Source organism: Coffea eugenioides, chromosome 8 (genome assembly GCF_003713205.1).
Source record: "Coffea eugenioides isolate CCC68of chromosome 8, Ceug_1.0, whole genome shotgun sequence".
Taxonomy (NCBI): Eukaryota; Viridiplantae; Streptophyta; class Magnoliopsida; order Gentianales; family Rubiaceae; genus Coffea; species Coffea eugenioides.
In genome coordinates, this window is record NC_040042.1 from 33,677,825 (window position 1) to 33,749,913 (window position 72,089).

General features: G+C 35.6%; 4 protein-coding genes and 2 non-coding genes across 6 annotated transcripts; 3 read left to right on the forward strand and 3 right to left on the reverse strand.

Moving 5' to 3' along the window:
• Positions 1–4,510: 4,510 nt before the first annotated feature.
• Positions 4,511–18,188, forward strand: LOC113780602. Its single transcript, XM_027326386.1, has 7 exons — positions 4,511–5,675; positions 5,771–6,156; positions 6,333–6,607; positions 6,750–7,016; positions 17,357–17,456; positions 17,555–17,562; positions 17,642–18,188. Exons 1-7 carry the CDS (start codon positions 4,511–4,513, stop codon positions 18,186–18,188), a joined length of 2,748 nt encoding a protein of 915 aa, XP_027182187.1.
• Positions 18,189–30,481: 12,293 nt separating this feature from the next.
• Positions 30,482–34,555, forward strand: LOC113780603 (viridiflorene synthase-like). Its single transcript, XM_027326387.1, has 7 exons — positions 30,482–30,601; positions 30,921–31,263; positions 31,403–31,775; positions 32,120–32,338; positions 33,142–33,337; positions 33,637–33,795; positions 34,265–34,555. Exons 1-7 carry the CDS (start codon positions 30,482–30,484, stop codon positions 34,553–34,555), a joined length of 1,701 nt encoding a protein of 566 aa, XP_027182188.1.
• A 2,437-nt stretch (positions 34,556–36,992) lies between these two features.
• On the reverse strand, positions 36,993–37,099 carry LOC113781866. The gene has a single exon (XR_003469765.1). It is a non-coding gene; the product is annotated as a small nucleolar RNA R71 (small nucleolar RNA).
• A 4,218-nt stretch (positions 37,100–41,317) lies between these two features.
• LOC113780605 (premnaspirodiene oxygenase-like) lies at positions 41,318–49,064 on the reverse strand. Its single transcript, XM_027326389.1, has 3 exons — positions 48,065–49,064; positions 47,864–47,953; positions 41,318–41,377 (listed from the first exon to the last, which is right to left on the reverse strand). Exons 1-3 carry the CDS (start codon positions 48,977–48,979, stop codon positions 41,318–41,320), a joined length of 1,065 nt encoding a protein of 354 aa, XP_027182190.1. The 5' UTR covers positions 48,980–49,064.
• A 7,993-nt stretch (positions 49,065–57,057) lies between these two features.
• Positions 57,058–63,227, reverse strand: LOC113780606. Its single transcript, XM_027326390.1, has 7 exons — positions 63,052–63,227; positions 62,818–62,945; positions 62,621–62,703; positions 61,576–62,356; positions 60,531–61,074; positions 59,431–59,903; positions 57,058–57,161 (listed from the first exon to the last, which is right to left on the reverse strand). Exons 1-7 carry the CDS (start codon positions 63,225–63,227, stop codon positions 57,058–57,060), a joined length of 2,289 nt encoding a protein of 762 aa, XP_027182191.1.
• A 754-nt stretch (positions 63,228–63,981) lies between these two features.
• On the forward strand, positions 63,982–64,088 carry LOC113781778. The gene has a single exon (XR_003469683.1). It is a non-coding gene; the product is annotated as a small nucleolar RNA R71 (small nucleolar RNA).
• Positions 64,089–72,089: the final 8,001 nt, after the last annotated feature.

The window sequence follows — 72,089 nt, forward strand, 5'->3', positions numbered from 1 at the left end:
TAAAAAATTAATTGAAAAATATCATAAGAAATATTCACGTGAAAATTCAAAAAAAAATTCCACAGAATGCAATCCAAACAAGGCCAAAGAAGTTTTGTTATTTTGAAAATTTTAGCTTTATGACATGAATGATTTTCTTCTTTGGAATTTTATTTCTATCAATAGGGGAGAAGCCTGCACAATGTGCAAGAATGAGTACTTGTGTTAGAATTTGTTAAGCATCATAAGATTAAAAAAGTAAAAAATACAATCAATATCGATACGATAAGAAAATGAGGAAGTACAGTGATTTTTGAATGTACAAATAGAATCAAATACATTAATTTGTTTAAGTGGAGAAATGTAAAAGTAACCAAATGGTCACTTAATCACATAATCTTAAGTTAGTAGGAATTTTCACAAAATTTAACAAGCAAACGTTGACAAAAAAATTGAATCGGTTTCGTCATTGCAATTGTAATGACTAGAAAGAAAATAAAACCAAATTTTGCAGTATTTTCCTTTGTTACTAAAGGATTTGAAATTTCAGTACAATAATAAATTCAGCATTCTACAAAGAGATTGATCCTCCACAAACAATTCGAGACAACTTCCATTTGCTATCATGAAATTCCAATCGAATATGAGGCAAATTGATCTTGTAAATAATATTCTTTTGTAGTAATTTCTCCCAACCCTATCAATAAAAGCGGAAAGACATAATCAATCCACTTATATTAAAATAATAGAAATTAAAGCAATATAAGATCTTAACGAAGGAACTAAAGATGTAAAAGTATGATCTATCAAATAAAAAGCTACTAATACATGCGGGTCCAGTAAATAAGGTAATGTGTTGGATAAGACTGAAGTCTAAAAACCAAAATCTAAAATTTAAAATTTGAATCCATTAAATTATTGAATTGTTAAGTATTAATCAAATATATTTGAGAGTATATCCACTACAACAAAAATGACCTTTCCTGACATGCCTATAAGGACACTTGCTGGTTTGTGTCATTATAGTGAACATATCATGACACTTATTAATAAACTCAATAATATGTAGGGGTGGGCACGGGTCGGGTACCCGCTCCTAATACGTTTTGGTTGACCCGACCCTAAAATATCGGATCAGCCATTTTGCGACCCTAACCCGCTCCTAATATTTTCGGGTACCCGCTATTCAGGTACCCGAAAAAAAGGTGCGGGTCATAGGGTACCCGCCCCTAAAAAAAAATTCCAATAAAAAATATTTTTCATTTAATATCAACATATTTTTCAATAAAAAAATGTTTTCTAATTAACATTGGTAGAGATATTATAATCAAAATCCATACGTCATCATTCTCACACATTTCATCCAATAATCAAACCGATCTCATAAATTTAGTACATATTAGAATTATAATATCTAATAGACAAAATGAAATTTCATGATAATTTTGAGTACATCACCATTCTCACGCATTTCATCCTTTTATAACATAACAAACACAAGGATAATAAGTATTTGGCAAATTTTTCAACTTCCTTAAGGATGTTATGGTACAAGACTGCATCCAAAATGAGTCGATTGTGGAATCAAGTCCGGAAAAGAATTGAACAGAGCTAATAATTTTTGAAGTATAATCAAAATAATCTTGAAAAATTTTCACCAACTTTCTTACATCTTTGGAATAGACCTTATTGCATTAAAGGTGATGAAAAAGAAAAATAAATTTCTTGCACTAAAATAAAGGAGACAAAGTTAAGAGACACAATTGCAATAAAACAAATAAATAAATGAAAGACACAAATGTTTTAATTATCTAGCTAATAGAAAATTGGAGCTCCAAACACAAATTTTTGATTGAATTGATGAAAAATTTGCAAGAAAGATCGATGGAAGTAGAATAAAAATGAAAAAGGATGAAAAGGATGAACAATTTTTATGATAGAGTTTTACTAATTTTTCTTTGTTTTGTTCATTTTAGTTCAGGTTTCACCAAGAATATTCGTTTTTTTAAGACAAGATGAGGAGAGGCGGATCATATGAGATTAATTAGAATATGAAGTTGTGAACCACTTTACTTACACTTAGGATTAAAAATTATAAAAATATGATGAACCCTTATTTTTTTAATATTTATATAATATACCCTGCGGGTCGGGTACCCGCGGGTTTTTATTTTATTGATCCGTATCCGTATCCGTTTTTACGGGTACCCGATCCGCATCTGCCCCGTTAAGAAAAATCGGATCGGATATCCTATTTTTCGGATCGGATCGGATCGGGTTCATCGGGTTTTGGATCGGATCGGATTTTTTGCCCACCCCTAATAATATGTACTATAATTTTTTTATTTTATCATGATATACAAATAATAATGTGCCTTTACGCTACCTATCATGACACTCGGGAAAATGTGAGATGAACCAAAAAAAAAAATCGAAAAAACACAGAAAACGACATCGTTTTATTTTGGCTCCAAAACACTTGGTGAAGTACTCTGAAGTTTCATTTTGCCGGCAAAAGGACTTGGTGAAAATTTTCTTCCTCTCATCTCTCTCACCTCTCCGCATACAGTCTATCTCGGCCAATCCAAAATGCTGGTAGGAATCCAAGCTATCTCCGCAAATAACCATCTTCATCTTTACGGGCCTCAACTTTAAATCCCTCGGCTAAGACATCTGGAAGGGCAGGCAGGGAGTAAAATTAGAAGATCGGAGCTGTACATTGGGAAAGCTGGAAAATACCTCAGGCGCGCATATGTTGTTCCAAAATCGAAGTGGTAAACACATTGAAGCTCTGTTGCCCAAATCCTGTTCGATGAAATGTCAATTCCCCCCTGTTTTTTTTTTTCTGTGAATCTCCTTTAATGTTAGCTAAGAATGTTGCAGAATCCATCAGTTGAATGAAATCAGATTTATACTACATTGCAACTGTAACAAACTATTAGTGGAAGCTACCTTTTTTCAAGGTCGGTATATGCAGCTATGCACCTCTCATTTTTTTAATCTTAGCAAAACCGACCAATTCCATTTAGAGAATGGTATTTCCGGTGAGGATGTGTGGAGAGTGCATTGGTGGATTCTAAAGAAGAAAAAAAGGGTGTGCGCTGCATTTGTTGGTTTATCAGAAAGTAATCATTGTCGTATAAAATCTATTAACATATCCTCATCAACTGCTGAATGCATGCCCTCCCATTGCTTCCACTTGCCCTGGTCCCCGAAGTTTTCATCTTTTTAAGGGTGGCCTGGCATTCTATTAAAAAATGATGGTACCTCTATGACTGCACTGCACTTTCATTTCAGAAGATTGCTGGCTTAGGTTTTTGGTTAGATGATTAGATAACTTGGCATTTCCTCATGCGAAGAGTAATTTCAGAGCAAAATCTGACTCGTGCCTTTAGCATTTTAAGAAGTTTAACAGAAAACTATGAACTAATCTGGAATTATTAGCACAATGAATCCAAGGTAGGTTAATAACATGTACAAAATCTTGATCATTATACATTTGCTAATTTGCCAGTAATGATCAGTCAATAGATACAGAAGTGACAAAAAAGATATTAGTGTTATAGAGGTGACCTTTGCTGCCTTTTGGCTTTTGCCACAAAGGTGGTCCTCCGGCTAAGTGCATATTTCACCCAATGGTATCACTTATATCACTATTGCTTTTTTCTATGTTAAATTCTATGTAGTACTTGCATCTTTACAGCTTTTTTCTGTTTTAAATTGTATGTCTAATCAGTACGTGAGTTGCTTGAAATATATAGTATAACGCTTGTACTAAGTGTCTTCTGCACTTGATCAGTCTATTATAGTGCAAATTTTGAGCCCAAAAAAGGGACTTTTAGATTAATAAGACAGAGACATTCATGCAGTTGGGTCAAAGTTTTTTGACATGTTCATAAGGATCTTCATAGGCATGATTAGAAGCTAGGGGACTTTTCTGTCATTCTTTTTTCCAATTACCTATGCCGTCAATTGCATGCCTTTCTAAGAGATGACTTATAAAATTAATCACTACACACCAAAGATGTATGTATACTTTGATGGAAATTTAGTAAAATTCTTGAATTTCATCTTTAGTTTTCATGCTCATGTTTTTGTTTAACCATTGACATTTCAGATTGAACTTAGGAATTTTGCGAAGACGTGAGCGCAGGAGTTGGTACGAAGGGTTTTTTTTCTGTTATTAGGTAAATAAAATTTCTATCCGCTTACTTGCAAATTCTGTTTCTATAGATTGTTGAGAAATTTTGCATTTTGTTGATTTCCTTTATTTGCTGGCTGCTTGATTTAGTAGACTGTAAATTCTTGAACTTGAAATTAGGGACTTGTAAGCCACGACTTGAGTTTAAAAAGTAGGCTATTGGAAGCTCGTTGGAGGACATTTATTTATATTAAAAGTATGGATAAAAGATGGATGGATTTTCCAAGAACAAGTGAAAAGTACGAGACAGGACTTCAAATGTTTCTAAACTTTGCATTTTCTAGATCAAGTTGTGACGGAAAGATTTTGTGTCCTTGCAAAGATTGCGACATGGGTGTTTGTGTGACAAAAATGGAAGCATATGATCATTTGAAAGTGGTAGGATTTATCAAGGGTTATAATAATTGGATAGCACATAGAGAACTTTCAAACTACAATGAAGCCACATCTAATTCTGAAAATACATCAACTGGGGTTTCAAATGGGACTAATGACATGCAAGACTTGGTCCATGATGTATTTGAGATACCACATGGAACAAATGAATTGAATAGAGAAGGGGACATTCCTGTTTCAGAGGCTGAAAAATTTTACAAATTGATTGATGATTCTCAACAGGATTTGTACAGGGGTTGCAAAAATTTCTCGAAATTGTCTTTCATTATTCGTTTGCTTCACCTAAAATGCCTGGGTAAGATGAGTAACAAGATTTTTAATATGCTTGTTGAGCTGTTGAGAGAAGCATTTCCAGAGGCCATGACTAATTTGCCGTCTTCTTACTATGAGGCTGAGAAATTGATGAATACATTGGGGTTGGGTTATGAAAAGATCGATGCATGTCCTAATGATTGTTCTCTTTATTGGGGTAGTGCTGAGAAAAGGACTTCATGCGAAACATGTAACGAGCTTAGGTGGGTTGCTTCAGAAAATGATCCAACTGGGGAAAAAAGGAAAATTCCTCAAAAAGTGTTGTGGCATTTTCCCTTAAAACCTAGATTACAAAGACTATTTATGTCTTCTAAAATTGCATCTCAAATGAGATGGCATGAGGAAAAACGTACAAAAGATGGTTGTATGAGACATCCAGCTGATTCTCCAGCTTGGCAAACTTTTGACCATCTACATCCAGAATTTGCTAAGGATTGTCGAAATGTTAGATTGGGGTTGGCATCTGACGGGTTTAATCCATTCAACAACATGAGTTCTACACACAGTACTTGGCCTGTAGTTTTAATACCATATAACTTACCTCCGTGGATGTGTATGAAGCAACCGTACTTCATGTTGTCCTTGTTAATACCCGGACCATCCTCTCCTGGGAATAATATTGATGTTTATCTACAGCCTCTAGTTAAAGAATTGACCGAATTGTGGGATTTTGGCATTCAAACTTATGATGCATCCCAAAAAGAAAATTTTCAATTGCATGCAGCTCTGTTGTGGACCATTAGTGATTTCCCTGGATATGCAATGTTATCTGGCTGGAGCACTAAAGGTGAATATGCTTGTCCTGTTTGTCACAAGTTCACTCATGCACGACGGTTGACTCATAGTTTCAAATATTGCTATATGGTCATCGGAGATTCTTAGATAGTAAGCATAAATTTAGAAAGCAAGCCCAATTCTTTGATGGCACCGAAGAACATGGAAAGCGACCACCATTGCAAACCGGGGATATGATTGTGAGTGAATTGGGAGACTTGCAAATTAAATTTGGAAAACTTGTGAAAGGTAATCCGAAGCTGCCTTTCAATTGGAAAAAGAGGAGTATTTTCTTTGACTTGCCATATTGGAAAGATAATGTCTTAAGACACAATCTTGACTTCATGCACATTGAGAAGAATGTTTGTGAAAATATTTGGGGGACATTGCTGGATATTGAGGATAAAGCAAAGGACCATTATAATTCCCGCCGTGATTTGAGAGAAATGGGAATAAGAAAAGAGCTGCATCCCATTGAGACAGAACCTGGAAAGGTGTACTTACCTCCATCTTCCTTTGCAATGGATAAAAAACAGAAAACTATGTTTTGCAATGTGCTAAAAAAGTGAAAGTTCCAGATGGTTATGCAGCTAATGTCTCAAGATGCGTTCGAGTAAAATCACCAAGAATTTCAGGGCTTAAAAGTCATGATAATCATATCCTAATGCAGCAATTGATGCCTATAGCTTTGAAAAAGACTTTGCCAAAATCAGTGCGCTATCCTTTGATTCGATTGAGTAGATACTTCAGGCAGCTTTGTTCTAAAGTTATTTGTCCTCAAGATGTGGTTCGTTTGGAAAGTGAAATTGCCGTCATACTCTGCGATCTTGAGAAATGCTTCCCACCAACCTTCTTCGATGTCATGGTGCATTTAGTTGTTCATTTGGCAACTAAAGTGAAATTAGGTGGGCCGGTGTATTATCGTTGGATGTATCGTATAGAGAGGTACTGCTTGTAATACTCATTATGCCTTAAATGTTTATTCCTTTTTTGCTTTCTTTGATTTGTGGAACTAATTAGAGAGGTTGGAATGATGATACTTTAGGTACTTAGGAACATTAAAATCTTATGTTCGAAATAAAAGTAGGCCTGAAGGTTCGATTGCTCAAGGCTACTTGGCAGAAGAATGCATTAACTTTTGCTCATTGTATCTTGCGGACTATGTTGAGACAAAATTCAATCGTCCAAGCAGAAATGAAGAAGTACATAAGGAAATTGAAGATGGTTTAGATATATTCTCTGAATCAGGACATCCTTTGGAGAGGGGCAAGCCAACAGTCTTTGATGCTCATATCATGAGTAAAGCACATCAGTATATTTTATTTAATTGTGATGCTGTCACACCTTACATAGAGTAAGTTCAACTACAACTTGATGCATTAAAATTTTATTGTAGAATTCAATGTATGATTACAATTTTGACTCATGTTGTAACAGCCCCACTTTCCCCTAAGGCGAACCAAAGGGGTGAGCGGACTGCCTGCCCAGCTCTCGCCAGGACTCATGATGCAGACTAGAACTATCTATAGCGATCCGGAACTTACGAACGAGCGTAAACGAGTCAAAATGGTAAAATAACCCAAAATTAAAAAAAGAAATCCGAAGTCGGCCATGAATAGTGACCGACCCGTCAGAACCCAACCGAAATAGCCAACAAACATTCACATCTGAACTTTAGCGTTTACAAATCAAAATGACATACAAAAATTTTCAAAAGTTAATATATACACACGGTTTGCCAAATCAAAAGAGAAAACGCCCCAAAAGTACACTTAGGGTTTTAATACATGAGCTATACAAAAGATATGTTTAACTCGCTCAATTTGGCAGCCATTTGTCAAATCCAGACCAAAAGGGTTTATTTTCCTGTAAGGAAAACAACAGGAACGGAAAGGGGTGAGCTTGCGCTCAATGAGGTACCAAACAGATAGCATTAAAATCATGACATTTCACATTTAACAAATCAGATACACATGTCAGATGTAAAGCAAAGGAACCAATGATTCAAATCAGAAGGATACGGGTGGCTCTCAGGAGCCAAATTTCCAGCGCAATACTTGATCCAAACCGGTTGACTCTCCGTCAACGTATATAGAACCAATGCGTCCGTAGACCCCTCTTATCACCGAATTCCGTCCACCAAACACCCCTTTACCGGGCCCGCTCACCTCAAACGAACAAAATGGTAATACTCGAGTATACCCGGAATCAAGGGTCTCAATACCCAAAATCCCCGAACAGACTACCGTGGTTCGTTATCTAATCGTCCAGGCCCTTGCCGGCCCGACTCGAATAACTTAGCCACAGGATTGAGCTCATAGGTCATAGAAATCCGAACAGATGCAGACACAGATAACAGATTCAGATTTTGCATAGTAAATTGGCATATGAACAGACTAGAGAACGAGTGTGATAAAGTACACCCTCGTCTCGAACAAATAAACAGATTGCAGAGCAGAAATCAAGTTAAACAGCAATGGAGGGGAATGGTACACTCACCGGTTCAACTTCAAAAGTTTTCACTTCAGATTGGCCTTAATCGCCAAAAATCCTAAAATAATCAAAATAAACCAATTGAAGGTTTCACATCCAAAATTGAGTAAACGGAATGCACAAGTGAGGCTCGACTACACGTCGTACGCCTTGCCAAATAAATACTAGTGCGAGGGTGGAAAACATGATTTTCTTGGAACAAAAAGATAACATGAAGACCTAGGGTCAACAACCCAAAAGCCTTTCATTTCCATCAAAAGGCAAATCTACTTAAAGGAACCAAACGGCCTAGAAAATCGGGCAGCACCGTCCCTAAAATTCTTACTTTTCCAGCCATTAAGGCTTCATTATTTCCTCAAATCAGTCCCAACATTTCACACAAAAGTCATCTCATTTCCCAAAAGCCGTTCACTAGGCTCAAAGCAATACAAGTACAAAAGTTAGCTAGGAAATGACCGGAATAAGAGTAAGCCTTAAAACATGCAAACAAGTATGATAAGAGTTTATTTTACGTATTTTTTGTGTGTTTTATTAGTTAATTTTGGTTTGATTATTTAGTTTAATAACTAAAATAACTAAGGTTTTGGTAAAAAAACTACATTTTATGTTAAAATGGCTAAACATTGCATTTTATGGATTTTTATGGTAAAAACTTCATATTTTGTAGGTTTAATGATTCAATCATCAAATGAAGTGCATTGAGAAGATATTTGGATGATTTAAGATGGATTAAAGTGGTGAAAATAAAATATGAAGTGTAAAAAGGAAAAATGCAATTTGAATCAAGAAAAGTCAGGTTTTGACAACTCTGACACGTTTTGGTATTTTGACTATATCTGGAGCTACACAGATCGGATCAAGGTGATCTTGGTACCATTTTGAAGCTAAGAGATATATCTACATTTGGTATGAAGACATCAAAGTCCAGTTCAGCCGTTTTCATAGTCCAAAAGTTGAAATACCGAAATTCAACTCAGCTGTCCAAAGTGGAAAACAGAGCTCTGACCAGTGTTTAGTATTTCGATCATATCTCAGGCTACAAAACTTAGATTTGGATGATTCTTGAAGAATTGGAAAGCTAACTCAAAGGGCTACAACTTTGCTGTTTTACACAAAAGCCAGTTCAGCCTTTATGATAGAGAAAATCGCAGCTGAAGTAAGGACAAAGTGAATACGCGAGTACACAAAACGTGACTTGTAACCGCGTTTTGTGTAGGCGCGTTTTCTGGCCGCAATTCTGCAATTTGCTCAGTCAATTCTCTTATGTTCAAACTACTTTCCAGCTACAATCTGCAAGAGAATTCGGTGCACATGCTTCAGAAGACAAAAGGGCAGACAAGGTGGCTTATTTTCAAGTCAAAAACAATGGTTTTTGACTTCCTTAACAAATGGAGATTTGAGAATCATTAGAGCAGAAAATTTGGACTAGAGAGGAGCTTTTCATCAGCTTTAATAGCAGAAAAATGAGAGATCATATGAGAGAAGCTTGAAGAGTGCAGAAATGTAGTTCTTCCATTTCCTTAGTGTAGGATAGTGTAGTAATTGTAGTTCATCCATTCTTGTATAATGGCTAGATTAGGATGAAAATGGAGATGAAGAAAGAGAAGTTGAAGCTCAAGTGACATGGGTTATCTCTTCTCCAACTCTTTATCTTTTGTATTGGATTCTTAAATATAGTTAATATGCAAGTTCTGGATTTTGTGTTTAATATGTGTCTTTAAAGTTTATGCCTAGAGTTATGGTTGAACTTGCTATATTTTGTTAATGATGTTTATTTGGTTATTTGGTCATATTATTTTGAGCAAGTTATTTATTACTTTTGGTTATCTAATCATGATTAATTGGCCATTAATTATGATAATCTTAAGGTGTTAAGTTTGCAATGAAAATTGGAATTTAACACTAGTTCAAAGAAGTGATAAGCCTAGGGAGTACACTCACGAAAGTAGAGGTGCACCTATGTGGCTTAAGTGACTTGTTTCATGTAATTTCATAAAAGAAATGAACTTGTAATTAATTTCATAACCACGAGAGTAGGTATGGCTTAATTACAAGTATAGTTGATTCACTACGAAAGTAGGTTTCACATACATTAGGAAATTACGCCATAACTAATCAAGATAATAGCATTCACTTAACCGATAATCTCATTTGCAAGAGTAGTAAGGAATTCCATATCTCTAGGAGCTTTCTAGTGTTATTTTCTTAAATTTTATATTTGTGGTAGTCTAAATAATAAAGGAGTTTGAAAACATCGGTAATTGCATTCTTCCCTGTGGGATCGACCCGATATATACCCTAAACTACTAGTTGATCTGTATACTTGCAGTGAACGGGTGTAATTCGGTATTTTTTAGCTTGCACGTATGTAAAATACCCGTTAAGTTTTTGGCGCCGTTGCCGGGGAAGATTTGGCAATATCGGTGTGAAGAGCAACTTTATTAGTTTAGACATATTATTAGTTATACTGTGAATGTTATTTTCTGTGTTTTATATGTGTATGTGTTTTATCACCTATTCTTCTTACTAATTTTGCTCTTAAGTTGTTTAAAGGCAATTTTAGGTGATGAGAAGGATAGGTCAATTTGGAGGACAATGCTTGAGAAGTGGAAGATTGGCAATGGATGGTTACCAAGTGCAAAGCTCCTTCAATAGAGGTAACCAAGAATTTACTGAATGTATATCTTTTGAAGATGGTTTAAGGTGCTTAAAGGCAAAATTTGATGTAATTAAGTTACAAGTTCAAATGGACACCATGATACATGAAATTGAGCAAGGGAGGAATGTTAATGTTTTTAATTCTTATCATGTGATTTGTGACTTGTGTGGAGGTTATCATGATACTAATACATGTATGCAAGCACAAAATGTGGATTATTATGATGAATTAGAGCATTACAATCCTTGTTTTGATCGATATAGTGCTAATGCTTATGGTTGGGATAATCATGGTACTTATAGTGATTCTTCATATTTTTATAATTACCAACCTGAATGTGTCCAATATGAATCAAAACCATCTTGGGAGTTGGCAATTGAAATGGTAGCTAATGATTCTAAGCCATCTTGGGAGTTAGCTATAGAAAAATTAGCTAATGTGACTTCCGACCGTTTTGATAGGATTGAGGAAAGGATAGATGAATTGGCTTCTCACTTTGGTAGAATACAAGATCAATTACATGTATTGTGTGAAGTTATTTCCTCTAATAATTTGCAAAATGATCCTAGCATGAATGGTGGGAATGTTGTATGTGAAAATGGGTTGCAGTTTGATGAAAATGATGAATTTCAAGTGTGTTTTAATGAGCAAATATCCATTTCACAAGATAATATCTTTGGAACTAACTTTGAGCCTCAAGAGATGAGTTTTAATGACTCATTTTTCACCCCTCTTGAGGAGTGCATTGAAAGTATAGGTTCTAAGGGTATTGCTGCCCAAGATACTCTCATGGCATCCCCGTTGGTAAGTTCTCAAGTGGTGTATATTCAAGGTAAGATCTATGAAACACTTGGAATATGTAAGGCACTTTCATTTCTCACATCATTAGATTACGTGGCTTTCGCGATAAAGTCACCATGTAATGATCCACCACGACCAAAAATGGTGGATTATTCGTTAACTAAGCCTCCTTGAAAAATGAGGTTCAATAGTCGAGCCAACGACTATAAATAAAAGCGCTTATTGGGAGGCAACCCAATGTTTTGGTTATTTATGTTACTTTGGTGTGATTTTATGTTTAAAGTATGTGTTTGAGTTATTTTGTTATTTTTCATTTGTAGGTATTGGAAATGAAAGCAAAAGTGACCAAATGAGGTGAAAAAGACGAAATTTGATCAAGGAACTCAACCCCTCGATTTGAGTAATTGTTGTTTTTGATTCGTTACAAGGGGTTAAAATGCATGTTTTGATCATTTTACATGTGCATGCATTGAGTATATTAGCAAACAAATGATCTATGATGCATTTTGGGAAATTGGGGTATTATTTGTAAATTTTCAAAAGTTGAATTTCTGCTAAAATTCGCAGTAGAAAACGCGTTTCTCAAGAAAACGCGCCTCTGAGTCGCGTGTTCACAGAATCGCGTTTTCGATTCTGCACCTGCAGAACAGAAAACGCGCCTTCAAAACGCGACTTGAAGTCGCGTTTTGATGGAAGTCGCGTTTTGTTGCCTGGATCAAAGATGAAAACGCGCCATTGAAAACGCGACTTGAAGTCGCGTTTTCTCACAGAACCGCGTTTTCAGTACTGCAACTTTTGGGAAGAAACGCGCCTACAAAACGCGATCTGAAGGCGCGTTTCTACTCGCGTTTTCTGAGCATTTTTTTAAAAAAATGCAGCTTCCTTGATTCTCTTTTTCTTCTTTTCCTCATATATTTTCTTGTACCTTGAGTTGCTTATTGTGTATTTTCTATTGGTACATCACCACCACAAAGGCTAGGGAATTACGGATCACCGTTATATGTTTATTAAGCCTTTGTTATCACTTTTGTTTCTCATTTTCCATTTTTAGGTTTATATCACTAATGGTTACCAAATGGAACTCATGAAGCGATGAAGACAAGCGAACAACATACCTTGAAGCTTCATATTCAATCACAACAATAGGGGAGTATTATTTTTTTTATCTTGATTTTCCTTCTTACACATTGAGGACAATGTGTATGTTAAGTGTGGGGGGAAGAATTGAGATTATATACATTGTATGTGATTGACTTATTAGTTGCAAATATTGGACTTGTGTTAAAATTCAAAATTTTTCTAAAATCTTGTCCAAAATTGCAAACTTGCCCCAAAAATATTTAAATTTTTTCAATTTTATCCAAGGGGTAACAAAGTTCCATACCATTAGTAGTTCAAATTCCTCCTACATTTGAGATAAATATATGTGATGTGGAAACTTCTTTTCTCATTTAACTTGGAAATGACTATTATGTGATTATAGTTTTTGCATTTGTAGGAAAGTATATCTTTTAAAGTGGAGAAAATTATGCCTATATTTTTTTGCTTATTTGATGAAATTTCTTCTCTTTATTAGATTTTATAAGTTAAGTGATAAATATGGTCAATAAGTGCAATACTCTTCTCATGATTATTCTTTTGAGGAATTTATTATTATCTTTGCTGTAAAAAGAAAAAAAAAAGTGGAAAAAAAAAGAAAAAAAAAAGATTTATTCTACTCCAATGATTCTTGTACTTAGTAACCGGGAGTCTTCATCTACAAATGTCGACTTTCGCGTAAAACGGTACTTGAATTAAGAGTATGCAAAGCAACTTGAGTATGTGAAGTGTTGAGTAACCGGTGATCTTCATCTAAAAATGTCGATTCTCGCGTCAAAAGGCATTCTCACAACTTAAGTAAAATTTAGCTATGTTATACGAATAAATATCCTTTTAAGTAGAATAAAGAGATGATCATGAGTTTAGGAAAGCATTATTATTGACCATATGAATTACTTGCTTGTGAAATTGGAAAAGAATGAGAAATTGAATTAAACTTGTTATAATTATGGTATAATTGGCTCTCCTTTACTTGATATTATGAGTACTTGAGGTTAATTGAATAATTGCATAATGGTTATTTATTTTGTTTTGAGGAAATGAAGTTGAAATGCTACATATGTTTATTTTTAAATTTTGGATCATTGTTGGTTTGTATTTCTTATTGCTTGAGGACAAGCAATGGTTCAAGTGTGGGGGTATTTGATAAGAGTTTATTTTACGTATTTTTTGTGTGTTTTATTAGTTAATTTTGGTTTGATTATTTAGTTTAATAACTAAAATAACTAAGGTTTTGGTAAAAAAACTACATTTTATGTTAAAATGGCTAAACATTGCATTTTATGGATTTTTATGGTAAAAACTTCATATTTTGTAGGTTTAATGATTCAATCATCAAATGAAGTGCATTGAGAAGATATTTGGATGATTTAAGATGGATTAAAGTGGTGAAAATAAAATATGAAGTGTAAAAAGGAAAAATGCAATTTGAATCAAGAAAAGTCAGGTTTTGACAACTCTGACACGTTTTGGTATTTTGACTATATCTGGAGCTACACAGATCGGATCAAGGTGATCTTGGTACCATTTTGAAGCTAAGAGATATATCTACATTTGGTATGAAGACATCAAAGTCCAGTTCAGCCGTTTTCATAGTCCAAAAGTTGAAATACCGAAATTCAACTCAGCTGTCCAAAGTGGAAAACAGAGCTCTGACCAGTGTTTAGTATTTCGATCATATCTCAGGCTACAAAACTTAGATTTGGATGATTCTTGAAGCATTGGAAAGCTAACTCAAAGGGCTACAACTTTGCTGTTTTACACAAAAGCCAGTTCAGCCTTTATGATAGAGAAAATCGCAGCTGAAGTAAGGACAAAGTGAATACGCGAGTACACAAAACGTGACTTGTAACCGCGTTTTGTGTAGGCGCGTTTTCTGGCCGCAATTCTGCAATTTGCTCAGTCAATTCTCTTATGTTCAAACTACTTTCCAGCTACAATCTGCAAGAGAATTCGGTGCACATGCTTCAGAAGACAAAAGGGCAGACAAGGTGGCTTATTTTCAAGTCAAAAACAATGGTTTTTGACTTCCTTAACAAATGGAGATTTGAGAATCATTAGAGCAGAAAATTTGGACTAGAGAGGAGCTTTTCATCAGCTTTAATAGCAGAAAAATGAGAGATCATACGGGAGAAGCTTGAAGAGTGCAGAAATGTAGTTCTTCCATTTCCTTAGTGTAGGATAGTGTAGTAATTGTAGTTCATCCATTCTTGTATAATGGCTAGATTAGGATGAAAATGGAGATGAAGAAAGAGAAGTTGAAGCTCAAGTGACATGGGTTATCTCTTCTCCAACTCTTTATCTTTTGTATTGGATTCTTAAATATAGTTAATATGCAAGTTCTGGATTTTGTGTTTAATATGTGTCTTTAAAGTTTATGCCTAGAGTTATGGTTGAACTTGCTATATTTTGTTAATGATGTTTATTTGGTTATTTGGTCATATTATTTTGAGCAAGTTATTTATTACTTTTGGTTATCTAATCATGATTAATTGGCCATTAATTATGATAATCTTAAGGTGTTAAGTTTGCAATGAAAATTGGAATTTAACACTAGTTCAAAGAAGTGATAAGCCTAGGGAGTACACTCACGAAAGTAGAGGTGCACCTATGTGGCTTAAGTGACTTGTTTTCATGTAATTTCATAAAAAGAAATGAACTTTGTAATTAATTTCATAACCACGAGAGTAGGTATGGCTTAATTACAAGTATAGTTGATTCACTACGAAAGTAGGTTTCACATACATTAGGAAATTACGCCATAACTAATCAAGATAATAGCATTCACTTAACCGATAATCTCATTTGCAAGCAGTAGTAAGGAATTCCATATCTCTAGGAGCTTTCTAGTGTTATTTTCTTAAATTTTATATTGTGGTAGTCTAAATAATAAAGGAGTTTGAAAACATCGGTAATTGCATTCTTCCCTGTGGGATCGACCCGATATATACCCTAAACTACTAGTTGATCTGTATACTTGCAGTGAACGGGTGTAATTCGGTATTTTTTAGCTTGCACGTATGTAAAATACCCGTCAAAGTACAATGAGACTCGATAATGAATCATAAAGCCATGCCAATCACAACCCCAATAGGGTTTCATATACATATATAAGCATAATAGCAAACCAGAAAATCAGAAAATATAACTCATTTGATCAATCAACAAAAACAGGTTTGGCCTCCGTATGCGGTAATGGCACAAAATGCGCTACGCTTATCGGATGAGGGCGTAAGACCCACCATCTCGAAGCTAAAAGACAGGGGTACAACAATGTAGAAGGCCTCTCAGTCCAAATCCTAGCACAACTAGGTCAAATGTGCCAAATACTAAACCAGAATTACCAAAACAGGTTTGCAAAACACACAAAACTGTAATGAACACAACTCAGTCTATACAAGTCCAAATGCCGAAATGCCAAAGGCATAAGCTAGCTAAGACATCCAGCTACATTTCATCAGAAGACACCAACTTCAAAATCCAAACCAATGCCAGTCAAAATAGACAATTACTATCGCAGTTCGCACATTCTGTTCACCCAGAACAGCAACAGTAAAAACGGCATAACTCACTCTACACTACTCCAAATGCCCTGAAATTTTGCAGACACTTCAAATTCATCAATACCTACAACTTTTACGTTTTGAGCAAAGTCCAATTCGGCCTCTATATATGACCTAAAATTTCGGACAGAATGTTCAACCAAGAACCCTAATTTTCCAGAAATTCTTCCAAATTCAAAATTGATTGCAATTTCCTATCATATGCACCTACTAGAGCCAAAGCCCCTTATTACCAACCATCAAAAACAACCACACCATCAAGATCATATGAAACCAGAAAATTCCTCATAAAATTGAAAACTTCACCAAATCAAGTCAAATAAAGAAATAAATCACCAACTACTTCACTATCACTTCCAATAGGCACAATTTAAGCATCATTAAGTGTAAGGGAGTAGGCAAACATCACTTACCTAAGAGACAAGAGATGTAGAGATGTTGGCCACCTTAAACCTTCAAATAAACTTCACTAAGACACTTAGTAGCACTAGAAGAAAGGATTTTATGGAATGGAATCAAGATCAAATGGTTGGATGATCACATTCAAGCAAAATGGAAGCAAGAATCTTGAAGAATTTTCCTTTCTTCTTAGCTCAAGAAAGTCGGCCACAAGAAGGTAAGAAATGGTAAGTTTTTTTTCAATTTTTGTGAGATATTTACTCAAATAGTCAAAAGGTCAAAAAAATGAATAGTAACTCTTAAGTTACTTCCAATCCCATGGTGACACTTGTCACTCCATTAATGCAATCTTATCACTTCTTTTTCTCTCTCACATCAATCATTTCACACACTCTACTTATCTCTTAACACCCGATAAATTTTACACAGTATCCGGAATTTAACATAATTGGCCGAATTTTTTCGAACTTTTCGCACTAGTGGGTCCCATGTCCGATATACGTTCTTAATTTCTCAAAATCTATCCGATACTAGAAAAATCATTTAAAAGCTATAATTACTCATAAAATTCACCAGAAAAATTTCCTAAGCCAGAAAATACAGAAAACATGCCATTAAAGGGGATAAACCCTAGGAAAATTATTAAGAGGAATTTACGGGTTCTCACACATGTACTTCTAGGCAGCATCGTAGATTGATAGAAGAAGGACATCCTCAAATTCCACAGCATCTAAAAGAGCGCTTGCACAGCGAAAATTTTGCGTGTTGCTTTGCTGAACATGTAAGTAAAATTCTGAATATTAAGTACAATTTGAATTGTAGGACTTTAAATATAGTTTCATCTTTTTATTTATTTATTTATTTATTTATTTTTTACAGATTGACAAGTTAGAACTTCCTCAAAATGTTTCGGTGTTGAGAGAATTGAGGTTCCTTGCCAGATGTTGTTGGAATCCAACATGACAGGTATGTTGTTAATGGATTTCGATTTCACACCAAAGAAGTTGAGAAGAAAAGAAAAACGCAGAATAGTGGTGTTACAGTCAATGCAACAACATCCAGTTTTGCAAGTATAAGGGATCAAAATCCAGTTTTGAGTGAACTAGTTTACTTCGGCGTCTTGAAAAATATGATTGAATTAATTTACGAAGGTCGTCGGGTGGTGTTATTCGAATGTGATTGGATATCAAATGGTTCGAGAATGAAACAAGATGCTGATGGGTTTACTTTAGTCAATTTTGCAAACGTGAGGCCTCATGTTGAGCCATTTATACTCGCTTCACAAGCATCACAGGTTTTTTATGTGGAAGATCCAACTGATAAGGATTGGCAAGTGGTTATCTCTACCACTGCAAGAGCTGGATATAACATGGGCACAACCATGGATGTTGAGACATATTTGCAAAGTGATGTTGGCAATCCTGTTGTTGAGAATGAAAATGAGGAAATTAGTTGGGTTCGTGAGAATAGACTTGGGATTGAAGTTGATTTGTCCCAATATAATCTGATTTAGAATCTTTTATAGCTTTGAAGCTTACTGGCCCTATTCTTCTTTGTTTCAATTGCTAGGCCTAGGCTTTATTTCCTTTTGTCGATGGGTTTTGCATTTTTTTTTTGTATTTTACTAATATGACCGACATTCTTAGTTTTGAAGGCATTTACAAAGCTTTGAGTTTAGTGCTCTCGGTGTCATGTTAAGCCTTCTAACAGATGTGCTAAAAGACTTGGTGCTATTAGTTAAAACTAGTGTATTAATTTGCCTCTTTAAGGCCTTTCTTCATTGATACTCCCATGGTCCAGTTTTTGGATTTCTAGTCTTGGTTAGTAATCGTCAGTCTTATTCATAAAAATGGTATTGGAATGATTTTTCTTTTAATGGCATGACAACAATTGGCAATCGAGGCTATGATTTGGGGAGAACAATTGGCAACGTACGGAATGTGCAAATCATTTCAGACCAAACATAAAACTATCCAACTTTCCAAGGAACCCATTACTCATTTTAAGAGTCCAATGGGCTGGATAAATACTGGTAATTATTTTATAAGCAATTCCATTAATTGTAAGCTGTAATATTACATTTGTGAATCATTATATTATGGCCAATTGTTTTTCCCAATAACCCGAGGTGTAATTTTTGATCAATAGAAATATTTTGAAACTTTAATCTATAAATTTCTTAAATAATTTTTTAATACCATGAAAAAATTATTTTTTAAACCAATAACAATACAAAAAGTTAATTCCGATAGAGCTTTCTAGTCCAACTGATCTTTGATCGAATTTAATCGGTTTAGTCACAATTTTAGATTATCCTTCAAAGTGAAAAGGTGACACGATCGAACCGATCAAGCACGATCGAATCGATCAAACCGATCATACTATATGTTTATGTTCAATCAATGCGTTGTAAGTGTAAGTCTAAGGTTAATCATTGAAAAGTTCAATATTAAGATCTTGTAAGTGATAGTAAGCTTCTAATTAACACAAAGTTCAATGGCAATTGCTTTGGAATTGAAAACATTCAATATATATACATATGTGTTTATGTTCAATCAATGCGTTGTAAGTGTAAGCATAAGGTTAATCATTGAAAAGTTCAATAGTAAGATCTTGTAAGTGATAGTAAGCTTCTAATTAACACAAAGTTCAATGGCAATTGCTTTGGAATTGAAAACATTGAATATATATATGTATATGTTTATGTTCAATCAATGCATTGTAAGTGTAAGCCTAAGGTTAATCATTGAAAAGTTCAATAGTAAGATCTTGTAAGTGATAGGAAGTTTCTAATTAACACAAAGTTCAATGGCAATTGCTTTGGAATTGAAAACATTGAATATATATATATATATTCAATGTTTATGTTCAATCAATTCTAATCCCAATGTTTGTCAATGGAAACTTCATGTATTCACAAGTTAATTTTCTTGTTTCATAAACTAATTCGATCCTTCCAATGGCTTGTTAGACTACAAGCCGTACATAATTGCTAGCAGCATAAAATAAATTGAGTAAGCGAAAACATTTTGATTAAAAGAATGTTTTTTGTTAGCTTCTTTTGAATTTTTAATTATTTTTATATTTTTAGTTGTTATATTACACTATATATAGCTTTAACAAAATTTTTATTTTTAGTTGTTATATAGTTGTAACAAAATTTTTTGATTGTTATATTATATTGTATATAGCTCTTGCAAAATTTTTATTTGTTACATTTTTAGTTGTTATATAGCTTTAACAAAATTTTTAGCTGTTATATTATATTGTATATAGCTTTAACAAGATTTTTAGTTGTTATATAGCTTTAACGAAATTTTGCCCAAGCACACAAAAATTGCTATTAGTAGCGCGGCAAATTGAAAAATTCAAGAGGCTTGACTAATTTACTTTGGCGTCATTAGTACCGCCTTTATTTCAGACATCTTCTCCCTCTCTTGTTGTCCTCTGCCTTTGTCCTCTCTCTCTGTTTCAAGCTCGCACCACCAATTTGAGTCAATTGCCGTCCATGAACTCGCACCCATTTGGGTAACTTGGTTGAGCTCGCACCAGGCAAATCCCTAATTCGGCTGTTGTGTTGGCTTGGTGGCAACAAATCAGAAATTAGGGCTTCAAAGCTTGGGTGGTGGGTGGAGTTCAGATCTTGAAGCTTGGGGAAACCGAGAAGTTAGGGATTCAAGCCATAGTTTGAGGTAATTTCAGTATTTTGTGTCTAATTTTGCATTGCATGGTAGACATGTTCTTGCATTGCATGGTAGATTTAGTTTTTAGGCTATTCGATTCCCATCTCTGACAAGCATCTTCTCCATTTCTGAGAAGCACATTTCTAGGTAGAGTGTTTGCTTTGGGGGGTGGTGGTGGTATATTCATTATCTGGAATTGCATGTGAAATTCATGGTGAAAAATCTAATTTTAATGGCTGGAGTTTTGAGTAGGAAATCGCATGACTGTCATAACACTTTCCAGCTTAACCGATGGAATTTCTTGGAGTTGAGTGGATATTTTGGTATAAAGTTTGCTGGAAAATGCTGGTTTTATACTTATTTTGTCTGTTATGAGCCTGTGGGTGTGATTTGTGGCTGGAACTGAAATTTAAAATGATTAAAAGTTGAAGGGAAAAGAAAACTGTGATAACCGAGAGTTGTTACTTGAGTTACAGCTTGTTATCTGAATTTTCTATGGAGAATTATGCTAGGATTGCATGGAATATGTTTATCTCTGATCTTATAGAATATTTACTTGCAAAACTAGTCGGATAATTACTCCCTGCATGTTGAGTTAGGAGGAGGAAAGTAAGGAAGTTAGGGGGGGGAGGAAAACAGTCTTGTACTTGACTGTTTAGCTACTGAAAATCTGCATTTAGCTGAGGACTGAATTACGGTTGCTTTTGCTGGAATTATGTGTTGAAGGTACATATTGTTTGATCCAGATTAAGCAAGGATAGCATAAATACTGAGTGCTTAGTGTTTTCATCCAATAAAAGATGAAATGTTAATGAAACTTAGGAGGTATATTGCTGGAATTTTGTTTGCTCGCTGAAGTGACAATGAGTTGGGTTTGATATGGTGTATTTGGAAACTCTAAGGCAATCTGGTATATAACATCTTGACCCTGTCATTCATGATTCATTTTAGTAAACTTGAGACCTGAAAAGCTAGTGAATTTTGAGAGAAATTAAACAACAAAGGTGAATAAAAGTTGAGTTGGCCGAGAAGGAAGAAATGAAAAGTTTAACCAGCTTTACTCTTTGAGTTGGGTTGGAAATGATTTAATCTTAGTTTATATATCTCACAAGACTTTAAGTTTGGTGTGTGTGTGTATTTGTTGGTAGAATACATTATCCTTAAATCCTTAAGCTGCAGAGGTTGAAACAACCCTCAATTATAACTACTTAAGTGCCTCAAATCCTTAAATTCAGAGTTTACCTACTCAGTTTTGTAGAAAAATTGGTATTAAAAAAAAAGAAAATTTACATATCTCAGATCATCGGCAACTTAGTTGCTGCACTGAATCGTATATTCCCCATTTGTTTCTCTATTCTGTTGACAGCTCCATAGTCTTCCCCTGGTTTATTCTTGAAGAATGCCATTTGTTACTTGTCATGCCAGTTTATTGTTTAAGTAGTACTTCTTTATAATAGCATTTGTAAGTTAAAGAAACTATAGGTAGAGTGTTTGCTCCAATAAATTTTAAACATTTACATTTGTCCCTTTCTTCACTCAAATATTATGCAGGTATGGCCCGTAGAGGTCGAAAATGTAAGCGCGCTGCAAATGGATTGAGAGATGAACCAATTGAGCAACCTCCCTCATGTCATGAAACAAGGCAGCAGCCTCCACTTGGAACAAGCCATGAAAATGTAATTGAACAAGTGCAAGGAGAAGCTGCTCGGGCACCTCAATCTGCAATTCAGAATTCTACATTGGGAATAATACATGAATCAGGTGACCAAGTCACTCAACAAGCTGATGGAGGTTCCAAGTCGCATGAGCACTGCCAGAACTCTCCAATTCAACAATCTCCACTTGGAACAAGGCATGAAGCAACTGAACAAAGTCCAAATCAGGACTCTCGAGGTCCACATTCCAGTGACACCACCTTCATGTCATGCAACTCGGACAATGCAGGTATTACTAACTGTTTTGAACCAATTCCAGAAGTGCATTTTGTTATGTTCATAACTTGCACATTTTTCTTATTTTATACAGGAAAAGAAACTACAAATGATTCAAGTGAAGTACATCAGAAAACCCGAGGCCCTACATTTATGAAAGAAATTTGGGGTCGGCCTAAGGAACTTCCACGGATTGAGATTAAACTCGATGACAATGGGATCCCAATAAGTGAGAAAACCTCTTTCTCTGAATTCTTGGGCAGTTTGGCTAGGAATGGTATGTATTGTCCAGTAGATGTTGAAACATGGCTTAAGATGCCAAGGAAACTTAAAATGGACATGTTAGAAGTGATAAAGGTAATGGTAGCTTTTGTATTATGTATGCTTTGTACAAAAATTACTGTGAAGTTGTGTTGATTTTCTTGTTGCTAACTACGTTTTAGGAAAGGTTTGCTTTGCCTATGGGACTGGAAGCTTGGACCTTAAGATCAATTGGCAAAAAATGGAGAAGCTGGAAGGCAGATTTAAAGGCTAACTATTTTGATCCTGCCGTGCCAAATGCTGAAGCTCGGTTTCAAAAGGACATAAGGGTACGGGAAGAGCAATGGATCAAACTTTGGGCTTATTGGAAAAGTGAAGAAGCAAAGGTACAAATCAGCTACAACATTCTTCATAAAGTTGTGTTTATTCAATGCTGTAATCTTGCTTTTGATTTTGAAATTTAGAAACTAAGTGAGAAGAACAAGAAAGCTAGAGGGGAGAAGAAGATGAACCACACAATCGGAAAAAAATCATTTGCTCATCTTCGGAACCACTTGGTGATACCTCATCAACTTTCTAGTTGCTAATTTTTTTTGCTCGTACATGTTTCATTATGTTAGCTTGTTTTTTAATTATATGCTAAATGCTAAAACTATAATTAAAACGATTCAATTTCTTATAGTCCAAACAGTTGGGAAGACCTCCTACTAGAGTAGAAATATTCAATAAGTTTTATACCCATGCCGATGGAACTCCATCAAGTACCATAGTTGCTGAGAATTTGGTAAGGATCCCAGAACACAAGCCTATCAATTCTACCATGGATGTTTTCAGACAGTCTTTTGCAATAACAAGTGTTTTCCTTTATTATGTAGGAAAAACTGACTGAGCTGAAAAATCAGCTTCCATCGGATTCGCAAGATCCAGTTGGTCGTGATGATATATTTGCCCAGGTGGTTGGGCAAGACAAACATGGTCATGTTCGCTTGTTTAGTGACGGTGTGAATCCAACGGACTTATGGGAAGACATTCCTAGTCGTAACACATACTACCGTATAAGTGTTCAACAACAGTCAACATTGGTCCGTTTGGAGGAAAGGCTTCAGCGACAAGATGATGAAATAGCCAGCTTGAAGAAAATGGTTTTAGTTCAACATGGAAGGGGCTCTCCAATTGACAGCCCAAGACATCCTTCATCATCATCTAACAATGTGTCAAGCCATGCTCCATCGCGAGCCACGTGACCTATTCGAGTAAGTATTTACAACTTCTAAACTTTTGCATTTGTAATCTGGAATTTGGCATGAGTTTGATTCTTGTACTTGTTGGATGTTTGCTAGGTAGGGAATATGGTTTCACTAAAAAGTTTGTTTGACCCAACAAAAATCGTGGCAAAGGGATATTTACGGAGTCTGAATCCATTGGATGAGGTCGGGGGACAAGCTCTTGGGCCAAACTGGTGTGAAATACAGATACAAGTTGCAATGACTCCACGTGAGCAATTGATTAGACCATATGGTTTACAACAAACGATTCAAGATGCACTTGGTGCACCAGTTGCTTGGCCTTGTCATTTGGTGAGATATGCACTTAAATACATTGCGGATTTTCTAGAATTTTAGTTCTAGTTATGATGATCTAATGATCCCCTTGGTCTTTGTGCACAGGTGGAACCAGCTGAAGAATGATGGGGACTTCGTGGTTATGCCTGAGGACTCTCAACAAAATGGAAAGTTTGGAAGCTACTTCTACTTCTTTCAACTTATTAGGGATGAGAGTCTTTTATTTTGTGCTTCCGATAGAGCTTTCAAGTTATTGTAAATGAGAATCTTTCGGTACTGGTTTGATATTTTAGTACTTGCTTTTAGCACTTGTTTGCGATTTTAGTATTTGCTATGTTTGTACTTGTTATCGACTTTTAATTCAATGAATTATATTTCAGTATCGACTTCTTCTTTTACATTGCTATATGCATTCTGCTCTTTGGGATAAATTTACAAGTCCCTTGGGATTCTGGTTGATGGAATGTACAGCAGGGAGGACTAATTGCAGGTTGCTTCCATATAAAAAAAAAAACCAGAGAAAATTCTCCTGGCAATTAAAAGTGTCAGCATAGCTTAAGCTTCGAAAAACACTAATAACAAATGGGCATGTCGTCCAACACATTGTAGATTCACATGGCTACGTGTCCTTAAAGCCATATATTAAGACAACTCAAGATGCCTTCATAAATTTGATATCCTACTGATTCCCTACTGATGTCCTAACGCTATACAGACACTTTCGATTATCACAAAAAAAGGATTTTGTTGGCAGAGGTAAAGATATAGCAGCATGGTTTGCCTGACACATTTGAATGCTGCTAAAGATTTGAGGCTATCCCCACATTGGAAGGGACAACACTCGCCCTGGGTGTCAGGATAGATAAGGTGTCAGGTTAGATTTTCTCTACTGACACCTTTAAATGCTGCTAAAGGCCATTTTTGTTGTAGTGGGGGATCGTTTTAGATGGGCATGAGTCACTTTATTAACTGGGTTATTATTACTTTACTCTGTTCAACTATATCACTGCTATCAGTTTACCCCCTAACGTTATCTTTTAGTCACTTCACTCTCATAAGTAATTCAATTCAATGTGTTAAGAAATTTTGGACAAAAATACCTTTTATTCTATAGCATTACTATGTTATTATTATTACTTTATTCCTTTAAATTATAACAATATAATCGCTGTAATTCCTAACATTATTTTCTAGGCAATTTATTTCATTGTTAATCTAACTAGTATGGTAAAAAAATTTTAAATATATTTACCCTTATATATATAATTAAAAATAAAAAAGTTGGAATGATTATTTTTCTTTTTTTTCACTTTAAGAGATCCAAAAATATAAAAATAAAAGAGTTTTCTCAAATTTCTTTTTTCACACTTATTAATACTAGGAAAAGAAAAAGAGATAGGAAAGAAAGAGACAGAAAATTAGATTTTGTAAAAAATAAAAATAAAGAAAAGTCTAATATTATCATATTAATTTAAGGTTGTTGGGATTAGGATTGAAATATAGTGGTAAATAGTGAAGTAAAATAATTTTAAAATAATAAAAGTATTTAATTCTTTCTTATTTGTATTTTTTAAAAAAGAAATTGAGCTCTCCCTCTCTCTCTTCTCTCTCTCTCTCTGCTCTCTCTTCTCTCTCTCTCCCCCTCTCCCTTCCTCTCCCGATTTTTTCTATTTTTTTTAATATTAATAAGATTGTCAATAAGAAAGAGATTAATATTTTGACTTTTTTTCTTGATACTAAAGAGGAGAAGAGCCACTCTAAATTTTTTATTATTTTTATTATATAAAGAGGAGGGTACTTTCTTCTAAAGTTTTTTAACTTAATAAGTTGATTTAATGGTGGGATAAATTGCCTAAAAAATAACTATATGGAGTAAATTGATAATGAGCCTATAGTTTATGGGGGTAAAGTGATAATAACTTTAAGGACTAAACTTGTCTTTTTATTTTAATTAACGAATAAATTTGACCGTTAGTTTTAGAGGTAAAGCGACTAAAAGATAACGTTAAAGGGGAAATTGATAGTAGCACCGAACATTAAGGGGGTAAAGTGATAATAACCCTTATTAACTACTCATGACCTATTTATTGTTTTACTTACTTTTTTCTTCAATGTTCTATTTAGCAAGAAAAATAATATATCATTGTAATGAAAAAAGAAACATAAAAACTTATTAAATAAATATTTTTACCCAAACAAAATGGAAAAATAAAAAAGAAAAAATTGCACAAAGTACCACCAACTTCAAGTACTTGAACATAGTTTAGGTATTAACAGAAGAAGTTAGTTAACCCAAAATTTGAAGTGTTTGCTAAACTTATTGGAAGGGAGGGAGGAAGATGGATAAAGCAAAAAAAAAAAAAGATGTGTTGCATATCCAAGTCGATTTATTTATGGGCGGTCCAATGTACAACGGTCAATCACAAAAAAGATAGTGTATAATAAACTAATAAAGGATGGATGGCTGCTGGGAAACATTTAACAAATCATATTCTTATCCAGTTTCGGGAAAGTTGTCATCCTCTGAGACCCTGACAAGTAGTGCCATTCGGGCTCCACCATATTTGGAACTTCCATTTATGGAGACCTTTTGTATTCTACATGTGGGGTCCTGATGATGCGTCTATGCACTTTTTTTCTGTCATATTCCTTATAAAGTATGAATAGACAAATAGAGTGTAACTAATTTTGAATGTAAACATTATTTTGCATTACTTTTTGCTACGATCAAACACTCTTTTGTGTAATAATTAGAGTCATTTCATTTCGGTTACCAAATAAATCAGTAATGTGAGTAATCAGAATTAAAACTGAGCTATTACCAATTGATTCAATAATGTAAACAATTAAGATGAAAGTTCCGGTCACAGTTGTATATATTTTATGCAAATATGAAAATTGAAATAGCACTACAAAATATTTATTACCCATTATTATCATCAACACAAACATGACTAAAAGCTGAATACTAATCACAAAGTCACAAACAAGACGACGAAACAAACCAAAGTCTGAAAAGAAAGTCCAATTCGAGTACTAGACTACTACTCCTGAATAATAAGTCACATGAGAGTATTTTAATGAAAAAATAAAAAGTAGAATGCGAAGATCGTGTATGGAAAGCCAACTCAGGAATCAATTCGAGCAGACAAAATCCAACTAGCAATCAATTCCCACACCATCTCTAACGGGGGAGAAAAAGAAGAGGAAAAAAAGGTAAGAACATATGATACTCTCTTCTACATGGAATTTTGTTATTGCTGATCTTTTGCTTAATTTAGCATGTAGAAATAAGTTCACAATAGCATTGTTGGTAAGCTAAGATATCCACAGAAAGCCACTTTGCTACAATTTAAAAGAAAAAAGATCCCCAAAGTAGGGTTAGATTAAGCATACTGAATATTAAGAATAACCAAAGAGAACTCAATTTTAGAAGTAGAAAATGTAGAAATCAAGATCTGTAGCTATAGGGAATGTGAGAGTCAAAGAAAGCAAATGGCAAGCACTTGATAATTTTAGAGATAACCACAATCACCAAATTTTGTATCATGAGCATATGGGATTATTGTCATATAATTTACGCTACTCTTCATATGCTTATAATTCACCAAAGTTTCTAATTATGATTTTGTTTCATTATTTTTTAATACATCAATCAATTTCTACAAGTCCCAAAACAAACTAATACAAATGAATCTCTCACTCTCTCTCTTTTTGCAGCAGTTGATATGGTTCATTAGCTGACAAACAACAGAAACAGTACAATGAAAGATGCACAGAGCCAATAAGACACAAAATGCTAGCACTACAAACCCAACAACACAATCCCAATCACAACAGTCGACAACTTTGTGTACAACTATTATTCGATAACAAATTTTGCAATTAGTTATAAAGTATATAAGTAAAAATATTTTCCTTTTAAAAAAGCCTAAAAACCAAATCTCATACATAATATGGCAATTTTATTTACTTTTTAAGGAGAGACCCAATCTAATGTAGGGGGTATAGTAATTTTTTCCTTACAACTATTATTTCATAGCAAATTATTTGGTCAATTATGCAGACTCTGTAAAATTTCTCTCTTTTAAAAGCAAAAAGAGTACATAAAATTGCTAATTATTAACTATTTCATGAGAGATCCAATCTAATATTGAAGGAGGTCGGAAAAGGAGTTGGTTTGTTTGACTAACCGAAGAAGAAAAGAGACTATTCAAACAACAAGTAAGCCAAGGCAGGCCAAAAAAGTTCAAACCCACAGCACATGCTTTTCACCAAATGATACTACATTTTCATTTTGAGATGATAAAATCAAATAGAAAGCATGTGAATTATTACTAGTATCAGAAGAAGAACCTATTCATGTAGCAAATGTTGTTAGTCAATGCTATTGTGCTGATTATAAGTCTTGTAGTGCAATGTACAACGCCCACAACAATTAATTGTCTTAATAATTTGTTGAGACTAATGCATGGTGAAAGGATATATTACCAGTAAAAAATAGGCTAATTATGTTCCTTCGATACATTGTAGTGCTTTATGAAGAACCGTGTTAAACTCCAGGTCTCGTCACAATAATGGAACGTCTGTGGTTCATGAAAGCAAATGTTGTCAGCTGATGGGAGGCTGGTCATTATCACATAATTGACGATAAAGACAAGCACATTTATGTCGCGTAGGAATATAATATGTTTCCAGTAGATCAATAATTTCCTCAAGTGCATAGAGTGGACCATATTAATAAATCACCAAGAGTATTTTAGAGGTTGAATCCAGAGGAACAAGTTAATTTTCTCTACTTTAATTATTCTAGCAAATAGTGAAATTTAAATTCAATGGATTTTTAATCACTAGCTAAGAAAGAAATTAGATAATCAAGGCAAATAAAATAAAGTTGAGAAAACAATTGGCAAGAGATTAAGGTTTCAGATTTTGATCCAAATTTTGAATTAATTATCCAGTTATTTTCTTAACATGTCAAGAATATATCACACAGAGGTACTTATCTCTCTTGATACATCTAAATTGTACCCAATTAAATCTCATGTCTTTTTCGAGATCACAAGTACGTAATTGAACCCTTTAAAATGTTAGATGATTTCAATTACATTATAAAAATTCGAAACTACTCTTGTATTTAAGTGCAATATATTTATTTATCTAGTGCCTGATTGTATGTCCCTTCTAAATTCATTAGGAATCCTAAGAGCATGTTTTTGACGGTCAAACATAAGCATGTAATTAAAACAAGATAGATAAATCAAGACAAAAGTCTTCCTAAATATAAACATGTAGTTAATTAATCCCTATTTATAACTTCCTAAACTTGTAGCCGAAGTATGATAGGATTAGATCGGACAACAATAAGATATTAGTGACCATATGGAATTAGAATTAGAACATGAACACCCAACTCATTTTGCTTTTAATCGACTTTTGAATTGTGTTACTTGTTATTATAATTTAAAACACTACAACTATGAATAAAATGTTGAATAGGTTATTAATTGGTTAATAAGTGATTTGTGAATAGATTTGTTGCCCTTTACTTTCAATAATACGTAATTCAAAACCATGCCCCATTCTCTTGTTTATTTCCCCATTAGTTTGTTTTCTTCTGGTTTTATATATTTGATTTTTCATCATTTTTATATATTTGATTTTTCTTCTGGTTACGGGAAAATATATGATGCCATCAAAGTTGGGTTATTTACCTAAATAATTCAGTCCTTAAAGAAAATTTTAAAAGTGGTCCAAATTTTTGAATTCTTCATAAAGTAGAGATTTTGTCCTTTGAAATGACATCTTCAAATTCACTATTTTAGATAGTGACTATGAAGTTGCCATTTGAGAGGGCAGTTTTAGGTTGTTTATCTTTACTTGTCATTTATGTCTAGCTTGCTTGTTACAGTCATCCAAAGTCACAATTTCAAATGGTAACTTTAAAGTTGCTTCTAGAAAATTGGAAATGATGACTTTGAAGTCACTCTTTCAAATGGCAAAATTTCTGTTTTAGAAACAATTCAAATGTTTGGACTAATTTTGGAGTTTCCAATAAACATTGGATGATTTTGGAAAATACCCAAATCAAAATTTTCAGTTTGGGAATACTTTTAATAATTATTATTTTTTTAGTAAGGCAGAGGTGAAATTTAAGAAATGAGAGGGTGGAAGGAGATTTGCATTTCAGACCTCTAATTCTTGACATTTTGGAACCTTTTTATTGTTTGTAAATACAACTGATGGTGCAAGTAACTTGCATGGCCTCCAACAACTACTTGGGCTGTTGGATCTATATATACGGCCTTCATGTCCTCTGGCTGATCAACACTTAATTAAGCTCACTTCTCCTCAAATTACACCAACAACATGGCCTCGACTGAATCTGTCGTCCTTTCAAACAATCAGCATGAGATTGTCCGTCAATTAGCAGATTTCCCTGAAAACATTTGGGCCGATTCTATCTCTTCATTTACTCTCGACAAGCAGGTTAGATCTCCTTTCCAACTATGTGGCATAAGTTCACATTCACCTCATGTTTTTGTTCGTAGAATATAAATTCCTTTCCTGACTGGGAACCCAATTGGTTTCCTATATGACAGAACGAAGTGGAACTTCTGTTTGCCATTCTCATTTGATTTCGCTATTTCCTTTGCTCCTACCAATACTTATGTAGTATATATCCCCGACATTTTTTTCCTTGTTATCAATTTCATTAATTTATAGGGGAATCGATATGTTATTATTTTTATTGAATCTTGAGTATGGGCTGTTTTTTTTTTAACTTGCTGAAGCTCTAATAATTCAGGTTCTCAATGAAATATTAAAGAAACTAAATAAAAATCTCATTGAAGAAAGATTTGCGCGGTGCTTTCAGGGATATGATTTGTGTGCCAAAGAGATTGAAATGTTAAAGGCAGAAGTGATGAGCATGCTTTTGGCAACCAGCAAAACCATGATGGAGAAACTCAATTTCATAAATCAAATAGAAAGACTTGGTATCTTGCATCACTTTGAGGATGAGATTGAAAACCAACTTCAACAGTTTTTCAATCTGTGCACCAACTTGGGAGAGCATCAAGAATATGATTTATCTGCTGTAGGACTTCAATTTCGACTCTTCAGACAACATGGTTATAATATTTCTTGTGGTATGTGAGTTTCTTACTAAATTCTGTGAGGGACAAAGAAAAAAGAAAATCAGTGACAAAGTGCAAAGTAATCTATATTAAGTCATTAAATAGTAATTTTTCTAACATACTCTGATTGCCTAAATATTTTGTCAAACAGACATCTTCGACCAATTCATTGATGGAAATAGTAAGTTCCAGGAATCCTTATGCAGTGACATGAAAGGTCTACTAAGTCTATATGAAGCTGCTCATGTGAGGACACATGGAGATAAGATTTTAGATGAAGCCCTTGCTTTCACAACCACTCATCTGAAACGGGGACTTTCCTATGTGGGTTCTACTCTTGCAAAACAAGTAACACATGCCCTTGAGAAGCCACTGCATAAGGGCATTTCAAGATATGAGGCCTATTGTTACATCTCCATATACGAGGAAGATGAATCTAATAACAAATTACTGCTAAGGCTTGCCAAACTGGATTACCACTTGTTACAGATGCTATATAAACAAGACCTTTGTGAGATAATAAGGTACTCCCATTGAGACACCAACTCTCGTAATGTCTAAGTCTAAGACTATATAGTAGCAACAATATCCAAAAAAGCAGGGTTTTGTTTTCATTGCTAAATCGGCTGGTAAAATGAGAATTTTAAATTACTAATTCCTTTCTCGGTTTATGTCGCCCAAGCTGGCATCTAATTATCGAAGTTTTATTAAAGACAAACCACCAAAAGAGTTAGTCAATTTAACTATCATTCGTTTTTTAATTTTTTTCTCAAGTATTACGTCAAATGTTTTTCTACATTTATATATTTGTGCTAGACAGATTCTTTAATGGTTGTACAATTATTGCTTCTTATTCTTGACGATATAGATGGGGGAAGAAATTGGACATGAGATCAAAAATTCCATATGCAAGGGAAAGATTTGTCGAATGCTACTTTTGGGCGGTTGGAACCTTTTATGAACCTAAGTACTCTTTTGCTCGACAGATGTTTGCAAAAATAGCAGTGTTTGTTGCAATAGTTGATGATGCCTATGATGCTTACGGCACTCTTGAAGAACTTAAAATTTTCACGGACGCTGTTGACAGGTATGCTTAAGATTTTCTTTTTCTTGATGATACAAAGGTTGTCTTATTGCTTATGGGTCGTGCTCAAACTTGTTATGCTTGCTTGTCCGGTTAAAGACTGTTAAACAGAATGTTTAGACTGAAAACTCAAAAAGAAAAATGATCACTTAATTGGCAGTTTAATTATGGGCCAGCAAATTGAAAAAAACAACTCTTCGCTTCTGTTCAATTACAAATAATGAATAAAATTCTTATCTCAATATTGTAATATTTAGTACCATTCAATTAATTTGGCATGAATTGAGGTGCAAATTAAGTCACTCTACCAAAAGCTGTGGAGTCTAGTAGCTAGTTCAATATTTTCTCATTGTCACCAACTCCTATCTATATTACTGAGAGCTAGATCGATACCTTACACAACACCCTTCTTTGTCACGTATTAAATAAGCTTAGTCTTTCCCAGCACTTGTTTTTGGTGGTAATAGAGAATATAGTAGAAAGATGCATTCATAGGATATAAGGATTTCGAATTCTTGTGAACTCTACTTATAGGTAAGAATTTAGGAGTTACAAATTAAATATAAAAATTTATTGATTAGATAAATCTTTCAATTAAAAAAATATATTTGTCTAGATAAGTACATCAGACATTGTCGAACGGTCATTTTGATGCAAAATAGTTCATATTGATTTTCTTTTACTCATTGGGATATTGGTATTTTCTTTAAATTTAAAAGCACCAGTGAAAACATTAGGTTCAATTTGGCTTGGTCGATACTGCATGCTAATTTTCATTATATTGGAAATTTTGCTTCTGCTGGCAGGTGGGATGGCAATGGAATCGATCAACTCCCAGAATGCTTGAAGACAACCTACATGACACTTCTGAGCCTCAATAAAGAGCTTGAGGAAATTTTAGCTAAAGAGCGAAGAACCTATGCATTCAACAAGTATATTCAAGAAGTATGGTACCATGTTCTTAATTTGATTGACTATGTTAATATATCTACTGTCATATCGGTTGCTACTTGCTGGGCCGAAATAAACAGAGTAAAGTTTTACTGAGAAACCTTTTCTTTGTTTTTTTTTTAACTTCGTAGTTTTACAAGTAAACCTATTGGTGGGACTTTATAATCAAATAAATTACACCAAAGTTTAATGCATTGATATCTGATGAAGGCTATATTAAGACGCTTTAAATTTTTGATGCGTGTCAACCCATAATAAAATTTCATTATTTTAATTTCCATTGCAAATTTTATTATGTTGATTCAGTATTTCTAGTTAAATATTTCCATTCATTCATTTGTTTTTGTCAGTGGGAAAACTATACGAGGACAAGCTTCACTCAGTCAAAGTGGTTTCTTACAAACGAATTGCCACCTTTTGCTGATTACTTGAGCAATAGTCTGATCACAAGCACATACTATCTGCTGGCAGCAGCAGCTTTTCTTGGCATGGATAGTGCCTCGGAGGATGTTATCAATTGGATGTCAACTAATCCTAAACTTTTTGTTGCTTTTACGTAACATGCCAGATTGATTAATGATGTCGCCAGTCATAAGGTTTGAATTTATAGTTTCTATCTTCTTTTCTTTTTCTTTTTCTTTCGTTTTTTGGGGTACGGCTTTTTTTTGGCGGGGGGAAGAAGAGGGGCGGGGGGGTAAACAGTTAATGTTAGTTTTGTGCTAACATTATAACGGAATGTGCACAGGTACCCCGATTTCTATCTGTTCCCGCAGTAGACCTAGTATTGTGTCATGATTACACTTGTTTTTAAGTCTTGTTAACTTCCTGTGCAAACCTTTGCGCAGAACATGCATGCCAACTCGCATGTCTTTCGTGAATCTAGTGAAATATATAGCATACAGTTCATTTTGTTAATAAAAAAACTTTGGGTACAATTTAATTAAAGGTTTAATCTATTTAAACTCTTCGCAATTGAAGTTCGAGAAAGAAAGGGGCAGTGGCACAGCCATTGAATGCTACATGAAAGACTATAATGTGTCAGAGGAAGAGGCAATGAAGAAGTTTGAAGAGATGTGTGAGGATGCTTGGAAGGTAATGAATGAAGAATGCTTAAGGCCTACTACCATTCCAAGAGAAATTTTCAAAGTGATGCTCAATCTGGCACGAATATGCGAAGTTGTTTACGACCAACGTGAAGATAAATTTACTTGTCCGTCTTACCTTGAAGGCTACGTGAAGGCTATGTTCATTGACTCCATATCGGTTTGAGGTAGACTGTGGTTCAAGTTTTATGTTTTCAAGGAATTGGCGCAGTTTGAGTTGTGGCTTGTGAAGTGTGTTTTTCTGCTTTGTCTAGTCCAGTCTTTAAGCATGATAATGCAGGTTTTTATACTACTTTTGTTGTAAAATACAAGTTGAATAATATCAATGGCGAGTCGGGAGATAAAATGCCCCTTGCTTGTGTTTCCACTCCCTCTACTTGCCCTTGTGTATCAAAAAATTATAAGTTGAGTAATGCGTGGAAGATTTTGGAATTTCCTCCTGTGTATTTGCGAAATAGTTATGATAAATGCTACAACACCTTTCAAACCTAAATCTACACATTTCACAAGTTCCATAATTGGGTACAAGTCATCAAAATGAGAATGATTGAGGACAAGTTCGCTAACTCAAAGGGCTACAACTTTTGTGTTTTGCACAAAAGCTAGTTTGGCCTTTATTATGGAGAAAATCGCAGTTGAAATAAGGCTAGAGTGAAAATGCGAGTAGACAAAACGCGAGTTTATGCCGCGTTTTGTGTAGGCGCGTTTTATAGCCGAAATTCTGCAATTTGACTCAGTCAATTCTCTTGTGTTCATACCACTTTCCAGCTATAAGATGCAAGGGAATTCGGTGCACATGCTTCTGCAATAAAAGAGAAGACCAAATGAGTGTGGACAAAAGGAAACATCATATCTTTGACTTCTTTTTACAAAATCTGAGTGGAGGAAATTATGAAGTGAGAGGAATGGAATTTCTACCACCTTTTATGCAGAAACACAGGGGAGAAGCCTGGCATCACCATACGTAGCTAGTTTTCCTTCTTGCAACAAGTTTTCTCTCTAGTTAAGAGTTCTTAGAGAAGCATTTGGTTTTTCACTTGTAACCATCTTGTACAAGAACATAGCAGGAATTGGAGAGCTTTACCTTCAATTGGCTAAGCTTTCTTTTACCTTTCTTATACTTGTACTTCATGATGTTTTGCATTAATAAACTTGTGAGTTTGATTGTTAAATCATTCATGAGTAGCTAATTTCCTTTATCTAGGGAGTAGATGAAGCTTATGGCCAAATGATATGAAGTGATTGTGATTTATGCTTGTTATGTCTTGTATTAACTTATCTACTTGTGTATGTTGGATTACTTGTTGTTGCTTGATCACCAATAGCAGGTTTATAGTTGTTTTTACTCATTGAGAAATGGTAAAAATAATGGAATGACATAAGTAGAGCTTGAGTAGTATATTCATGAGAATAGAAATACATTCAAGTGGATAAAATCTATATTTCAGGTATGCACAAAACAGATTTAGTATTTTCCAAGAGATTAGGAAAAACTAATCTGTTTTAACCCATTATTATCATGAAAATGTGATTTTGGTATTGTTGGAAATGAATCCTTGGTTAAACAAGAGCAGTAACAAGTGTTAAATTCATTCGTTTTAGATCTTTTGTGTTATATGTGGAATCTACATCCCTAGATCTTAATATTTAGTGAATTCTACTTCTATTGTGAAATTGCATTTATCTATTTAAGAATTTTTGTAGTTGAATTAAATTATGAAGTTTCTGCTCAAATTAATTGTAAGTCTAAATAATAGAGTAAATTAGTATCTAATAATTGTTTTAATTGCTCCTCGTGGGATCGACCCGATACACATCTTGTACTACAATTGCGACCTGTATACTTGCAGTCCAACGGGTGTAAATTCGGAATTAAACTTGCACTTAAAGTAAAAACCCGTCAAGTTTTTGGCGCCGTTGCCGGGGAGCGGCAATATTAGAGCCTAATCATCTTTATTAATTTAGACAGCTTTATTTTTTAGATTATATTTAATCTTATATTGTAATCAGTTTTTTTTTTTTTACCATTGAAGTTGCATAATATCCCTTATTTCTGTTTGTAGTGTATGCACCGGGAGTCTCGAGAAGTCGCACCTTTCGATCCAGAAATTGAGAGGACACTACGTAGACAAAGGAGGCACACACAACAGCAGGAGGAGCAAGAGATTTGGCAACCGATAGAGGAAATTTTGATAGAACTACCATTTGAAGAAGAAATGGCTGAAAATGAAGCAAATAGGCGAGTTCTACGAGATTTTGCTCTACCGGGAACACAAGGATCTCAAACGAGCATAGCAAGGCCTACGGTAAATGCTAACAACTTTGAGATTAAGCCATCACTTATCCAAATGGTTCAACAATCTCAATTTGGAGGTAATGCTGTAGAAGATCCTAACTCACACTTAGCTACATTCTTAGAAATATGTGATACAATTAAAATGAATGGAGTTAGTGATGATGGTATAAGGTTACGGTTGTTCCCATTTTCATTAAGAGATAAGGTAAAAATGTGGTTACACTCTCATGCTCCTAACACTTTTACCACATGGGATGATTTATCAAGGGCATTTTTGAATAAGTATTTTTCACCTGGTAAGACTGCTAAGCTAAGAATGGATATCACTGGTTTTAGTCAAATGGAAGGAGAATCATTATATGAAGCATGGGAAAGGTTTAGAGATTTGTTACGGAAATGTCCACACCATGGACTACCCGAATGGCTGATTATACAAACCTTTTATAATGGTTTATCTTTCTCCACTAAAACTATTATTGATGCAGCCGCAGGTGGAGCTTTAATGGGTAAATCACCCCAAGAAGCTCAGAATTTGATAGAAGAAATGGCCGCAAATAACTACCAATGGGCCAATGAAAGAGGTAATACGAGACGTCACGCAGGTATGATAGAAATGGACACTCTCAATATGCTGAGTGCTCAAATGAATAATGTGATGAAATTGCTAAGTAGACAAGGTGGAGTTGGTCCAAGTTCATCTAATGCACACGTAGCTTGTTGCTCTTTCTGTGGAGGTGAACATGATATTAATGAGTGTGTTGATTCTGAGCAGGTACAATTTGTCAATAATTACAACCGAAATGCTCCAAATAATCCCTACTCGAATACTTACAATCCGGGGTGGAGAAATCATCCAAACTTTGGATGGAAAGATCAAGGCAATCAACAAAGGCCAACCAATCCGCCGGGATTTCAACCAAGGCAACCACAGGCTGAAACTAAACCAAGTTGGGAGATCGCGGTGGAAAAACTTGCTAAGGTGACTTCGGACAGATTTGAACGAGTAGAAGGGAGACTGGATCAACTCACTACAATGTACAGGAATGTAGAGGTCCAAATTGGTCAAATTGCTAGTTCTTTGAATAATCGAAATCAAGGAGAATTACCTAGCAAAACAGAGGTCAATCCTAAGGAGCAGGTGCAAGCCATTACTCTTCGTAGTGGTAGACAATTAGAAGATCCTCCAGTGGTGGAAGTTGAGAAAGATGAGAACGAAAAACAAGAAGAAAAGCAGAGGAACCAAGAGGCGATTGTGGAGGAAAATAGTCGGGAGAATCCAAGAGAAAAGCAACCATCATCTTCCACTACCATTCCAATACCTCCTGCGGTTCCATTTCCACAAAGATTAAAGCAAAATAAGTTTGATAAAGATTTTGAAAAATTTGTTAAACTTTTCAAACAATTGCACATTAACATTCCTTTTGCCGATGCTATTTTGCAGATTCCGTCTTATGCGAAATTTCTCAAGGAAATCATGACTAGAAAAAGAAAGTTGGAAGACTGCGAAACAATAGCATTAACGGAGGAATGTAGTGCAATTATTCAAAATAAGCTACCACCGAAGTTGAAGGATCCGGGGAGTTTTTCTATACCTTGCACCATAGGTAACGTTGATTTTTCTAAGGCATTGTGTGATCTTGGTGCTAGTGTATCATTAATACCTTTAACGGTGGCTAGACAATTGGGTTTGCATGAGCTTAAACGCACTAATATCACTTTGCAACTAGCGGATCGGTCTATTAGATATCCATTGGGAGTGTTGGAGAATGTATTGATAAAAGTTCAAAAATTTATCATTCCAGTGGATTTTGTGGTATTAGATATGGAAGAAGATATATCTATGCCAATTATTCTAGGTAGACCATTTCTAGCTACTGCAGGTACTATTATTGATGTAAAAAATGGCAAGCTTAAGTTTCAAGTAGGTGAAGAAGAGTTAGAATTTAATTTGAATGAAATGGAAAAATACCCTTCTTTTACCGATCATGCTTATTCTATTGGCACAATTGATAAACTAACCCAAGAGATGAGTCAAGTCAACTTTGACTTAGATCCTCTTGAGTATTGTTTAATGAGTTTAGGTAAGCAAGAAGATGTTTGTGAAGAAATTGAAGAATTTGCCAAGTACTTGGATTTTCAAGCACCTTATAAAAGGGGTAATTTGTATGAAAGTCTTGGCCAAGGAAAAGGGTTTTCACAACCTTCAGAAATTGAACCTCCAAAGTTAGAGTTCAAGCCACTTCCGACTCATCTAAGGTATGAATTTCTTGGAGAAAATAAAACTTTACCTGTAATTGTTAGTGCTGACCTTGATGATGAACAGTGTGCAAAGTTGTTAAGAGTTCTAAGAAGGCGTAAGAAGGCAATTGGATGGACAATTTCAGACATTAAAGGTATAAGTCCTTCTATATGCATGCATCGAATTTTATTGGAGAACGGTTGCAAACCAGTGGTGGAAACACAAAGAATACTCAATCCAAACATGAAAGAGGTGGTAAGAAATGAAATTCTTAAGTGGCTTGATGCAGGTATAGTCTTTCCTATCTCCGATAGTGTTTGGATTAGTCCAATTCATGTGGTACCAAAGAAAGGTGGAATAACTACAATCATAGGTAAAAATGATGAATTGATTCCATCTAGACTTGTGGTAGGGTGGAGAGTGTGTATCGATTATCGTAAGTTAAATACGGTAACAAGAAAAGATCATTTTCCCCTACCATTTCTTGATCAATTATTGGAGCGAATAGCCGGATATGAATTTTACTGTTTTCTTGATGGTTTTTCAGGATATAATCAAATAGCTATAGCTCCAGAGGATCAAGAGAAGACCACATTTACATGTCCTTATGGCACTTTTGCCTTTAGAAGAATGCCATTTGGGTTATGCAATGCTCCCGCAACTTTTCAACGATGCATGATGGCTATTTTTTCTGATTATATTGAGAAAATTATGGAGATATTTATGGATGATTTTTCTGTGTATGGTTCATCTTTTGATCAGTGTCTTCATAATTTGGAATTGATTTTGCAGAGATGCGAGGAAACAAATCTTGTACTGAATTGGGAGAAATGTCATTTTATGGTAAAAGAAGGAATTGTTTTAGGACACAAGATTTCCTCCAAGGGAATTGAGGTGGATCAAGCCAAAATAGAAGTCATCGAAAAATTGCCACCCCCAAGCAATGTCAAGGGGATAAGGAGTTTTTTAGGACATGCTGGCTTTTATAGACGTTTTATTAAAGATTTTTCTAAAATAGTAAAGCCATTATGTGATTTATTATGTAAAGATACTCCTTTTCAATTTGATGACAATTGTTTGGTTGCATTTGAAAGGTTGAAGAAGGAATTGATTTCGGCCCCAATTATAACTTCGCCTGATTGGTCACTACCATTTGAATTGATGTGTGATGCAAGTGATTATGCGGTTGGAGCAGTTTTGGGACAAAAGAAAGAAGGACGGTTGCACGTCATTTACTATGCTAGCAAGTTGCTAAATGAGGCACAACTCAATTATGCAACTACAGAAAAAGAGCTATTGGCAGTGATATTTGCTTTGGATAAATTTAGATCTTATCTAGTAGGATCTAAAGTTATTATATATACGGACCATGCGGCTCTTAAATATTTGTTACATAAAAAAGATGCAAAACCAAGACTAATTCGATGGATTCTTTTATTGCAGGAATTTGATGTGGAGATAAAAGACAAAAAGGGAACAGAGAATCTAGTAGCGGATCATCTATCACGCCTAGAATATATTCCAGTCAAGGATCAAGTTCCTATTCAAGAGAATTTCCCGGATGAGTTTGTCCTAGCAATTATCAATTCTCCATGGTATGCTGATATTGCTAATTTTTTGGTAAGTGGAGAGATTCCAAGGGGATTTAATTACCATCAAAAGAAGAAATTCTTACATGATGTCAAAAGTTACTTTTGGTGAGGAACCATTGCTGTATAAACATTGTGCCGATGGTATGGTACGTCGATGTATTCCCGAAAATGAGGTACATAATATTTTATATCATTGTCATAACCTTGAAACAGGTGGACATTTTAGCACCTCAAAAACTGTGGCAAAGGTATGGCAATCAGGGTTTTATTGGCCAACTATGTATCGAGATGTTCGGGAATATGTTAAAAGTTGTGATGCATGCCAAAGAACTGGAAATATATCTCGAAAGAATGAAATGCCCCTAACTACCTTCTTAGAAGTTGAATTATTTGATATATGGGGTATAGACTTTATGGGACCATTTCCAAGCTCTTTTAATAATAAGTACATCTTAGTAGCAGTGGATTATGTTTCTAAATGGGTAGAAGCAATCGCTTCACCTACTAATGACTCTAAGGTTGTACTCCGATTCCTTAAAAAGAACATTTTTTGTAGATTTGGTATACCTAAGGCCATAATAAGTGATGAAGGAAAACATTTTTGTAACAAACAACTGGATTCCTTATTGTTTAAATATGGCTGTAGGCACAAGACATCACTCCCGTACCATCCTCAAGCCAATGGACAAGCGGAGCTAGCTAATCGTGAGATAAAGCTCATTTTGGAGAAAACTGTGAATAAATCACGCAAGGATTGGGCTACAAAGCTAGATGACACACTATGGGCTTACCGAACGGCATTTAAGACTCCCTTAGGGATGTCGCCGTATCGTTTAGTCTATGGAAAAGCTTGTCACTTACCTGTAGAGATTGAACATAAAGCTTATTGGGCTATTAAAGCAATTAATATAGATTTTAATCTTGCAGGTGGAAGGAGATTACTTGAGCTGAGTGAATTGGAGGAACACCGGTTACATGCATATGAAAATGCCAAAATTTACAAAGAAAAGATCAAATATTGGCATGACAAGCACATTATTCCTAAACAATTTCAGGTAGGGCAAAAAGTGCTTTTATTCAATTCACGCCTGAGGTTATTTCCAGGAAAATTGAAGTCAAGGTGGTCTGGACAATTTGAAGTCACTCAAGTATTTCCCTATGGAGCGGTTGAAGTGGCAAATTCAAGAAATGAAAAGTTTAAGGTCAATGGACAACGATTGAAACCCTACTTGGCAGGTGAAATCGTACCCAAAGGACTCATATGTCTTTTGGGTGACTCTTCTTCAATTTAAGAAACTGAATGTGTGAGTCGAGCCAACGACTATAAACAAAAGCGCTAATTGGGAGGCAACCCAATATTTAGGTTATATTTGTTAACTTGGTGTGATTTTGTGGTTTGAATCAATGTTTTAGCTAAATTGTTGTTTTTGTAATGTAGGGTTGGCAATTGAAGGCAAGGATGACCAATTGAGTACAAAAAAGGCGAACTTTGATCAAACAACTCAACCCCTCGATTTGCGTTAAAGGTGTTTTTGATTCATTATAAAGGGGTAAAATGCATGTTTTTAATGTTTTACATTTGTTCCAGTCATTAAAATTGGCAAACAAATGATCTATGATGCATTTTGAGTCATTGGGGTACCTTTTGTAATTTTTCAAAAGTTGAAATTCTGCTAAAAATCGAAGCAAAAAACGTGTTTTCCAATAAAACGCGACTACAAGTCGCGTTTCTCAGAATCGCGTTTTCAATTCTGCGCCTGCAGAACAGAAAACGCGCCTTTAAAACGCGACTTGAAGTCGCGTTTTGGAGGAAGTCGCGTTTTCTCGCCTGAGCAAAACTGGAAAACGCGACACAGATAAACGCGACCTTAAGTCGCGTTTTCATACGTAACCGCGTTTTCAATTCTGCGAGATTTGTGCAGAAAACGCGGCTTTAAAAACGCGCGTTGAAGGCGCGTTTTTAGTCGCGTTTTAGGTTCACTTTTCTGCTTCAAAAACGCGATTTCCAGAACATTTCTTCACTTCTCCAATTTTTCCAGCCGCGTTTTTCTTCTTCTCTTCTACCCAACTCACAAATCTTCATTTTTACTCCATAATCTTGCTAGAAATCATCACCCCAACACCTTTTGAGCTTCATATACCCTTTTTAACCGATTAAAATCCAAGAAAAACACCTAAAATCAGGTTTTTGAGGGATTGAAGGTTAGGGTTCTTAAACTCTAATTTCTTCAATTGGAGGTCAATTGGAGGTTGTTTCATAGGGCTTTTTGCATTTTTAGCATCACCAAACATCCTTCTACGTGATTGAGGTAAGTTTCTTCATCAAATCTTTTGATTTTAGAAGTTCATATTTTTTATCCTGAGCTATCTGACATCTTTTAATTTCGAAAATTTGATGAGGTTCATGGCTATTTTTGATTTTATTCATGATTATTATGATTGTTTAAGCATGTTTAAATGTTTAAATGTAGCAATTTATTGGTTTTCAAGTACTTTAAAATTCACAATTGCTATATTTAGATGAAATTGGAAAAAGGAACTAGGATGTTTTTGAGCCATTGGTGATGTTAAATTATGGTTAAAAATGGTTAGTTGATGATGTTTAAGCATGTGCATTGTGTATAGTGAGTAATTTGGTTGATTTGGTGAGTTAATTAGTTTAATTTTTGCCTAAACATGATTATAGCTAAAAGTATATTATTATTGTTAATTCTAAATAGTTATAATCATAATTGTTCCTATTTTCACTAATTAAATTATAATTGATACATATCTTGTGTAATTTGGTGATTTTGGGCAACTTTAGGCAGAAAATATGTCTTGTACGATCATTGAATGATTAGAACTTGAGCAATTGTATTTGAGGTTATTTGGATTAATGCTGAACTTTTGTTGCCAAATAATGAGTTGTAGTACATGTGGATAATTGAAATATTTTTTAGGTACTATGCCAAGGGGAAGAAGAGGGGTACTTTCATCCTCTAGTAGTGAGGAGAGGGAGGTTAATGAAGAGATGGAAGTGACTGAAGAGGAGAATTCACCTTCTCCTCCACCAATTAACCGTCGACCTGGTGAGGGCACCTCCCGTGGAGCGGGAAAATCGGTATTTGACAGTGCTAGGTTCAACACTCGCAGGAATCAGGAGTGGCATGAGGCGCGTGCTAATTTGGAGTTTTTGTTTGAGATGCACGTCAGTCCACCAGTTGAGATGATGTACAACATCTCAGAAGCTTTTGCTCAGCTAGGATGGGCTCCGATTCTCACCCTTCCAAACCATTACTACCCAGAGTTGGTGCGCGAGTTTTACGCCAACATTGAAAGTAAGGCGCGCCATAGTGGAGAAATAGTTGAGTCCTGGGTGCGTGGAAGACGAATCACCTTGTCACGGCAAGATTTGGCTGCTATTTTGGGGTGTATGGATGACGGACGTCCAGTAGACTTGAAGAAGGAGTTTGTTCCCCCGAATAGGAGGTGGGATCCCTCATTGGCCATGGCTAGGTTTGGTCTCGAGTACCAACCTTTTCGCTCTACCAGAAAGGAGACTATATTGGCGAATGTATTCGAACCTCGTCATCGTCTTATCATTTACATGATGGCTCACAATGTCATCCCAAAGAAGACGGGGCACACGGAGGTCCGCAAGAGCGATATCTACTTCTTGGATTACATGTTCCATAACCGGACATCTCCATATGCTCGGATTTCATTGCCTAACATCATCATCAGCCACATTAGGTCTACGGCGAGGCGTAAGACAACTTCCTTCAAACTTTCATTTCCTCGTCTACTGACTTTCATCTTCCCCCGTTTTGAGGTTCCCTTGGAAGGCATGCGGCGGGAGTATGTTCCACCACGTGCTGAGATGACTATCACTACTCTTCGCCGCCTTAGTATTGGCACGGGAGACATTCCACGCCCTGTTCAGGAGCAGAGACAAAAGGCTAGACATGGTCGGGATGAAGCTGGACCTTCTACTGCAGCACCACCTCCTCCTTCACCACAAACTAATTGGCAGCGACTTTTTGACCATATGGAGGACTTTGCATTCCAGTTCGCTGACGTTAGGAATCGTCTAAGCCGAATTGAAGATCATTTGGGCATTCATCCACCGCCCAATCGTGATGCAGAGGATGACGATGATGCCGAGGGGGATGACTGACTTGGCACACTGCAGAAGCTATCTTTAGTTGATGAACTTGCTTGCCTAATTATCTTAACTTGTGGAACTTAAGATGTTTAACTTCATTTTATTTTTCTGTTTTCTATGTGGTAGGTACTTGTATTTTGACAGTGGTTCGTGATTAGTGGCTGATAAGGATCTCAGCCATTGACTTGGGGAGTACTTCTTTCTTTTCTTTTCTTCTTTTGTTTCATTTCTTCCCTACACATTGAGGACAATGTGTAATTTAAGTGTGGGGGGAGACATATGCATGATACTTGTGGTTTTAGTTGTGTTTGATATAATTCTTGTGCTTAAATGGTGTTTCTTGTGGTTGCTGGCAGGGAGTTTTAGTCCACTTTTAAGGGGAGACTCTGTCAAAATTTTTCCAAAACCTTATACATATATATGTTATTAACTATAACAAATAAATAAAATTTTGTCACTTATCCTTTTGAAATAAATATATGCGGTTTTGATACTTCTTTTCTCATGAAATTTGGAAATGATTTTTATGTGATTATAATTTTTACATCTATAGGAAAGTATATCTAGTAAAGTGGAGAAAATTATGCCTACATTTTGTATATTTGATGAAAATTCTTCTTTTTATCTAATTTTATAAGATAAGAAATTAATATGGTTAATAAGTGTCATACTCTTCTCATGATTACTCTTAGAGGGAATTTTATTATATATATATATATATTGAAAAAAAAAGGGGTTATTCTACTCCAATGATTCTCATACCGAGTAACCGGGGGTTGGCATCTACAAATGTCGACATTCGCGTAAAAAGGTACTTGAATTAAGAGTATGCAAAGCAACTTGAGTATGTGAAATGTTGAGTAACCGGGGATCTGCATCTAAAAATGTTGATCTTCGCGTCAAAAGGCATTTTTCACAACTTAAGTAATATTTATCCCTTAAAATATATTTTAAAAAAATAATAATAAAATAAATAAATAAAAAGTAAATTAAATCCCTCTTTAAGAAAAATAAGAAGTTGATCATGAGATTAGTTAGCATCTTTATTGACTATAGGAGTTGCTTGCTTGCGAAATTTGATAAAAATAAGAAGTTGAGTTGAATTGGTAAAATTATGGTATACTTGGCTCTTCTTTGCTTGATATTATGAGTACTTGAACTTAATGGAAAGATCACATAAGGGTTATTTACCTTGATTCAAGGAAATGGAGTTGAAATACTACATATGTTTATTTTCAATTTTTGGATCATTGATGGTTAGAATTTTATATTGCTTGAGGACAAGCAATGATTCAAGTGTGGGGGTATTTGATAAGAGTTTATTTTACGTATTTTTAAGTGCATTTTATTAGTTAATTTTGAGTTGATTATTTAGTTTTATAAATAAAATAAAGAGGTTTTTGGTAAAATTATATATTTTTGGTAAAAGTGGATAATATTGCATTTCTATTGATTTTAATGGTAAAACTTCATTTTTATGCAGGAATGATGATTCAATCACCAAAGGATGTCAAATGAGGTAAAAAATAGAGATTTGGTGATGAATTCAAGTGGCAACAAGAAGAATGAAGTGAAAAACGTTCAAGTGAGGAAATGCAATACAAGTCAGTTTTGACACTCTTCAGTATTTTGACCATATCTGGAGCTACACTTATCGGATTGAGGTGATATTTATACCATTTTAAAGCTAAGAAAGAGACCTACAATTCGTATGAAGACATCGAAATCCATTTCTGCCATCTTCATGGGCAAAACGTTGGAATACAGAAGCTGCATTCTGTGGTCGGAAGTTAAAACAGAGGTTTGAACAGGTGACAGTATTTTGATCATATCTCAGGCTACAAAGCTCCGATTTGGATGATTCGTGAAGCATTGGAAAGATAACTCAAAGGGCTACAACTTGTATGTTTTGCACAAAAGCTAGTTTGGCCTTTATCATGGAGAAAATCGCAGTTGAAATAAGGCCAGAGTGAAAACGCGAGTAGACAAAACGCGAGTTTATGCCGCGTTTTGTGTAGGCGCGTTTTATAGCCGAAATTCTGCAATTTGACTCAGTCAATTCTCTTGTGTTCATACCACTTTCCAGCTATAAGATGCAAGGGAATTCGGTGCACATGCTTCTGCAATAAAAGAGAAGACCAAATGAGTGTGGACAAAAAGGAAACATCATATCTTTGACTTCTTTTTACAAAATCTGAGTGGAGGAAATTATGAAGTGAGAGGAATGGAATTTCTACCACCTTTTATGCAGAAACACAGGGGAGAAGCCTGGATTACCATACGTAGCTAGTTTTCCTTCTTGCAACAAGTTTTCTCTCTAGTTAAGAGTTCTTAGAGAAGCATTTGGTTTTTCACTTGTAACCATCTTGTACAAGAACATAGCAGGAATTGGAGAGCTTTACCTTCAATTGGCTAAGCTTTCTTTTACCTTTCTTATACTTGTACTTCATGATGTTTTGCATTAATAAACTTGTGAGTTTGATTGTTAAATCATTCATGAGTAGCTAATTTCCTTTATCTAGGGAGTAGATGAAGCTTATGGCCAAATGATATGAAGTGATTGTGATTTATGCTTGTTATGTCTTGTATTAACTTATCTACTTGTGTATGTTGGATTACTTGTTGTTGCTTGATCACCAATAGCAGGTTTATAGTTGTTTTTACTCATTGAGAAATGGTAAAAATAATGGAATGACATAAGTAGAGCTTGAGTAGTATATTCATGAGAATAGAAATACATTCAAGTGGATAAAATCTATATTTCAAGTATGCACAAAACAAATTTAGTATTTTCCAAGAGATTAGGAAAAACTAATCTGTTTTAACCCATTATTATCATGAAAATGTGATTTTGGTATTGTTGGAAATGAATCCTTGGTTAAACAAGAGCAGTAACAAGTGTTAAATTCATTCGTTTTAGATCTTTTGTGTTATATGTGGAATCTACATCCCTAGATCTTAATATTTAGTGAATTCTACTTCTATTGTGAAATTGCATTTATCTATTTAAGAATTTTTGTAGTTGAATTAAATTCTGAAGTTTCTGCTCAAATTAATTGTAAGTCTAAATAATAGAGTAAATTAGTATCTAATAATTGTTTTAATTGCTCCTCGTGGGATCGACCCGATACACATCTTGTACTACAATTGCGACCTGTATACTTGCAGTCCAACGGGTGTAAATTCGGAATTAAACTTGCATTGATAGTAAAAATCCCGTCACTTATCATCTCAGACATAGCCCATTCAACCAATGTGGCCGAAGTTTCAGTTCCCCCCGTGAACATATCCTGCATCATATAATTGCACAATTATCTTATACCAAAATGATACAATATACACACACACACAAACACACACACACACACATATGCATATGTATATGTATAACCAATACTTACAAACAGTATAGCCTTGATTGTTTTGTTGGTAATTGGAAATTGAAGGTCACCACTTTCTTTAATCCTTAATAGGACATCAATTAGATCTTCTTGGCCGAACTCGCCATTCACCGTTTTCGATCTTGCTAAGTTCTCAATATGCTCATTGATTACGCTTTCCAAAATCACATCAATCTTGTGGTGCAGCTTCTGCAATGCGGGCTTCATCCAACTTAGACGGTGGAGAATCTTCTGGGATGGGAACAGATCAGAGATGTCAAACCCACTCGTTCGGGACAATACTTCCTTCATTAATTTTATGAGCGTAATTCGTTCTCTAAAGACTTTTCCGCATGCTGCTCTGCAAATCATGGAACTTGTGAATGAGGAAATTTCTTCAGTCAAATTGATTGGTTGTCCACCAATGGTGGAACCCTGAATAGATGAAATCAGATGCAAAACCTCATCTTGCCTAATAGAGCCAAATGATCGAACACTTTTGGCACTAAGTAGTTCCATGGCGCATATTTTCCGCATTTGTCTCCAATAGTCTCCGTATTGAGAGAATGCAATGCTTGAACTGTCATAGCATATGATCTTGCCAACTAGGATTTCCGGCCTGTCTGCAAAGACATGATCATGAGTTTTCAGAATCTCTTTTGCCGAATGTGGCGATGACACCACGACAGCTGATACTTCACCAAGCTGTAGATGCATCAGATCACCATACTTTTTAGCTAACTTTGCGAGAGCATGATGGGGTAATGAACCCAGCAAATTATGCAAATTTCCAATGAAAGGTATCTTCTTTGGACCTGGTGGCAGCTTCTGGGTAGCATTTACTGTTTTGGATTTCATCCATTTCTTTCCTAAAGTTAAAATGAAGGCAAGGAAAATGAAGGAAGCAATCCAATTGAAGGGGTTATCCATCGTCATGGGATTAATCTGTTCTATGAGCTGTGTGAGCTCCTTCTTTCTCTTTATACTATATGTTATGTGATCCTTGGAATTTGACCAGGTAAGAAGTGCTGTACCAAAGAAATGAAGTTAATTTATGTCGTATTACTCGAAGAAAATTTGCAGAGATCATTCGCATGAATTTGTCAAAATCGTTTTAAAAAAATTTGTCAAAGTTGTTTAAAGAGTAATTCAATAATTTGTCAAAAATAATTAAAACGGTGTCAAAAATTTGTCCGGATTGACCTGGACACTTCTGTGTCAAAAAAAAAAAAAAAAAGTTTAAAGAGTAATTCAATAGCTATTTTAGTCCAAAACCCAGTACTGTGCTCGTAAGTAGCAACTATCAAACTTCGAGACAAATGGATTCAGCTCCTCTGTTCTGTGGTCATTGGTCAACCACATAGGCTGTGGATGGGTGAGATTAGAGCCGTACTGGTTCGACTGGATCACAACTGTCTATTTCAGAGTTCAGAAATTTTTAAAAGACGGTTGAAATCGAGCCTGGTCAATAGTCAATACAGCCGACTCCCAAGTCCCAACCGTCCATCTGACTGGGCATTTCCTTTGCCCCAATTCGAGACAAGTATTCTCCGAAAATATTTTAAGTGTTGGCAATTACCAACTAGTCAACTGTTCCTAATTCGAGTGTTGTATGTTCACCAACCTTCATTTATTTCGTCCTCCAGTTCTAGGATATAAAAGTGTCAAACCTGCATCTAGGATTTTGCTTTGTCTAATGCTCTTATATTTTGGTTATTTTTTCTGCTCAATATTTTACTTTTCCCCGTTGTCAAACTTGGCAGGAAAGGCTGAAAGCAACTGGCTGCGGATATTCTTATACATATTAAGTTTATATATTTTGATCACTTCAATCATTTTAATTTTTAAATAAGGATATTATCGATATTTTCTTACGTTCCGCTACAAAAAATCATTTCCATCACATTGACACTTTACCAAATTATGAGGGAGTTACGTATAGTTTTTGAAACTACGAGGGGGTCATATGAAAAATCACTAAATTGTAGTTAGGATAAAGTGTATTTTACCCTAATTATTATCCTCTATTATATTTATATATTTTTTTCTATTTAATTTTGTCTACTTTCCCTTATATTTATTTACTTTACCTAATTAATTTTATATTTTAAAAAATATAACACTTTAAATATATCTTAGCTATCCCTATGGGCACCCGTTAGACAAATCGTTTATTGTAAAGCAACATTTTTCCCATATTGACAACTTCTTCGTCCTTCACAAAGTCCTCTTGTCTCTCTCTCATATCTTTAGAAATTTCAATACGGTACAAATTAAGCTGGATTATCAATCAAAAAATAAAATAAAAGAAAAACAAAAAGAGAACATAGACCTTGACCAAACAAAACATTCATACTTTGTATAAACCATGCAAAATTGTCAACGCAACTGGCGGAGCATTATCAAGTAACTTGCGCAGCCGGTAATGCGTTTGTACTTAGCACTAGGATAATTGAAGCTACATGTACGTACCATTCTGTAACAAGAAAAAAAAAAAAGAAAAAGAAAAAGGTAATCTCAAAGTTGCAAAGAAAATAAACATTGAAACTTGTACCAGCCCAGACAGAATCCTGTTAAAAGCAAATTGAACAGATGATTACTTAACTTTTGAGATAAATTTTCCTTCTAGGCTCATACTGGTCACGATAGTATGTATAATTTTATGCTGATATGTTAAACTGATGGAGGCCATAGAAACGCTAAGCAATAATTTCGTAGTGTTTGGATATCAAAATTATTCCAAATAATATTTCGCTTGAATTACAAATACATTTTCCAACTTACCTTTTTATATTCCCAATCACTTTTTTATCTCACATACATCACATCACAAAAAGTGCTACAGTAATTATTCCAAATAATACACTATCCAAACATTTGAAATATTTGAAATATTATTTGGAATAATTACTGTATTATTTGAAATATTATCCAAACATTTGAAATATTATTTGGGATAATTACTGTATTATTTGAAATATTATTTGGAATAATTACTGTAGTACTTTTTGCGATGTGATGTATGTGAGATAAAAAATAGTTGAAAATATAAAAAGATAAATTGAAAAATGTGTTTATGATGCAAGCAAAATATTATTTGGAATAATTTGGCAATCCAAACACAATGACTTTCTTCCACAGATGAATGCTGACATGTTAGGGCTGCATTCTTGCTACTCTTACCAGTTTTAACACACCCACCAAAATACTCTCTGTGCGTGTGTGTGTGCACGCGCGTGTTAAAAGTCATTTAAGATTCTCTTCTCATATGCTTCAGTGTTAAGCGTCTAATGAACATGCATTTTGCTTACACTTCTCCATGTTCTTCTTGGAACTTATGTGATTGTTCACGACTTGAATTCTTTCCCTGTGCTACAATTTGCAAAGCAAATCGCAGGTGCCAAAAAGAAAAAAAAGAAATTGAATTAAGTGTTCATTACTTTTTGTTTCATCACTCCCATGATGAAGTTTCTTTTCATATGTTTAGAGATTCAACTTATAAACTTTTTAAAGGAAATGGCATTCTATCATTCCTACGAGACGATAGGGACTACAAGTTTTTCACGTTCTTCGCAAACAAATTATCCCTTTCGAGTAAACTAAGAGAGGATGGTTGGCCGCCGGTGAATGGTTATTCATTCTTTGCAGTTCCGGAGAGTCGTCGTCAATTATACTGACCATAATGGAGCGTCTATTAATTGAGCAATCTTGTTAGTCAATTTTGAATATCATGTGAGTTCACGGTAAAGACTAGAACATTTCTTTGTCACTGGAAAGAATATATTTCCAGACAAAAAAGGGGTAATTATGTGGTATTAATAATTCATCAAATTCAGAGTCGGCCGCAGCCGGGGACGAGGATGAACAGCTGCCCGATATATGTTATGAAAATATCTTCTAACCCTTGCTAAATTTTGATTATTATTATTATTTTTTTTTTTTGTAAAAAGCCATCCTCTTACCTGCCCTAATTCCTCTGCCACTGATTACAGTAGTGATAACGTAAACTTTCATCCAAATAAAAACCGCATTGGACTACAAGTTACATGAACAATCATAGTGATAAATATTGAGCAAATAAAAAGAAAGAATTAAAATGGGATGTTTGTGAAAAAAAATGACAATGTAATGAAAGTGAGACAAGGAGTAAGAATGAAAAGATCCTTTGTACTGTCCGTGTATGATTGTATATGAGAGAGAGTATTTGTATGTGTAGTAGTATTTGTGAGAAAGAAAGAGAGTATATGTCTTTGTGAAGGCGCATGGACATGTTAAAAAATAATTTTGAGTGAGTCTTACTACACCGATTTTAACATTCAGCAAATCAAGTGATAGCCTTTCATTTAAAATTCTGTACATAATAAAGTGGCTGATGTCTTAAACATAAGGAAAATTTGTTGAAAAAAAGGTTAAAAGAAAAAACACTTGTTGCATTAATTTTAAGTACTTCATGGCTTTATATAAAACACCCTTTGACTTGGGTACAATGACAAATTTTTTCATCACCATTCTGGAATTAAAGACTTTTCCATTTTTTATATTCTTACGTACCAAATTTTGAATAAGAAAAAAAATTCTTATGCAATGACATGATTAAAAGGCCACTTTTCAGTTTTCCTTAACGTCTCGGTCCCATCAAACAAGTGCACCAATTTTTTTTTAGTTGTGAAGGCAATAATATGCCAATTCCAAAGAAATTCCAAGTTTCTTGCGCCTAGAGATGATACAAACTAGTAGCTGAATCCAACTTGCAAGAGTATACTTGAGGGAAAAAAATTAGTGCAGTGCTAAAATCAAGCATACAAATCCTATGCATTGAAGACTTGGACTCGTGTTACCTCTATAAAACTTAATCACAAGTATATTTTAAAACACCACTTCTGCTGCATAACTATTTTTATGATGTACCTATATCATTGAAAATATTAATGCTTATTACTGGGGCAAAAAAAAAAAAAAGCCTATATGACTTAAAAGGTCAAAATCCTCTTTTTGATATGTTTTAAGTCCCGTATACTTTTGCCAAAGTTCAGATCAAGAGTGAATTTATGTCCTACTTACTAAATTAGTAGGTTCGGATAGTAATTAATAAAATCTTTTTACTTGGTTATCTGTCTTTTATTTTTCTGTAAACCTTTTTCTTTTAAAAAATAGTATTTATTAAGTTATTTGCAAATGAGTAAATGACGAAGGTAAAAAAAGATCTCCTAACTTAATAATTAACATACTTTAATTCTAGAGCATGGACTTAACATGCACCACAATGGCAAATGAGTAATCTCCTTTTTTTTCTTAGAATGGAAAGTTGGTAATGTTTTGTTGGTTATTGTGTGTAAGTGAGGTGGTATCCAATGAATTCACCAGTGTAACATTTTGATCAAAGCACGGATTTGATAAATAAACATTCGAATTTCAAAACGGTACAATTGTTCAAATGGTAAAACTGGAAACAACTAGCTTTGGGATTCAGAGGTACTTGGCGATCTTATCAGTGGTCACAATAGCCCTTGGAAGATTGATCGAAAGACACAACAAGTCAAAATGCTCAATTTTAATATGCATTTGTCATTTACTCAATCTTTTAGAGAATCTCACGTGGCAAAAGACTACTTAGCAAATTTAGGTTGCGAGTTGGGTTTTTTACAATTTTTTGTGCTTGGAAATCTACCGTTTAAGATTAGAAGGCTAGTTAGGATAGAAATTGTTGCATTCTGCATATACCACTAATATATGTAATTGAGGTAAGGTCTAAAGTCTCCCTCTTATTGTTTTTTTCATTTAAATAAGTAACAAACAGGCGGGGGTTTGCCAAACACCTCAGCATGATTGGTAATTTTTAAAAATATTTGAAAAGCAACTAATATTTTGTGTAGACATTAAAATCGTAACTCTTATTTTGGGATATCAAACTGTAATCATTTTATTAACTACGAGATGAGGGAGTAATATATTACTTATACTTTTTCTTTTTATTTTTTGGGTATGGAAATCCTGTTAATAAGAAGAGCTGCGCTAGTATCCAAGTGCATGCCAGTTTGATACTCACATATGCTGATTTGGAAATTATCAAACCAAACTTTCCACTGATTACTTGCTTCGGGGCAGTAGAGATTAGAGTGTTAGTCTAACTTATAGTTGATTGTGAGTATGTTCCAAGGAGCAGCAGTGCACAGTATCATTACAATATTTGCACTCGTAAGCATTATGATGTCCTGGTCGTATTTCCTTGACCTTGAGGTGACTTGAGATTTCCTTTCTGTCTATGTTATTTTGATGGTTACCATACTGCTTTGTTAAATCATAAATGCCCTTATATTTTAGTTCAGTTTTTTGCTCAATATAATCTTTTTGCCCATTGTCAAGCCAAGAAGGTCAAAGGCTCCAAGCCACTCATAGGCAGAATCAGAAAATTTTGCTTGAGGGACGAACTCTAATTCAACTAAAACTTAAGTATATAACTTGAAATATTTTTAATTTCTTACAGGGACAAAAGTTTAAATTTACACATAAAATTTTTTAAAATTTTAACTTTTAAAATTAAAAATTTTAATTTTTCAAAATTTCAGGAGGCAGGGGCCCGTCCCTGCCACCCCTAGCTCAACCTTGGTGACAGGTGTCGAGCCTGTGCAATAATAAATATCTACTCGAGAAAAATGAATTTTCTGTGTATAGTAGTGAGTAGGGTCGAATCCACAGGGACTGGGAAAAATTTGATTCCTTTCAAGTTCGGGACACGGGGGATTTTTATCAGAAATAAACTAAAAATAATTAAACAATTTAACTAAAAATAATTAAATAATTAATTAATACAATTGTAAATAGCAATTAGATAAATGATAAATAAATTCTAGCCAAGGATACAACTACGCAGACACAGTCCATTCATCCGATCATTGATGCAAAGAAGGTTCACTTAATTTTATTAATAGGCTAGTTATAGTCGCCGATAAACTCTAACGACCAGCTTTTCCTTAATTTATTGATAACCAAGGTACGACCGTTGATTACTTCTAACCAGGAAATACTCCTAGGTACGACCGTAGGAATTAATTTCCTAATTGCATTAAAAACTAGAAAAGCCTAACCCAAATTAATAACACGCTACGAGGGTTATTTAAATCAGATTGCATGTCCCCCTAGTATGTGAAAATACTAGTTGTCACTAATATTAACCAACTAAACAATTACGGATTTAATTGATTAATTTGACAAGAGATTAATAAGTCAAATTGCACATCGGGCCCTTGATATCCAATTAACAAAATAATTCCATGAAATTAAAATAGAAAACATGCAAATATTAATAAATTAAGGAACACGTAAAATTAATTAGATCTCACAGATATTTAGGACTGCATCTTCGCATTGATCCTTGACTAGAGGAGAAAATTAGCCACGCCTCATAAGAAAATTCCCACGCAATTTAATTGAACTCAAAGACATTTATCTCTTACTAATAATTAAAAATAAGAATTGTATTCTCTGTAGTCTAATACAATAAAAATAGTCTCATGGAAGAGACGGAAGAAAACAAGACACGCAAGAAATCTTCACCCCAAAACTAAAAACTTCTCTGCCCAGACGGAAGAGAAGAAGAAAAACTGACTCTCGCAAAATGTGCGGCTCTCCCCATAAAACAAGCCAATTCGAAACTTCACTCTACGCTCACAAAAGAAAACATTCCTTTCCCTACCTAATCAACTCCACCGAAAACAAAAGCAAAGGCTACTTTCCACAAAGGCACCGTGAATCAAGAAAGGAAATGGTCTTTACACAATGGTCAAGTCTTCGCGGTCCCCACCTAATTGAGATGTTGGCCAGCCAAATGCAATTCAATTCCTTTTCATTATAGAAAGAAATGGACGTTGGTTTACACCATGCATATGGGCCAATTGTATAGAGTTTCACAATAATCTTCTCAAGAAGGTTTCTGCTCCACTTTCTGAAAGTATATCCAAATACCAAATATAAATATATATTGACAATTAAAGCAATATTTGGCAAGGATAAAGAGGAGAATTAACAATAAAATTACTAACAATTAACACCCTATCAATTCCCCCCACACTTAAATCATGCTTGTCCTCAAGCATGGGAACACTAAACTCAACAATGGCTAACTCTCATTTCATTTACTGCCAAGCTACGCTTATCCCAAAATCAAGTTTTAGTGGCTAAGTGTCAAGACATATTTCTCCCGGTTAGCTCCTGAAATCATAGACTCGTCCAATTCATAGCTAACTCGTCTAAGAAATCAAAATATTAAACTAGCAAAAGTTAGCAATTGGGTCAACTGAAAATCAAAATCTCAACATTGAAGAACAAGGATCGGCAGGCCAACATGATCATAAGCTTACTTATTATTTTCTTTTTCTTTTTTTTAATAAATGCTCAGTCCCAAGCTATTCAAGTCTTTTGACGTGAACTCTGACATTTTTAGATGAAAGAGCCCAGTTACTCAACTCTTCACAACTTCAGGACTAACTACTCATATATATAGTCACTTTTTGACGCGAAAGTCGACACTTGTGGTGAAGACTCCCGGTTACTGGGTGACGACACTAGCGGAGTAGGGTCATTTATTAATCACAATTAAAGCACCAGAAAACCAGATAATTAAAGATCATGGCCCACGTCATCTCCTAATATGGAGAACTAAGATCAACAATTGCCTAATCCACACAACAATTGCTAGTAAAATATTTATATTGCCTAAACAATTTAACCACAATTTGCACCAAGTCATTAAACTCATGATATTCACCAAGATAACATGCTTTTACTTGCCACTTAAACTAAATTCATAGAATAAATCATAACCAGCAATAGACGAGTGAGATGCCACATTTATTCATCAAAACACTAGTAAGAAAGGCAGCAAATTAAAGAAACACCAATCAAAACTAAACCCAAATCCCCCCCACACTTAAATCACACATTGCCCTCAATGTGATAATGAAACAGTAAAAATAAGAAGAAGGACAACAAAACTCCCCTGAAGCTGGTGCCAGCTATTAGCACTTGTAGTTGGAGGAGGCGAAGCGGAGGTCAAAGGATCGGGATCGTGGTTTCACCATTCTTTCCAAATTGCACTCCAAACCACAATAGACAACAGTTGCTAACGAATAATGGAAACAAGAAATTCAAAGCACTAACAAATGAAAAATCAATTCAATGAACAAAATGCACACTGCATTCACTCGCAAGTTATACAGATATCTCAATACTTATAACAAATGCAATCAATAAACACTCGTGGTTCCAAACTTAGCCAAATGTAAAAGCACCTCCCAATTGAACAAACAACTGTAGCAAATTACCCACAGTTAGACACAAAGTACAGCAGATTAAACACAATTCGACCTAAAATATATATATATATATAATGATTAACGATTGGACATTCAATTCACAAGTCAATCTACTAAATAAATAAAAATCAAGCAAAGTAAAAAGAAACAAGCAAAGTAACACAGAAGTACCCAACTAAGGAGGAATAGAAATGTCAGGTAGTCCAAACACGCAAAATTTTCAAAAACGTACTGTAATAAAAATAATAAAAACATACTGCAATAATAAAATAAGAAAATAAAAAAAAATAATAGAAAGAGATTGAGGCAGGCGCGTGCATACGAAGCCAGTAGTGCGATGAAGGTGGTGGCTGTGAGAGAGAAGAGTTTGCGGCAGCTGGATCTGGTGGTGCTCGGCTTTCGGGGCTTCAGGCGGATCTTGGAGGCGGTGGCTATGGCAAGGGTGAAGGAGGTCAGATGAGCTGGTGGTCACCCTTGGCGAGGAGAGCCGAGGCAGCGGCGAGAAGAGCTGGGGTGGGCGGCGGTTGGGTGAGGTTCGCAGCCGAAGAAGAAAGAAAAAGAAAGGGACAGCGGCTTGGCTGCTGGTGGCGCGCAGGTGGTGGTTGGACGAGCGGAAGAGCTGCGATGAAGGTGCAGCGGCTGGCGGAGCTCGCGAGGAAGAAGATGAAGCAGGCAGCGGGGGAAAGAAGAAGAAAGAAAGAAAGGAAAGAAAGAAAAGAAAAAGAAAGAAAGAAAAAGAAGAGAGGAGAAAATGAGAGGAAAAAAAATAGTTTTTGGTCTTACATTTTTTTTTTTTAAGCATTCTGGACATTTGGCCGGATTTATGGCCGGATTTGCTGCAGAAAAAGCTGTTTTCTGCAGTTTTTCCTCCAAATTTGCTTGGCCAACCTTCCACATTCAACCTACTTCATGTTCTTTGAATAAAATTCAAATTTAATATGATCATGCATGAATATAACTTAAACATGAAACACTTTAAATGCATGAAATGCAGCAATTGAACATGAAAACTCCCTTTTTGCCTTAATATAAACACCCTTGCAATTGAGATCATTTGCATGAACTCTTGCCATTGCCTCCTACAAAACACACAAACATTAATCGAAGAACTAAAACTTACTAAAAACAAGCCAACATGAAGAAAAGTAAAGTTGAAAAGTGATCCAAGCCTTCGTTTTTAAAAGGATCCGAGGTCGTATCATTGTGCTCAGAAAACGCGGCTCAAGAAAACGCGCCTCAAGGTGCGTTTTGTGAAGTCGCGTTTCTTCACCAAATTTGCAGCATTGAAAACGCGACTACGTGAGAAAACGCGACTTTAAGTCGCGTATTTGAAGGCGCGTTTTTGGTTTCTGAACAGGCTGGAAAACGCGACTTGGTAGAAAACGCGACTTCCTATCGCGTTTTTAAGGCGCGTTTTCTTAATTATAGGCGCAGATTTGAAAACGCGATTCTATGAAAACGCGATTCAGTGGCGCGTTTCATTGAAAAACGCGTTTTCTGCTGCAAAATTTAGCAGAAATTCAACTTTTGAATATTTACAAATGATACCCCAATTTCCCAAAATGCATCATAGATCATTTCTATGTCAAAATAAACCATTCACGCATATGTAAAATGATCTATACATGCATTCTAAACCTCTTTAATGCATCAAAAACCACAATTACTGAATTTGAGGTATTGAGATCTTTGATCAAATTTCGCCTTTTTTGCCTCATTTGGTCACTTTTCCAAAACCTACAAATGAAAAATAACAAAATTACTCAAACTTATACTTTAAACATAAAATCACTCCAAAGTAACAGCAACTTAAAAAAAATTGGGTTGCCTCCCAAAAGCGCCTTTCTTTAACGTCTTTGGCTAGACGGAGTCCAGAATTTGCTTAAACTAAGCAAATCGGGTCTTCCAGTTGCATCATCTCCACCCGTTCAATTGGAAATCCTTCATAATACGGCTTGAGACGATGACCATTCACCACAAATTTCTTCTCTGTTTTCAAACTTTGGATCTCTACTGCACCATAATGAAAGACATTAGTCACAACAAAAGGGCCAATCCAACGAGAACGTAATTTACCTGGAAATAGTTTCAATTTGGAGTGGTATAGTAAAACTTTTTGCCCACAGACGAATGTCTTCCTAGAGATCTGTTGGTCATGAAAGATCTGATTCTTCTCCTTATAGATCACTGCATTCTCGTATGCTTCATTTCGAATTTCTTCCAACTCTAGTAATTGTAACTTTCTTTGAATTCCGCCTTCCTCGATATCCATGTTGCATTGTTTGACCGCCCAAAATGCTCTATGCTCAAACTCGACCGGGAGATGACATGGCTTTCCAAATACCAATCGGTAAGGGGACATGCCAATGGGTGTCTTGTATGCTGTCCTATATGCCCATAGTGCATCATCTAGTCTCACACTCCAATCCTTCCTATCGGGTCGGACCATCTTTTCTAGAATTGATTTGATCTCTCGGTTCGATGTTTCCGCCTGACCATTTGTCTGAGGATGGTATGATGTAGAGACTTTGTGCAAGACACCATATCTCCTAAAAATTGCAGCGATCTTTTTGTTGCAGAAATGAGTACCCCGATCACTTACAATTGCTCGCGGCATCCCAAAGCGAACAAAAATATTAGACTTAACGAATTCTGCAACCACTTTGGAATCATTAGTGCGGGTGGCCTTTGCTTCTACCCATTTCGAAACATAATTTACAGCAAGCAATATATACAAAAAACCAAAGGAAGAAGGAAAAGGACCCATAAAATCAATGCCCCAAACGTCAAAAATTTCAACAAAAATCATTGGGGTTTGAGTCATTTGATCCCTACGAGAGATATTACCCACTCTTTGACACTTATCACATGACTTACAAAATGAGTAGGCATCCTTGAATAGAGTTGGCCAATAGAATCCACTCTCTAGCACCTTACGAGCCGTTCTCTTCGGTCCAAAGTGACCTCCACATGCAAAAGAGTGACAATAGGCTAGAATAGATTGAAATTCAACTTCACTTACACATCTACGGATGATTTGATCGGCACCCCGCTTCCAGAGGTAAGGATCATCCCAAATGTAGAACTTTGCATCGCTCCTCAACTTGTCTCTCTTTGCCTTAGGCCATCCTGTAGGAAATTTGTCAGTGACTAGAAAATTAACAATATCTGCATACCAAGGTAAAGATGAGTTAATAGAAAATAAATGCTCCTCGGGGAATGCTTCTCTCAATGGGATGTCATCTTCGACGACTTGTACTCGACTCAAGTGATCTGCTACCAGATTCTCCGCCCCTTTCTTATCTCGGATCTCCAGGTTGAACTCCTGTAGCAATAATATCCACCGTATCAATCGCGGTTTTGCCTCTTTTTTTGTCAACAAATACCGCAAAGCTGCATGATCAGAAAAAATAATAACTTTAGCACCAAGTAAATAAGACCGAAATTTTTCTAAGGCAAAAACAACTGCTAAAAGCTCTTTTTCGGTGGTTGAATAGTTCAATTGAGCTCCGTTCAAGGCTCGAGATGCGTAGTAGATAGCATGAGCTGCCTTTCCTACTCTTTGACCCAATACCGCACCCACTGCATAGTCGCTGGCGTCACACATGATCTCGAATGGGAGGTTCCAGTCAGGGGGTTGGATAATAGGTGAGGTGATCAATAACTCCTTTAACTTATTGAATGCCCCCTTACATGCTTCATCAAATTCGAAGGATACATCTTTTTGCAAAAGTTGGAACAAGGGTGCTCCAATTTTCGAGAAATCCTTGATGAACCTTCTATAGAAACCTGCGTGACCCAAGAAAGAACGAACTTCCCGCACACTCGCGGGGTAAGGTAAAGTAGATATAACATCTATTTTTGCCTTATCAACCTCAATACCTGTAGATGATACAACATGACCCAAAACTATCCCGTGTTCAACCATAAAATGACATTTTTCCCAATTAAGCACGAGATTAGTTTCTATACACCTTACTAAGATCAATTTCAGGTTATCTAGACAGTTTTCAAAACTTTCACCATATACACTGAAATCGTCCATGAAAACCTCAATAATTTTCTCAACATATTCTGAAAAAATACTTACCATGCATCTTTGGAAGGTAGCAGGTGCATTGCACAATCCAAATGGCATCCTTCGGTATGCAAATGTCCCAAATGGGCAGGTGAAAGTAGTCTTCTCTTGGTCTTCGGGTGCGATGGCAATTTGAAAATAACCTGAAAATCCATCCAAGAAACAATAGTAAGCTCGACATGCTAATCGCTCCACCATCTGATCAATGAAAGGGAGGGGAAAATGGTCCTTTTTCGTGACGGCATTTAGCTTTCGGTAATCGATACACTGTCGCCATCCGGTGGGCTTTCGAATTGGTACGAGCTCACCCTCTTGGTTTGATTCCACTGTCACCCCTGCCTTCTTCGGGACCACCTGTACTGGACTTACCCACGGGCTATCTGATATTGCAAATATAATTCCAACGTCCAGCAGTTTTAAAATCTCTTTCTTTACGACCTCCATCATGAGAGGATTTAATCTCCGTTGAGCTTGCCGTACGGGTTTAGCATTCTCCTCGAGTCGAATTCGGTGCATACACACCGCAGGGCTAATTCCCTTGATGTCGGCGATGGTCCATCCTATCGCCTGCTTATGTTCCCTAAGAACTCGAAGTAGTTTCTCTTCTTGAACCTTTGATAAACCCGCGGAGATGATCACTGGAAGTGTCTCCCCTTCACCTAAGTATACATACTTTAGGTGTTTCGGCAGTGGTTTTAGTTCCAAGACAGGTGCCTGCACCACAGATGGAAGTAACCTTTGGTGAGGTTCGGGTATGAAAATCGGTGCAAGATCATACCTTGTCTTCGTGGTTGGTAATGTTTGCAACGATCCAATCACGCATTTAAGCTCTTCACTCAACTCTACCCTAGAGGTCGTTTCGGACTCAAAGTGCCTGGTCAGGACGACCTCTAGTTCATCCCTGCCTTCAATTTCAAAAACCTCCTGTATAGCATGGTCAATAACATTTACCGAGAAAACAGAGCCAATATTTGAATCGGATGGATATTTCATGGTCTCAAAGATGTTAAAGTGAACAATCTCACCATCAAATTCCATAGACAAAGTACCCTTATTAACATCAATTTTGGTTCGGGCTGTGCTCAAAAAGGGTCTACCTAACAACAAAGGTGACGGATCACGGGAGTGTTCATCCTCCATGTCGAGCACATAAAAATCAGCTGGAAAAACCAATTCGTTAATTTTTACCAAAACATCTTCAATCAACCCGTCAGGGTATGCATTGGTCCTGTCAGCTAATTGGATTATTATCCCAGTCTCTTTCAAAGGGCCTAAGTTTAAGGAAGCATAAATGGACTTTGGCATGACATTAATTGAGGCTCCCAGGTCTAACATGGCCTTTCCAATCAAAGTATTACCTATCCTACAAGGAATAGTAAACATACCTGGATCTCCGCATTTTGGTGGAAGTTTCCTTTGTAGAATTGCTGAAACATTCTCCCCAACTATAACTCGTTCATCCCCCTTCAACCGCTTGCGGTTGGCACACAGGTCCCTCAAAAATTTTGCGTACCTGGGTACTTGTTTAATCGCATCCAGTAGGGGTATGTTGATCTCCACCTTGCGAAAGATCTCCAAGGACCTCTTTTTCCTTGTCTTGCTTCTTTGGTTTCTCTAACCTGCTAGGAAAGGGAGGTGGATTAGTTTTAGCTGTAGGAATTGGGTTCGAGGGTACCTTTGCATTTTTGTTGTCTGTGCCCTCCTCTTCCAATTCTTTCTCAATCCGTTCCTCGTCCTTGTCTTTAGGAATCACCGGTTCGGGTCCTTGAACTTCCTTGCCACTCCTTAAGGTCATTGCGCTTACATTCTTTGGATTTGCCTCAGGTTGAGATGGCAACTTTCCTTGAACTTGGGACTCCAAACGGTTGATTGTTATAGCCATTTGATTCATTTGATTTTGCAATGATTGCACCTGTCCCAGTTGATTTCTCATGCTTTGCAGGTCTGAATCCGTCTTTTGTTGATTAGCAAGTAATTGCTTCATCATCTCTTCCATGGACGGACTTGAGTTTGAAAGTGGTGGTGGGCGATGATGGTACTGCTGTTGGTGTCCTTGCTGTCTATTTGGCACAAAGTTAGACTGCCTATTTCCTCCATAACTAAGGTTGGGGTGATCCCTCCAACCAGGATTGTAGGTACTTGAGTATGGGTCGTACGGCTTTCTTGGCGCGGGCGCGTGGCCAGCCATGTTCACCTGTTCAGCAGTTTCTTCTTGAACCATTGGACACATTTCCGTAGGATGACCCACGGCAGTGCATACCCCGCACACTTTGACTTGTGAAGCACTCCCCACAGCTAATTGTCTTACAAAAGATGTTAATTCGGAGATCTGCTGTTGGATAGAGGACGTTTCCACCTCATTCACCCTACGCGTCGGGATGTCCTCTCTTGAACCAAACTGCTGTGAGTTCTCAGCCATCCCTTCAATCAACTCCCATGCTCCTCGAGGAGTCTTGTTCACCAACGCCCCTCCACTTGCAGCATCGATTATGCTTCTGTCCCTGAAAAGCAACCCCTCATAGAAATATTGAATGAGCAGTTGCTCACTTATCTGATGCTGAGGGCATTTGGTGCACAGTTTCTTAAACCTCTCCCAGTACTCATAGAGTGACTCGCCTGGGTGTTGTTTGATACCACATATCTCCTTCCTTAGGCTTGCAGCTCGAGACGCCGGAAAGTACTTGTCCAAGAATTTTTTCTTCAGTTGATCCCACGTGGTGATACTACCAGGCGGTAGGTAGTAGAGCCAGTCTTTTGCGGAATCCTTCAAAGAGAAGGGGAAGGCCCTCATCTTTATTTGCTCTTCAGTAATTCCCGGAGGCTTCATACTGTTGCAAACGACGTCAAACTCTTGCAAGTGCTTGTAGGGCTCCTCACCTGGTAGACCATGAAAAGATGGCAAGAGATGAATTAGACCAGATTTTAGTTCAAAGGGAGCGTCATCATTTAAATGTGGAAAAGTAATGCACAAGGGCTGCTGATTTAAATCTGGAGCAGCCAACTCCCTTAGTGTTCGTGCATTTGCCATAGTGACTTCCTCTTGGTCTGAATCACTTGAATTGTCACCAGACAAATTTGTCGGCTCAACCTCTGGATCAAGTCCCTGAGGTGCAATATCGTATTGCTCCTCCCTGAGCCGCCTGGTTTCTTTCCTCGTTCTACGCGCGGTCTTCTCTACTTCAGGGTCGAAAATTAATTCGCCTGTACGAGAAGAGCGAGGCATAAACTAGAAAAATACCAGAAAAAAATGAACTTAAAAAGAAACAAATGATTAACGCCAGTCCCCGGCAACGGCGCCAAAAATTGACAGGTGTCGAGCCTGTGCAATAATAAATACCTACTCGAGAAAAATGAATTTTCTGTGTATAGTAGTGAGTAGGGTCGAATCCACAGGGACTGGGAAAAATTTGATTCCTTTCAAGTTCGGGACACGGGGGATTTTTATCAGAAATAAACTAAAAATAATTAAACAATTTAACTAAAAATAATTAAATAATTTAACCAAAAATAAATAATTAATTAATACAATTGTAAATAGCAATTAGATAAATGATAAATAAATTCTAGCCAAGGATACAACTACGCAGACACAGTCCATTCATCCGATCATTGATGCAAAGAAGGTTCACTTAATTTTATTAATAGGCTAGTTATAGTCGCCGATAAACTCTAACGACCAGTTTTTCCTTAATTTATTGATAACCAAGGTACGACCGTTGATTACTTCTAACCAGGAAATACTCCTAGGTACGACCGTAGGAATTAATTTTCTAATTGCATTAAAAACTAGAAAAGCCTAACCCAAATTAATAACACGCTACGAGGGTTATTTAAATCAGATTGCATGTCCCCCTAGTATGTGAAAATACTAGTTGTCACTAATATTAACCAACTAAACAATTACGGATTTAATTGATTAATTTGACAGGAGATTAATAAGTCAAATTGCACATCGGGCCCTTGATATCCAATTAACAAAATAATCCCATGGAAATTAAAATAGAAAACATGCAAATATTAACAAATTAAGGAACACGTAAAATTAATTAGATCTCACAGATATTTGGGACTGCGTCTTCGCGTTGATCCTTGACTAGAGGAGAAAATTAGCCACGCCTCATAAGAAAATTCCCACGCAATTTAATTGAACTCAAAGACATTTATCTCTTACTAATAATTAAAAATAAGGATTATATTCTCTGTAGTCTAATACAATAAAAATAGTCTCATGGAAGAGACGGAAGAAAACAAGACACGCAAGAAATCTTCACCCCAAAACTAAAAATTCCTCTTTCCAGACGGAAGAGAAGAAGAAAAACTGAGCTGCGGAAATGTGCGACTCTCCCACATATAAAAACAAGCCAATTCGAAACTTCACTCCACGCTTACAAAAGAAAACATTCCTTCCCTACCTAATCAACTCCACCGAAAACAAAAGCAAAGCCAACTATGGTTTGTCGGTTTCCTTTGACCAAGTGCACACGTTCACAAATAAGAAAGCAAACCAAAAATGTGTCTTTACACAATGATCAAGTCTTCGCGGTCCCCACCTAATTGAGATGTTGGCCAGCCAAATGCAATTCAATTCCTTTTCATCATAGAAAGAAAAGGACGTTGGTTTACACCATGCATATGGGCCAATTGTATAGAGTTTCACAATAATCTTCTCAAGAAGATTTCTGCTCCACTTTCTGAAAGTATATCCAAATACCAAATATAAATATATATTGAAAATTAAAGCAATATTTGGCAAGGATAAAGAGGAGAATTAACAATAAAATTACTAACAATTAACACCCTATCAGTATCAAACCATATCTGTGTCCATAAAGGAATTAGTGGACCAAATGTTTGGGAAAATAATTAAGCCAAGAATTAGTTACGCAAAGTGACTATTTTGCAGTTGTAAAAATTTCTCAAACAAAAGGCTGCAGATATTGCAAGACCCATTTAGTCTGAAAATTTAAACCAAGACCCGTAAAACAAATTTTTGGAATTATATTTGAGCCCCTATTGCAGTTTAACACTCTTTGGCGGCAACAGAGTTCATAGTGGAAGGAAATAAAACCAAACAAAAAAATTTACAGCAATTCATAAAAGACCAGAAATCTCCATCTATTCCTAGTACACATTGAACCATCTCCTGAAACAGCTGAGAAACTTGAATTCATCTATCCTTAACCAAATAAGGTTGAGCATACCTTAACCAATCAAGCTAAGAATGCTAGCCTTTCTAATTCTCTTTGGCATGTTCCTCCAATTTTTGTCAAACAAATCATGATAGACGATTTCCAACAACCTCAGTAATAAAATTTTTCTGTTTGTTTTCTTATATATATATAAAAAATAAAAAATAAAAAAAACCTCTTGCGGCAACAGAGTTCATAGCGGAAGGAAATAAAAAAAATTTACAGCAATTCATAATTAAAAGACCAGAAATCTCCATCTATTCCTAGTACATATTGAACCATCTTCTGAAACAGCTGAGAAACTTGAATTCATCTATCCTTGGTTTCTTAGATTTTCCTAGTTTTGTTTAATTTATTTTATGAGGAAGGTTGTATTGAAATGATTTTGAAACAGAACGAGAATGTTAAAGGATAGGTGGACATAAATATCTTGATCCTTTGGTGCTATTCGAATCAAAGTTTGATGAAATTGGTATGCATGAGCATGAACATTTTATAACCTCACAGGCTCGGTATCTTGAATGTGAATCATGGTACAGTAAATAACGTGATTGTCTTAATCAGGCTTTGATCAACATGTTTCTTCTAATTACTCGACAATATAAAGGTCACCACTAAAAGCATGATTAGTGAACCTAAGTAATTTTTTTTCATCAGAAAAACAAACTAAGCATGTTTCCTTAGCCCAAATACAATCGATCTGCAAATTTATACGTTTTCCACAAACATTATTATAACCAACAACATCAATGTCGCAAATGAGGCCTTTAGAAGAAACAATCTTATCAAGAAAAGAAGGATAAAAATTGAGTTGCCCCAACTCAAAGCAAAGCCCCTGGAAGAGCACCAAAAAATCCTTCAAAGTGGACAAAACAAACAGTGAAAACCGGTACGCAAATAATAGCAAACAACAAATCTTCAAGTCTTTGTATTCTTAATATAGAACTAGGAGGTGCTCACCGCGCGTAAGCGCGGTGTAGATTTCAAAGACTGGCATGCCCGGTGTTGCTGAGTAAGCGAATAAAAAACTGGAAACAAGGAATTGACAAAATTGGAAATTATAATGAATAACATATCAAAGGCACAAGTAAAAAACATTACAAGTAATAAGTGCAGACTGTTGATACATGAAGGCTCGAGTAAAAATACAGAATAGGTAGATTGTCAATCATTAATGTTGAGATTGTTAATGTTGAGGTTGTCAATGTTGAGAGCTTCATTTGTAGTGTAGTAAATGGTATATTTCATAAGTTACGCATTTCATCATCCTGGACTTTGAAGTAGAAGGCTTGATGTAGCATATAAGCATCTTTCAATGTAGAATAGTTTGGAGATGCTGAGCTATATCCATGTTCTAGTGCGGATAAAGCGAGAAAGCAATATAAGCTTTTGAAAAAATAGAGGGAAACAATTGTTTTGTAAAAAAAAAAATTGATAATTACTTCTATTTGCAAACATTAGAGCTCAGTAGTTGAAAACTGAGTTAGCCTTTCGACTTCAGAGGACATTGCAATAGGACAGAGAGTTCCAGTTAAATCCGTGATCCAAATCGAAATACAATCCTTGGAATTAATAAACAATATACAAGTGATTGGAGGCTTAGAAATCAGATACAATAGATTACCAATTTATGCATGTGTTAAACAGATATCTGCACTATGTAGAATCTGATGCCAATGGTTTAGTCAAACAAGGAAAGGAAAATGTCTCAAAACTTTATTTGTCAAAATATAGAATGCACTTGTTAATTTTACCTCACTTCCACTCAAGGGATGACAACATATAGTTTTCTTTCAAGACTCCAGGACTCTACTCCAAACCAAAGCTCTTCTCTTATCCTGAAAAAATGGAGGGGGCAATATAACCTTTATGATTCTAAAAACCTCCAGAATACTGTTTAAGAACCCACGGAGGGAACATAAAGGAAACTACAAAAATCATAACAGAAATAGATATAGACCGCTCCATGAGAAGGCCTTGATGCTCAAGTAGGATAAGAAGTGGTTTAAATGGGTCAGCTTCTAACATCTTCAAGGATCTTATTGCCCTTCTTTCCTCTGTTTGGCAGACCTGTGCCAAAAGGACAATGAAACCTAAATCCTGAAAATAGCTTGACATAAAGATCTTCTAAATTGCAGTTTTACTGCATAGGATTCTATTTCTCCAAGCTGAACTCCATAAGTTGGTGACTGACGTAGCTTCTCATTCAAAGTATCCAACTGTAAATTCAAAATCAAGATAATAGGAAGCATGAATGAAACATATTATGGAATTAAAATCCTTTTTAACAGCATCAGTTATTTATCGAGAAAACTAATTGTTATCTTGCAGCATGTTGACACTTGACATTAACTGAACCGAGCCAAAGGACTGCTATCATGCCCTTCCACCTTGTCTAGCCGAAAATCTGAGAAAAGAAAATCAAGCATCCTCCAAAACCTTGTAATCAGAGTTGGCATGATGTTTTAAGGTAGAAACTTCTCAGTTAAGCTTGACTTGCTGATTTACACAACACATGATTATACCTATGTGCTTATTATCATCGCTAAAGAAGATTTCTTCCCCATACTTTAAAGTTAATGCCAGCTCTCACTATGCTATTCAGGTACATAATTGACACATTACTTATAGTAGCAAAAAATTGGAACAATTACTGTCACAACTTTTCACATTTATAGGTACCAAGCAGTAGGCACATTCACATGTACTGGAAAAAGTAACGGAATTTTTTTCATGTCATAAAGATTTGTTGGTATTACCGTATTCCATTCTGAAAAGGGGTAGTGGACTATGTAAGGAAGCTTAACATTTTATTTAGGACACATAAGGAAGTCACTGAGCATCTATTGTACAGGTAAATGGACCAACAATGTATGGATTTGCAAGTTAATGTACACACCAAAATGCAGAATATAAGCCACATATATTAAGGGGAGAGAGAGAGAGAGAGAGAGTTGCATTTTGTTTACCTGATAAACGTAACTCTCTGTAAATGAAAGTATTGGTAAGTATTTGAATATTAACTGCGGCTAGTGAACATCCATCTTATGAAACATAAAATATGACCTGCACCGTTCATCAGTACCGTAAGTCCAACAATGTTGAGGACAATCCCAAAGGAAAAGTCTTGCCATTGCAAGAACAAGAATATCCTCCTATAATATAAAGTAAAACCAGCCTGAATAAATTTTAAACTCAGTTCTGTAGGCAAAAGAAAAGACTCCTATAATACTATAAAAAAAAGGACTTTTGCTAAAGATTGCATGGTTTGGTTATAACAAAGAACAATATTGCTCACAAAATCTTCCAATGTAGAATTTGTTCAAAGTATGGAGTCCAGCCCAATTGTAGCAGCTCCTTGGAAGTTGTCTCATGATCAATCAACCTTTTGCTCATCATCACAATGTACTGGCACAGCATTTTCAATATGTTCATTACCTACAAATTAAAACAGAACAGTCAGCTAAATAATTTGCAGACAGAATTAATAAACCTAAAAGATATACCCTATATCCCTTCCAAGAAGTAGTTTAGCTCAAGTGACATTTTGCAGAAGATAAATTTTTTATTTTAAAGTGACATTTTGCAGAAGTTTCAGACAATTAATACAAACGAGCAAGTGACCTCTTTTTTTCAGATTCATTTAAGTCATATATGGCCTAAACTCAGCTCCACTATGTAATGAAGCTGAGGGCACAATCCATAAGAAGATAGTCAACAAACAAAAAATGTTGAGAGTAGAACTGGAAAACTTTACTTTCTTCCCCAATACATTGCAGTGCTTCGTCCAAAAATAAAGTTGAAATTTGTCAAAAGGATAATCACAAGCATAAGTAGAGTTCTTGCATTCCATTTACTCTAACCTTAGATCACCCAAAGAAGCTTAGGCAAGTTATCATACAACACAAAAAAGTAACCTTTGTCATATACTCTGAAATCAGTTTGCACTTCATTTCCATGTCAAGCTCACTGCAAGGTTGAACCTTCACCAAATTGATTCAAGGTCACAAGGGGAGAACAATGAAACAAATAGGTGAAACAACTCGAAACTTTTTAATTGGGTGTCTGTCTGCCTGAGAGTCTGATTGAGATGAACTGGAAGTCTGGAACAGCAAATAAAATTTAATAGAGAATAAAAGAAAATTTAATCAAGGGGCAGGAACAGCATAAACAAAATTAAAATGGAGAAAGCAGTGGACTTGAGAGACAAACAAAAAACAGAGAGATGGAGAGAAGAGATTTGACTTGTGTTGAAGAAAAGAAGAGAGGGGCAAAAGAGCAGAGGAAGAAGATTGATTGATTGAGAAAAGGAAAAGGAGAAACAAAGGGGTGAGGAGGACGTCTGGACTCTGGAGATTGGAGTGGGTAAGAGTTGGTGGAGCAGTTCCTGATTTCCAGTGAAGAGTCTGAAGACCACGACACACGTGAATTGATGTAAGAAATTAAACAATCAAAAGATGAAGACATGCATGAACACCATCTACAGTACAAAAATGTAGCGAGCGAAAACGGTAAAGCAAGCTTAAACAATGTACGAAGCAAAAATACTAAAGAAAGCATGAAGATTCTGAAGAAGCCATGCATGTTGGGGAAAATAAGTAAAGTATGAAATGACCAGGAAGGAGGCAAGAAATAGCCGGCAACTAATGCAGCCAGAAGGAGGAAAAAGCCAAGCAAAACAAAGAAACAAGCATCTGACCTGCAATCAAATTCCTGCCATAACACATAACAGAAGATCAGCTCCATAGCAGCGTCCTCGGAAGAACGAGAATGCCAGAAAATCCCAAGTACAAGGACATCAAATAAAGCTGTAAAAGAGGAAATGACAAGCACAGAAAGATGAGATATTGGAAAGAAAACAAAGAGGCTGGAAAAGCCATTTTTTTTGTTTTAAAATGAGCTCACCACAATAGCAACGGCATACATGGATCAGCATTCACCAGCACGGAAACAGGGGAAAAAGGAACAAAGTCAGCGAATAAAATAGCAAATGCTGCCACAGGTGATAAGGAGAAGCAGTAAACAGCATATAAAACGAAAAGCGAAAAACTGGTGGAGATAATTACCCTGAAGCTGGTCAATAGAAATGAAAGCTCCAAAAGAACAGAGAACGAAGCAGAGGGAAAAAGAGCAAACCAACCTTATAGCTGAAACAACAGAACGAAAGAGGGAAAATGATCACTGGATGCATAAACCAACCACAAAGCATGATAGCATCTGCAAAATCCAGGACAGAAAGTATGGAGCAGCTTCCAAAGACGTACGGAGGACAACGTTCGAAAGTATAAGAGGCAAAGAAGGGACGCATGGCTGAAAAGTTACACAGTGACAAAGCATTGTTTTGACATCTATAACCCAACAACAGCTAAACTAAGTCAACCCACAAAAAGAAAGTAAATAAACATGTAAGACAAGGGTAAATAGGTAAAACAGGAGTTGTCACATTGACCCAAATACACACTCTAACC

Bases quoted from the DNA above. Each gene is read 5' to 3' on its own strand.
- LOC113780605 (XM_027326389.1), bottom strand. From the start codon at position 48,979: ATGACGATGGATAACCCCTTCAATTGGATTGCTTCCTTCATTTTCCTT. The intron at 47,954-48,064 runs GTAAGTATTGGT...TATATGATGCAG, and splicing joins CAATCAAGGCTATACTGTTT to GATATGTTCACGGGGGGAAC. The intron at 41,378-47,863 runs GCAAGTTTAATT...CAATCTCTACAG, and splicing joins ACGGGATTTTTACTATCAAT to GTAAGTGACAAGCTTTTCCA.
- LOC113780602 (XM_027326386.1), top strand. From the start codon at position 4,511: ATGGGTGTTTGTGTGACAAAAATGGAAGCATATGATCATTTGAAAGTG. The intron at 6,608-6,749 runs GTACTGCTTGTA...AAATAAAAGTAG, and splicing joins TGGATGTATCGTATAGAGAG to GCCTGAAGGTTCGATTGCTC. The intron at 7,017-17,356 runs GTAAGTTCAACT...ATGTACTTCTAG, and splicing joins GCTGTCACACCTTACATAGA to GCAGCATCGTAGATTGATAG.
- LOC113780603 (XM_027326387.1), top strand. From the start codon at position 30,482: ATGGCCTCGACTGAATCTGTCGTCCTTTCAAACAATCAGCATGAGATT. The intron at 31,776-32,119 runs GTACTCCCATTG...TTGACGATATAG, and splicing joins GACCTTTGTGAGATAATAAG to ATGGGGGAAGAAATTGGACA. The intron at 33,338-33,636 runs GTTGCTACTTGC...TGTTTTTGTCAG, and splicing joins ATATATCTACTGTCATATCG to TGGGAAAACTATACGAGGAC.
- LOC113780606 (XM_027326390.1), bottom strand. From the start codon at position 63,227: ATGACCTTAAGGAGTGGCAAGGAAGTTCAAGGACCCGAACCGGTGATT. The intron at 62,357-62,620 runs GTAAAAATTAAC...CATGCTATACAG, and splicing joins GGTTGATTGAAGATGTTTTG to GAGGTTTTTGAAATTGAAGG. The intron at 59,904-60,530 runs GTATGCAGATAT...TGCAATTTTTAG, and splicing joins ATTAACTCATCTTTACCTTG to GAGATATGGTGTCTTGCACA.